General features: G+C 40.8%; 1 long non-coding RNA gene and 1 other non-coding gene across 2 annotated transcripts; both read left to right on the forward strand.

The window, feature by feature from the left end:
• Positions 1 to 11,379: 11,379 nt before the first annotated feature.
• Positions 11,380 to 12,659, forward strand: LOC145630611 (uncharacterized). The gene is made up of 2 exons (XR_014112125.1): positions 11,380 to 11,559; positions 12,391 to 12,659. It is a non-coding gene; the product is annotated as an uncharacterized LOC145630611 (long non-coding RNA).
• Positions 12,660 to 49,901: 37,242 nt separating this feature from the next.
• On the forward strand, positions 49,902 to 50,007 carry LOC145633399 (small nucleolar RNA R71). The gene has a single exon (XR_014112727.1). It is a non-coding gene; the product is annotated as a small nucleolar RNA R71 (small nucleolar RNA).
• The last annotated feature ends 22,082 nt before the right edge of the window (positions 50,008 to 72,089 follow it).

Raw genomic sequence — 72,089 nt, forward strand, 5'->3', positions numbered from 1 at the left:
TAATAATTATGTCACGCAAAATTGGGATCGAAATCCCGAAGCTATGGCACACAAAACGATGCAAGAACATCACGTGGCTAGCCGGGCTTCATAGCAGCCCGCATGTGGCTGCCAAGGATGTTGCCCGTGCTTGCGCGCAAGCCATGTGCATGGCTGCAGCTTGCTGCCAGCAGCATGGCGCGCCAGCAAGCACCTAGCAGCAGCACGGCCCAACATCAACATGATGTTGTGCGCGCTGCGTGTGCTGCCTTGCTTGGCTGGCCGCGGCTGGTGCAAGCACAAGCATATTGGTGCATGGCTTGGGACTTGGTGCGTGCGTCGTGTAATAGGGAATATGCGTAGACGTTGCTTGCGAAGCAATGTAGTGCAGTGAGTTCGTACAACATGGCCATCAAGGGTCACGTTATTGATGTGTGAAAGTTCGCTGATGTGGGTGGTGTAACGCTTAGCGACATCGGGCCAACTCCCACGTTCAATTAGCATCAAACGGTTGTGCGGAATGTGAGCACTCCATGTCTTAGTGCTAGGCACTTAGACATTTTGGACTACGTAATTTTTGCTTAAATTGTCATTTTAATTATTTTATTAATCTAATTTGTTTTAATTATTTTAATAAATTTTGGAGGCTAGGCCTCGGTTTTGAGCGGCATTGGCAAAATTTATTTTGACAAATTTTGTGTTTTACCGGCTTAATTAATTGGATTAATTGAGTTGGATGCAGAATTTAGTGGGAGCTTCAAATGTTAATTGCGCTTATTTACATAACCGGTTCAAACAACTTTGACTAGTTTTAATTAGGCGTGTTAATTAGATTAACCACCTAGATTAGTTACTAGTTCATGCGTATTCATGTATTGTTACTTGTTTATTGTTGTAAAATGCATGGGCCATTCATAGATAGTGAATGGATGAATAGAATGTATATTCTCTCACAGGTTTGATGAAATGGCAACTAGTGGGGCCCGATTAGGATAGGAAATACGGACTGCGATCCATGATGTATTTTTGTAAATCTAAATACGGTCTGCGTACCGTTGAGTATTTTTGTACCTTAATATTTAGATTAGTCCTAATCGTAGATACTAGTAGTTGCATTTAATTATGGTCAAGTCTTGAAGATGGAGGTTCTTGGAAGACGTAGCCATGAAGTTGCAAATGAAGACCTTTTGAAGATTTGAAGATCTCAAGGGGTCATGCTAGTTGCCAAATGCATCTATATTTATGTTTTTCGATATATATATGTATATATATATATATATATATATATATATATATATATATATATATATATATATATATATATATATATATATATATATATATATATATACATCTATATTTATGTATATGTATTCATATAGGTTTATGTATATGAATTATATGTTAGATGCATGTTTAGGATTTCGAATGTTGTGATGATTAATTAAGTTCACTTAAATCAACCAACATAGAAACCCTAGGTCCCTAAATGTTGAGTAAAACTTGCCATTCCAAAACAACACTTACCAACCGAACGAGAGTAATGGTGGGCTACGCCAAAGTGAGGCATCACTACCTCTCCTAGGAGCATAAGGCCTACCGGGTATGCAAGTTGGTTTTGGTTGTACTCAACGATATGAGTGATGGAGTCCTAACATGTCGTGGCAAAGTGAATAAATTGTTGAGAGAGCATTAGATGCGACAATTTATTCAACCAAGAGTGGCTTGGAGCCATTATCAAAGCATTGCTTACCTTAGGAGATTGAGTGTTAAGACAAGCCAAAGCATGCTTAACCACTCTTTGTTTCTTCGGATCTTGGAATCAACTTATTCTCACCAAATTGGGGACAACTTTAAATGTGTGAATAAGACGTTTTAAATAAGTTTGATGGAAAAATGCATGAATTCAATCTTATTTAAATATTATAAATTGTTTTTCATTTCAAATTCTTTCAATTGTAGAATCATGTCTTTAAATAACTCAAACAACCAATTCTCGTTACGCTCAATTCTCGACAAGGAGATGATGAGTGGGCAAAATTTTCTTGATTGGCAAAGGAATTTGCAAATTGTTTTCATGCAAGATGAGGAAATGCCCGAGGCTCCCAATGAGGAGGTGACTCAGGCTGCCCTAAATCGATGGCAAAGTGCCAATCAAGATGTCAAATGCATCATGTTGGCCACAATGTCTCCTGAGCTTTAAAAGACTTTCTTTGAGAAGGAGACAACTTTTGAGATCATTTCTGAACTGCAGAATATGTTTCAAGAGCAGGACCGAACTGAAAGGTTTAAAACCCATAGGCAGATCCTTGAGAGCAAGCTCAAGAAAGGAGAGCCAGTCAGCCCACATGTACTCAAAATGATAGGATTGTTTGAGAACATGGGAAGGCTTGATGCGGGGTATTCAACCGAGATGGCAATTGACATCATTCTCCACTCGCTGCACAAGGGCTATGATCAGTTCAAGATGAACTATAACACTCACAGCATGGAGAAAACACTCACCGAACATCATGGAATGTTGAAGCAAGCAGAGAAAATGCTCAAGGATGAGGGCAAGCATGATATGCTCATGATTAAAAAGGGCAAGATGTTCAAATTCTCAGGCAAGAAGAGGAAAGGCTTTAAGGGGAAAGGAAAAAAGAAAACCTTTCCGACTAAGTCTAAAGCTGCCAAGGATAACAAAGATAAGAAGGTAGCATCCTCTAAATCTGATCCCGAATGTTTCTACTATAAGAAGAAGAGACATTGGAAGAGAGATTGCCTCAATTTCAAGGAAGATAAGAAGAATTGAACCGTTACTTCTGAATCAGGTATATTCGTTATAGACTTTTCACTAGCTTAGCATCATGGGTATTAGATATCGGATATGGCTCACACCTTTGTTCTACTTCTCAGGGACTAAGGAACGCTAGAAGGCTAGAGAAGGGAGAGGTTGAACTCCGGGTCGGCAATGGAGCCAGAATTAGTGTCGTATCCGTAGGAACTCTCAGTTTGTCTTTTCCCACCGGGATAGATTTGGAACTAGATAATGTTTATTATGTTCCTAACATTACCAAAAACATCATTTCAATTTCGGCGTTGGACGCCAAGGGGTTTGAATTTCGAGTAAAAGACAATGAATGTTTGTTTTATCTCGATAATGTTTTATATGGTATTGCACATTCTGAAAATGGTCTTTATGTGCTTGATTTAGATAAACAAGTTTATAATGTAAATAATACTAACAAAAAGGCTAAGACCATGAAGTCAAACCAAACTTACTTGTGGCATTGTCGTTTTGTCCACATTAACATCAAACGCATCAAGAGAATTCTACAGGAAGGTGTTATTGACTCTTTTGATTTAGAATCATTTGAGAATTGCGAATGATGTTTATTAGGAAAGATGATTAAACAACCATTCTCCAAGTTGTGAGAAAGGGCAGGAGACTTATTAGGTCTAATACACACTGATGTATGTGGACCAATGAGCTCCACCACAAGATATGGACACCGATATTTTATCACCTTCATAGATGACTATAGTAGATATGGTTATGTCTACCTAATGTCGCATAAATCTGAATCGTTTGAAAAGTTCAAAATATTTCAGAGTGAAGTTGAAAATCAGCTTGGCAAGAAAATCAAAGCCCTTCGATCCGATCGAGGTGGTGAATACTTGAGCCAAGAATTCGATGACCATCTGAAAGAAAAGGGTATACTTTCATAATTGACACCTCCGAGAACTCCACAATGGAACGGAGTATCCAAAAGGAGAAATTGGACCTTGTTAGACATCGTACGATCAACAATGGGTCTTAGTGATCTTCCTATCTCTTTCTGGGGTCACGTACTTCTAACTGCGGCACTAACACTGAACCGTGCACCATCAAAAGCTGTAGAAAAGACTCCACATGAATTATGGACAAAGAAACCTCCTAGGTTGCCTTTTCTAAAGATATGGGGATATGAAGCATATGTCAGGAAATTGATTTATGACAAACTTTATCCCAAATCTGACAAGGTTTACTTTGTGGGATACCCAAAAGAAACCAAAGGGTATTACTTCTACTTCAAATCGGAGAACAAAGTGTTTGTTGCTCGCGATAGTGTCTTTTTGGAGAAGGAACACCTTTCCAAAATGACAAGTGGGAGGAAAATCAAACTCGACGAAGTTCGTGAGGATGAGCAACAAAATCAAAATGACGGTCAAAGTGCTCAAACGGCATCTGTTGACGCAGGTCAAAATGATCAAAATGTGCAAAGTTAAACAGACAATGCAAATGCTCAATCCATTACCCTACGTAGGTCTCAGAGGCCGAGATCTCAACCTGATAGATATCTTGGTTTAGTATTAACTAAGATCTCATAGGAAATCCTGATTATGGATGGAGATGAACCGGCATCCTACAAGCAAGCGATGATAAGCACCGACTCTGCTAAATGGCATGAGGCCATGAGATCTAAATTGGATTCCATGTTTGAAAATCAAGTCCGGGACTTGGTTGACTTACCCGAAGGTTATACACCTATCGGTTGTAAGTGGAATTTCAAGATGAAAACTGACAAAGATGGAAATGTATTCATTTACAGAGTTAGATTGGTGGCAAAAGGTTACAGACATGTTCATGGTATTGATTACGATGAAACCTTTTCACCCGTCGCAATGCTTAAATCCGTTCGGATCCTCCTAGCGATTGTTGCATATTACAATTATGAAATATGGCAGATGGACGTCAAAACCGCCTTCCTAAATGGTATTTTGGAAGAAACTATGTATATGACACAGCTTAAAGGTTTTGTCGAGCAAAACAATGCTGGGAAGGTTTGTAAGCTTAAGAAGTCCATTTATGAACTAAAGCAAGCTAGCAAAAGTTGGAATCTGCGATTCGATGAAGCCATCGGTAAGTTTGGTTTTATCAAGAATCTAGATGAATCTTGTGTTTACAAGAAGGTCAGTGGGAGTGACATCGCCTTCCTAGTCTTATATGTCGATGACATATTGCTCATTGGAAACAACATTCCGTTGTTAGAGTTTGTAAAGGCCTGGCTTGGAAAATGCTTCTCAATGAAAGACTTAGGAGAGGCCCAGTACATACCAGGCATTAAGATCTATAGGGATAGATTAAAAAGGATGATAGGATTGAGTCAAAGTACTTATATTGATAAGGTACTTGCTCGATTTGGCATGGAGGAGGCCAAGAGAGGTCACCTGCTAATGTCACATGGCATAACCCTAAGCAAGAAGCAGTGTCCACAGACACCTGATGAGCGGGAATGAATGAATCAGATTCCATATGCTTTGCTTATTAGATCGATCATGTATGCCATGATATATACTAGGCCAGATGTATCGTATGCCTTGAGTGCTACGAGCCGTTACCAATCAGATCCTAGAGAGGCCCATTGGAATGTGGCCAAGAATATCCTAAAGTACCTGAAAAGAAACAAGGATAAATTCTTGGTGTATGGTGGCTCAGAGGAATTAGTTGTTGAAGGTTATACCGACGCAAGCTTCCAGACAAACAAAGACGATTTCAAATCGCAATCTAGATATGTGTTATGTCTGAATGGAGGAGCGTTCAGTTGGAAGAGTGCCAGCAGAGCACGACTGCAGATTCTACAACTAAAGTCGAGTACCTAGCAACTGCTGAAGCGGCTAAGGAGGCTGTTTGGATTCGAAAGTTTGTTGGCGAACTTGATGTTGTACCCTCCATAAAGGGTCCAATAGACCTCTATTGTGACAACAATGGAGCTATTGCTCAGGCCAGAGAGCCAAGGGAATATTAGAAAGTCAAGCATGTCAAACGGCGGTTTCACATGATTCGAGAATGGAAATCAGAAGGTGAAATCAGAATTTGCAAAGTTGGAATGAATGACAATGTAGCCGATCCACTTACTAAACCTTTGCCTCAAGTGAAGCACAATAAGCACGTTGAGGAAATGGGAATCAAGCATGTAGGAGAATGGCTTTGATTTCCTTTTTTAGTGTTTTATTTAAAATTTTGAACATTTAATGTAGACACTAAGAAAAACCATTCAAGTTTTGGAGTAATATAAATTTCATGCAATATTTTATCACTCCCTTTGCTATTTAATTGTGGTTTATGATTAAAGAATGAGTCCATTCGATTCTTGGAATATTCAAAATAGGGTATCAAGACCAGTCTTGGTAAGGAAACACCTATTAAGTGAACGTTGAATATTATAATCGAAAATCATCCCTAATCGAGGTCATTTAAACGATGGACGATTAATGACCAATTGAGATTAGTGTGTAGTCTGATTTATAGCACCGTTTCTTGTGCTACGAGGACATGATTGTCATAATGCACAGTTATTGGTTTAGAACCATACTGGATCGACCTATGAGAATACTTTAAGAGATTAAAAATGTCATAAGTATACTTCTCATTATAGCTATCGGAACCTATTTCCTCGACCATGAGTATTGTGAGTTCTCTTGTTTAAGTACTTGTCCGCTTTGATGTTGTTAAACGTCTGCCGTAATAGGGGATTATAACGGCAACACACGGGCGGCTAGGTCCTCTCATTAAGAGGAACTACATTACAAGACTAGGAATGTCCCCCTACTAAAATAGGGAAAATGTCTTTGTTGTATACAAGGCCTCTCGTAGAGCGAGACTGTAAAAATGCATGGTCGTGCTCGGATGGATTTTAGAAATCATCTGTTTATTGACAGTCAGACTCGAAATCGAGAAACACTTCTGGACGTAATAAGGATGACATAATAATCTTACCTTATAGTTCATGAAGAGACATTAAGCGACATAGGAAAAAGGTTGTACACTAAATGCGCACTCGTTCGGAAGGACAAGTGGGAGATTGAAAAGAATGGTGTCCTTCGAACAAGTGTACTATTCCGTTAGTGGGTTTAGAATTATTAGAAAGATAATATATTCAGTAAGGTCAAGTGATCGGAATGTCTAGGTGGAGGTCGCTTCTGATCAGTAATAATAATGCATAATTAATATTACAGCTTAATCTTAACTGAACCCTTCAGGTCACACCCTTAGCAGTAAACGAACCAACTAGACGAATTAATTCAGAAGAAATTAATTCATCGCCCGAGTATTAAATATTTAGACATCGAAAATTCGAGCTTAGAGCATCAAAACCGAGCGTCGGAAGTCGAGTCAAAAATAGTAAATAATGAGACACGCAAATAATATTAAATCGACAATATTTCCCAAAATACCCCTAGCATCGGAATGCCTCGAGCTTCCGAGTGCTAGGGGCATTATATGCTAAGCATTGGTGGCTAGCATGCGCACCAAGCCAAGCCTAGGCTGGCTGGGGCATGCTAGCGCACCAACGCTAGGCAGCCACGGCCGCAAGTGCAAGCAGCAGCCCGCACAAGGTAAGCGTGGCTTGCTGGCCGCAAGCAGCAGCAACCCGCACGAGCGTGCGCGGCTTGCTAGCTGCGTGCAGAAGCAGCCTGCATCACCTTGGTGCGGGTGGTGGGCCGTGTGCAATAGAGGAAGAAAATAAAGGGAGGGGAAAAGGTGAGGGACATGTGTCACAAGGAGAGAATGGAGTGGGGAGCAAGTATGGTCCCCTACTCTCCAAGTGGTCCTCACTTCCCTTTACATATAATAGTGACACTTGTAGATTTATTATTAGTTTATTTATTTATTTTAATTTAGCTTTAAAATAAAATTGTGGAATTTCATGACTCCCACATTGATGGGATAGAATTTCCCACTCTCCCTCTTGCCTATAAATACCCATCTTGGGTTTTTGGGAAGAGTGCTTGAGTAGGAGTTCAATAGAGGATTGCATTAGCAAAAACACTTAAACTCATATAATACTCGGGTTTTGGTCAGACCTCGCTAACCTCTAGGTAACGGACCTAAAAGGCGCTAGTAGTTTTTGCGGGTGGACTTTTGTTGGAGGCTCGCGTATTTTCGGAGCTTAAAGCTTTCAAGTAAGAGCCTGTCTTTGAGGGCGAAGCACGCGTCAAAGGTAAATTCCAATTTTATCCTTTTATGTTTATTTGTTATGCTTTATGGTTTTATTGATTGCGAGTGGTTCTTTGGGTCGGGGTTGTTTCCGCGGTAAGTTAGACTTACCAAATCCCAACACCGGCAGCACCAGCCGACAGTGGCTGTTGGCTACTCGGCTTTCTCAAAAAAATAATTTAATTTAATCTTTTGTTTTTTAAAACCAATTTAATCCTATATCTAATTATTAATTATGAGTTTTGTGATTTGATTATGATGTTTGATTATGAGTATCATGTAATTTTATTTTCAAATTTTGTTTTTAATTGAAAAGCCCAAGTTTTGAAACCCTAGATTCTTAAAATATTAATTATTGAAGGATTATGATATGCAATGGTTTAAACCTTTGATTTAAGTGTTTTAAGGCCTAATTACATAAAGTTTTCGTTATAATATAATGCTGGAATTTTTAGTAGTGCATTAAAAATCAAGTTTCTTTAAGGAATTTCAATTATCCCTTAATTAGGATTAAAGGATGTTGTTTTAAAGATAATTTTAGCTTGTTGTAATTAAATTATGAGGGGTTTTTTTGAAATAAATAAAATTATGAGGGGTTTAATAATGTATATATTGCTGGAAATTTGTGTAGAGAGGATTTTAATAATGTTCTATGATTTTAAATTGTAGGAGACTTAGAAGTCAGTGATTTCTATTAGTCGTGGTAATTTTAAGATCGTATACGAGGTACGTTCGCGTACTTAGCATAATTTTATTGATGTAGTAGCATACTAAATGTGTTTGATTGATTACAAGTAGTATCATGCTAGATTTGGAATGGAAATTATGATTTAGTTGTTATTGGTGATGGAATTATGAAGCATGATTTATTTGTGGTGGATTATTGGTTGGAAAATTATAGTTTGTAATATTGTTTATGAACCACACTTTTATTTATGGCATGTTAGAGAGCATGTTAAATTAAACTAAATATTTAATCTTCTTTGGAATATTAAAAGAGAATTTTATTATGGTTCGTATAATTTTTATTGATTCTTTAAGCATGGGAAAAGAGATATGTAAGTGTCTATGTACACGAGGAATAAATTGTATGTTGGTGCCTTAGTGCACATAAGGTGTTTTTAACACCGAGGGATAGGATTTGTTACACTTTATCATGTCCTTGGCACCGAGGTTGATTTAAAAAGGGTTTAACATTAAATATTATGTGGTCACTAATTATTCAATAATTAAATTGGTATGTTTGATTGTTTGAATAATTATTGTTGGATGAGTAATTATGGTTTGAGAGTCATCACCAAGTGTAATAATATGTAATTAACGAAAAGTTAAAGAGATTACGCACCAAAACTCTTGGAACGTATATACCTTGAGTATGAACATATGGGGGGAGTTATGGGGTTTTATATTTAATCATAACTTCTACTGGAGTACAGGACGCTGTACATTCCATTTATTATTATTATTTGCAGGAATTCCACCACTTACAAGTGTTATTGATGCTGGCACGGTTAGCTCCCGTGTCAGTAACCTTATTTAATGGGGGAGGTTAGTTGGGAAACCCGTTCGATGCGTAATCAACGCTAAACAAATTCTGTAGTTGTCTAGTTGAAATGTTTTGTTGAATGTTGTATGCTTGAAAAATTGGTGCAACAAGGTACGCTGTGTGTCTTTGATAGTTGCCTTTGTTGTTTTCACAGTGGCAGTAATGTCTTAGTTTTTCCTGTTTCGAGTTTTAAAGAGCAAAATAGGTATTTTAATGGAAAGGAGTTTCTAGGGTGTTACATAAAATATCATACTACAAGGTTTTATTAGCTATTGAGCATTTTTCAATTCCCCTTATTCATTTGAATGAGGTTAGCCCTATTTGGTTTATCCCTCTAAGGGTTATCTTTGGACCTAGGCTTGGTAAATGCTCTTTCTTTAATGGCCAATTAGGCTTAGATGCTTCTTTTGCATTCGTGTGGTATTTGGTCTTGTCTTGAAGGTTTTGATTAACTTAGACTAGGCAAATGATGAGAAACTTTTATCACTTGCCAAGAGGCTTTGCCTCGTGTCCGTGCCGAATCAGATATAACACTTGCCGAGAAGCTTAGTCTCATCTCTATTCCATGTGGGATGAATTTTCCTTTGTCTTTTCTAGGCGTCCATCGATTTTTTAGTTGTTTAGACTAACCTTTGAGATGTCAATTGACATTATCTTTTTTGCCATCTCAATAACTTCAAGTTCTTATTAACGAGAAGTTTCATCCTATGCCCTTGTCACTTATGACTCAATCAGGCTCAGACTTAGTTGGGGCAAAAGATTACCATCTATTACTTCTTCCCCTGGCCTTTGAAATTCAATTTGGCGCATAGGCTTAGAATTCCTGCACATTGGCGTACTTTTGAGATTTCTATTTGACATTTCTACCACCTAGAATCCTTGTACTTTGGGAGTTTAAGCTATCTAATGTGTTTTGCTGAGTACATCTTTGGGATTATACTCGGTGTTTTACCATCGTATTGGAAATAATACTTGACAATGTTGTCATATGTATCTTCCATCTCGGCTTAATCTTTTCATAGGAGCTCGGCATATATGCCATTTTGCTCTTTTTTATGGTGAGTCTTACTAAACTTGGAAGGGTGATGTATGAATAGCTCAACCTCTTCTAGATTTTTTTGTACTTGTTCGGATGAATGGGCCATTTAATATACACTCGGACCATATAAAGATCTATACATTGCCTTATTGAGGGAGGCTTATCCGAAGGTATTAATATGTTTATTGGGCCGAAGCCTTATACTAGGGAACTTTTGTCCTTAATTTCATGAAGTGGCCACTCAATAAGGTATGTTTGGACCTTAGTATTTCCTTATTGCCCCAATCGGGTGGCTTATCTTTTAAAGACTTGAATAAAATGTGACGGCTAGCACTTAGTTTAGCAATTTGGATGTTAAAAATAGAATGAGGCTTCCCTATCTTATCTTTGATAGGCTATCTTCTATCTTTTATCATCAACTTGTTTATATTAAAATGACACTTAGTCGGCATCTCGAATTTGTAGTGGGCCTACTCGACCACATTGCATTAGGCTTTAGAAATATGATATCGCTTGCAGTCTAAAGTAACAAGTTGAGGCCTAATCACTACTACAAAATTGGCCAAAGAGATCGAATATAAAAGACTTGTTATTTGCATAAGCGGTCTCTTGGATCCAAGAGACCATTTATTATCAATAATGGGTCTCTAACTTTATTTGTTGGAGTGGTTAAAATATTCGAGAGACTTGTTATTTACGATGACGCCTATTAAGATGACAGATCTCTTGTTTTTGATAGATAGACCGGTTAACATTGAAAACAAGTCTCTTTTTTTTAGCTTCCACGTCTGCCACTCACTTTTTCTCTTTTTAACTTCTTTCTCGTCTTCACTCCCCAGTTAACCATGCTCATTTCCCTTCTCTTCTTCTTCTTCTTCTCTCTCTCTCTCCCCTTCTTTAAACCCTAACCATTTTCTTCAAGCTAAATAGCAACAATTCAATTTGAGCAGCCATAAACAAAGTTACGAAAAGAGGAATGGCAAATGAAAGAGAACAAAATTATGGAAATTAAGCTCTTCGATTCCTCGATCGGTGAGAATTCTTCAATCCCCTTTTTCAACTTCTTTTTTTTAGTTTGCATTTAGATGTGGCGCAAAATATAGGGGTTTTTTCCTTCATTTTCTTGTTATCTATAACTTTATTTGTGTTAGATTTTGGAGTTCTAACCCAAAAATCAGTAGGGATAGTTTTTTTTTTATGGAATATTTATTTTCTTTGTTTTTTGGATTTTGAATTCCTGAATTTAGTTTTTTTTTTTTTTTTTTTTTGGCGGTGGAGGCTGTTAACTACATATTTTGGGTTAGATCTTTGAGTTCTTAAGCTAATTCTTATGTGTTAATTATTTCTCAAGATCTATGGTACATGAATGATGAATTTTCACATGCAATTAACCATTCTAATAAAAAAAGAAACGTTTTTGTATGATGGAATGTTAGATTTTTGGGTTAGATCTTTGAGTTCTTGAGCTAATTTTTATATGTTAATTATTTCTCAAGATCTATGGTACATGATTGATGAATTTACACATGCATTTAACCATTCTAATAATTAAAGAAACGTTTTTTTTATGATGGAATTTCAGATTTTTATGCTCTGTATTATATATAATGCTTCTTGTTTTCAACGTTTGATTATGAGTATTGTGTTTTAATGTTCAAAGTTTTACACGAATCTTATACTTGTTTATAATTGTTGTTATCTCATCTTTTCTCCTACTTTTTTTTTATTTTTTTTATTATGTTTTGATTTAGTTTATTTAGATCCACTTATATCAACTATTGTTTTAATTATTTTGGCAAATTAATTTTGATGCTTATTAAACATACGACTCCTAATTTTTTATACTTGAATACTTCTACCCAGATTCGATGAGTTGATCTGATGATACTTGATTTACCCGAATTTGACATATTGAAGCAATCTTCTGCAATTTCTATGGATTCTGGGCTTTCTCCACAACGCTAAAAAATTGTGGGATTTAATAATATATATTATAAGATTTTTGTTATTCTGTATATGTTCAAGAATTCAAAATAGTAGTGAAATGGCTTTTTTTGTTTTTTTTTTTCATATTAATAGAAATTAAAGTATTCGTGTGGATTTTTTATATGAAATTTGTACCTATTATAGTATCTAATTATTTTAACATGTATAAATGTTATCAATTGTATGAATAAATTGAGTTTTTTTGTAAAAAAAATTACATGCTGCAAGAGACCGCTTATCTAATATAACCGGTCTATGTGAAACTAAAAAAGAGACCGTTTAACACGGGTCTCTTTCCCTTCTAATTTATTTTATCTACAACTACCTAAAGAGACCACATATCTTAGATGACAGGTCTCAATTTTTAAAAATATTAAGACCGCCTCCAATGAAGCAGTCTCTTTACTGAAGAGATCGGTTAGCTAGAGACTACCTCTAAGGCCGTCTCTTTGGCCTATTTGAACGGGACTCTTTGGCCAATTTTTTTAGTAGTGAATGGTCCTCGTCCACTTGGCTCTTCATAAGTGCCGCTTAATTTTCTAAAGGAAGGTTGTTGCTCATTATCTGGTCAGCACTTTGACTCTTCCAAGTTGTCTTCCAAAAAAAGATTATTGTTTTCTCAAGCTAGGCCTTTTGGATCATGCATTGGCCAACAAGCTCGATCAGTTGATTTGTTGTGCATTAAGATATGAAATCTTTTGTATGCTAGCCCATATATCCATTAGGACTTTACGTTTGGTTGGTTTCATGGCCGTTTGATTGTTTTCGGACAGGCCTGTTCTTGGTTCATAGTTTCACTTTGTTATTGGATGACTCTTAAGAGGCCCAATCTTTAGATATTGCATGCCGACATATGGCTAATTGCATGATTTGGCTAGGACCTTAAAGTCGTGCCATAGATGTTTCTAGATACTCGATATTGATGCTATTATCATAGATGATACTAAGTTTGAATCGAATCTTTTGCGAACCATTTATCAGCTTGGCCAGTATGCCTCATTTTTCAGCAATTGGTTGTCAATAACTTGAAACAAACATGGTTGTCTATCACTTAGCCCCTGGCCTTGCAAGAGGCTCTCTTGCCCATCATTTGTCGTTATTCTACCATCTTTGACAGTTCCACTTGGACAAAGGCTGTCTTGGATGATTTTATAGTCGATTATTAAATGTCGAAAAAATTATCATAGTCGACACTTTAACTTACGCAGCTATGAATGCCGCTAAGTCCTTTGAAGAAAGTCGTCTCTAAGGCTATTTGCGCCATATAAATTTTCAGAGTTGCCGAGTGGATTTTCTCATATAAGCAAACTCGATTAATTTCATTTGGCCAGTCATGCCGAATAAAAGCAAAGAGTTTATCCTTTGCTGGAGGGAAACTCGGCCTTTACAGACTTGCTTATCCACTTTACTCGCCCAAGTATGACGAATGATAGTTAAGAGGTGATCCACTCCTGAAGGGCAGCTCGGCCTCTACCAATAATCTATACATATAAGGGCGAGCTTTGCCATTACACTCAGCCAAATATGACGAATATTGGCCCTCAAGTGTTGTATAACAACATTAATGGTTGTGAGCCCTCAAAAGGCTTCACTCAAGGGAAGCTCGACCATCTTAATTAGTAGCTATGCTCTTGACTTAGAGTTGTCTTGTATGACTATCTTTAAGAGATGACACGCAACGTCTACTCGGACAACATGTTTTTCAACCTTAGCTCTTGGCCACTAGGAAATGGCTGTGCAATATTCTTGGCAATATCATTCATGCTACCTATTTTACCCAAAGCTAGCTTCATTTTATTTCCAGCTCGACTTCTTATCCATATTCGGCGAGGGAACCAATAGCTAGCCGTTCTACCTTGGTGTCGAATTGTTTATGCTGATTAACTTATATTTCAAAAATCATTTTGAAATGAGAATGAGTTTCATTTACTCAATAGCTGCTCGGCCACCTAGCTCGGCAACACAAAGGCTGTCTAGAATTGAGAAGATTGTCCTTTGTTAAATAGTAACTTGACAACTTAGCTTGGCAAGACAACGTCCACCTAGAAATGAGAATGTGGTCCATTTCTAAGTAGCAGCTCAGCCACCTAGCTTGGCAAGGCAAAGCCCGCCTAGAAAAAAGAAGGTGGTTCTCTACTTAGTATAAACTCGGCCACCTAGCTTTGCAAGACAAAGTCCGCCTATAACTGAGAAGGTGGTTCTTTGCTAAGTAGCAGCTCCACCACCTAGCTTGGCAAGACAAAGTCTTCCTTAAATTAAGAAAGTGGTCCTTTGCTCGGTAGCAGCTCGACTACCTAGCCATGGCCAACTTTGTACATGTCCGCCAGAAATTAGTTAGGAGGTCCCTTGCTCAATAGAAGCTCGGGCACCTAGCCATGACCAACTTAGTACCTCTATGTTCGCCTGAAATTGGTTAGGAGGTCCCTTGCTCAATAGCATGTCGGACACCTAGCCATGCCCGACTGTAGGCGTCGTTCGAAGTGCGCCTACGTTAAAGCATTTTGTGAATATGCTTGGCACTCATAGGAAGTGGGAATTGACATAATACGATTAGGGACAAATAAAGTAGGGAGCCGCCAACAAGTTTTTAAGGAACTTGTAAACCGTTCACGGATCATAAAAGGCAACCACGAATAAGGGACAACGAAGACAACAACGATTGACCCGTGAAGGTTACACCCCATTCATAATCCATGAGATTACTAACTCCATATGGTTCGGAACCACGAAAGGAGGATCGGGGATGATGGTACGAACTGAGTCATGGAGTCACATTTGCCTGTATTGTCCTCTACTCGATTCTTATGTTGAAAAGCATTCTTGTGATCTCAAAGGCATACAAACAAAAATTCAATTCGCTCCAAACTATTATTATGCTAAATTGGTTGAATATTAATGCACACATTATTCTAAAATATTGGTGATCACTTGAATTAATAACAAGATTAAAAAGGATTCTAAACCGGTTGTCCAAATTATCTTATTAGGCGTGATTTTCAATTACATATTCCCTTTAAACATGCAATATAGTGATCAATAAATATAATAAAATATACATTAATATTGGAAACAATTTAATCACAATTCCAACAACATCAAAGTCGTTAGAAAAATAATAGAAATAAAAGGAACATGATTCTTACTTTGTTTCTGTTTGTTTGCAACTACAAAATAATAAACGAGTTAGTAACTTCAAGGAAATAATAAAACGATAATTAAATTAAATTAAATAAAGTAAAGTTGATTTGGGGCCAAACCCTCAAACAGTTCTACCTTTCACGCCTTGGCTTAAGGATAGAACCACGAGTAAAGTATGGACTCCTTTGAGTACTTGAAGAAGGAATTTTGAAGTGAAAAGGGGTAGGCTAGTGTTTAGGCTAAAGCATAGAAGAGAGAAATATAAATCAGAGAATTACTCAGTGCCTCGTACAACAGAAGTTAGGGGGTATTTATAGGGAAAATGTGCTGAGGGAGCACACGGAACCCTAAAATGATAAAAACCCTAAACAAGTATCCCGTGACACGGCAAACTGTACCGTGACACGGGAAGTCCCACCGTCAGACGACACACTTTCCCGTGACACGGTACATTTTTTGTGTGACGTGGGAAATTTTCAGAAAACGGGAAAGAAAATGCGTTAAGGGTTTTCGCGGAAAAGACACGGAACGTCCTGTGTCACGGAAAACTTCCCGTGTCACGGGAAATCCCACCGTCAGACGGGAAGGATTCCCGTGACACGGTAGGTACCTGACGTGGCGCGGGAATTTCCAGCCTGTTTTTCCGTCTAAATACATTTTTAACCCTAATTTCATTCGGCATTTTAAGTGCCGATTGATAATTTCGGGCCTTTTCCGACTTAATATTATTTGGGCTAAAATAAGAAAATAAAAAGGTTTGGGACAAAATAAATAATAAAACAATAAAATAAAAAAGGTTTGGGCTAAAAATTAAATAATAAGTTAGGGCTGAAATTAAAACTATGCTTTTACTAAACATCAAGACTAATCCATGGACTGTTCAAAAATATGAATACGATTTTTTAAGCACTCTCGGAATTAAATACTGAACCCGACCAATAGTGGCGGTGAAAGGTTGTTCATCATCGGGTTTGGTTTTGGGGAGACATTTTTAGGTGTCTACAGAAGCCCCCACTTTGACTGAGTTTGTAGAAACGTCGGTTTCGAAAACGATAGTCAAAGTAGCCTATAGGGACGGAGAATGATTTAAGACGTTCTGCGATCCTAAATCACTCTGTATACGCCGATACCTGCAGAAAAAATGTTAATTCCACAGATAAAAGAGTAAAAGGATAGAATACGTATCTGGCACCAGTGTATTGGTGACAAACGAATTTAGCAGCTTCCTAAGCTTGAAGGAATCCACCGAGTGACATTTGTTGAAACGCTTTCCATGCTTGAGGAAAGCAGACTGAAGAGTTTGGTAGTTTTCTAAGCCTGAAGAAACCTACCGGATGACACTTTCCATGCTTGAGGAAAGTCAACGAACGAATTTGGTGTCATTCTATGCTTGAAGAAATCCACCGATAATGCCTTCCATGCTTGAGGAAAGCCGACAAAGGAATTTGGCGGTTTTCAATACTTGAAGAAAAATCCACCGATAACGCTTTCCATGCCTGAGGAAAGCCGACTTGGCGGTTTTCTATACTTGAAGAAAAATCCACCGATAACGCTTTCCATGCCTGAGGAAAGACGACTTGGCGGTTTTCTATACTTGAAGAAAAATCCACCGATAACGCTTTCCATGCTTGAGGAAAGCCGACTTGGCGATTTTCTATACTTGAAGAAAAATCCACCGATAACGCTTTCCATGCTTGAGGAAAGCCGACTTGGCGGTTTTCTATACTTGAAGAAAAATCCACCGATAACGTTTTCCATGCTTGAGGAAAGCCGACGATTGCTGAAATTTGTAATTGTATGATGGTTCGATTATCCCCGAACGTGGGCCGCAGATGATTCATACCTTTAAGTTGATTATCCGACCATATTAGGTGCTTAGAACGCCGAAAAATAGACTTTGATGCTTGCTAGGGGTAAAATGGTAATTTTACTCCCCTTTAAGTATTAATTACAATTTTCCGCGTAATTCCAGCGAAAAATAGCTGTCTAATTTATGCAAAAAATCGTGCAACCTTAGTCAAAATGTCAGAATATTCGCAAATAACTGTACAAAACCACCGTGTCACAAAAAAAACATTCCCGTGACACGGCAAGGGTCCCCCGTCACGCGGAGCTGCTTCCCGTGACACGGCAAGGGGGTCCCGTGTCGCGGGAATCTAGTGGCTGAAAAAATGTCAAATGGCATCTTTGACCGGTCAAAGCTTGTGCACCACACAAGATCTGACCGTTACGTGGGAACGGGGTCCGTTGCACAGGATTTTTATGTTTTAAATATCAAACATTTTTCAAATTTTGCTCATCCTCTTTTTCGTCCGATTTTCACCCAAAAACTTGAAAAAAAATTTTTGGTTTGCCGTGTCTCGGTTGCTTCTCACCGGCGATAGGTTTTCTTTCCCGCCGGTCGGCGTTCATCACCGTGTCACGGCGGTTTGCTTCCTCTCTCTCTCTCTTTTTTATTTTTTTTTATTTTTGTTTTTGGTGCGACTTGCTGCTGCTGTTGTTCGTTGTTGCCTACTGCTGTTGCTGTTGCTGTTTACTGCCTGAAGTTGCCGTCGGAGTCACCGGAGCTCCGTCTCCTCTCAAGCTCACCTTGATACGGGACTAACTTACCGTGTCACGGCGTTATTTGATCGCGTCGCGGCGGTCTACTAGGTTGCCGGAGTTTTCTCGAGCCTTTGTTGCTCGATTTTCCACCAAATTTACTCCAAATTTTTGCCATACTCCTCATATTCGAACCTCTACAAGGATCTATGTAAGTTCTTCTTAATTTGTGTCTCAAATTTGCTTCAAATAAGTAATTTCATGAAAAACCCTTAAAAATCAATTTGGGGATTTTTGATTTTGAGGTTTTATGTTGAAATTCTTGCCATGATTTTACTTGTATATGTATGTATGTGTGTTTGTGAGAAATTTGAGACAAAAATTGCATGATTTGATGGAGAATTGAGCAAATCACCATTTTTGGGTACTACTTTTGTGAAATGATGTTCGTGTTACTTCTTTGCACTTAAAATGGTGAAAAAATGGTGGTAAACCTTGTGAAATATTTCATGATGTGCTGATTCATTGTTTTTATGCAACTTTGAAACATATTTTGCGTATGTACTATATTGTCATGGAGAACATGGTATTATGCGGCTAGGAGAACTGTAGTATTAGTTTGTCATGGAGAAACTAAATACCATAATTTTGCCAATTTTTAGCCTGGAGGTAAAAATTTAGCGTATAATTCGATAAATAACTAAATAACTTAGCAAATGATGCTAAGTATTTAGATCTTTATTTTTATGAAAATGCAACTTGAATTAAATGTCTTAGGAAATGATGCTAAGGATTTAGATTTTTATAATAGCATGCCTAGGCGACGGGATCGCGATCTTTCTACCCAGGGCCGACGTCAGGCTTTTGGGGAGGACACTCCCACTATTCCTGAGGGTATGGACGACGATGCCTTAGAGTCCGAGCCTCGGGCTTCTACGAGTAGAGGTAGGTGGGTTCCACCTCCGTGGACTCCAGACCAGTTGGTTTTCTGCCGTGAAAACCATGTTTCTCATCGCCCACTCTTCGGCATAGTCGACGGCACGCTTCGCCACCACGGTTCTGGAGCCGGCGATTTAATTCCTCGACTTCACCGGATCATTACGAGGGATCCTTCTACGAACGCCCTACGGGAATCGGCTGGTTTAGTAGATTTCTATACGGCAGTTGTAGGGTTTCGCAGCCCGCGGGGTTGCGATGCGACGGTCGTTCGCGCATAGTTGGAGTATTTCTAGGATACTACCAAAACTTTTCATTTTGCTTGGGGGGAGATGACAGCGACCCCTCTGGACTTCATTATGATTAGCGGGCTGCGCTTCACCGACCGGGCTGTAGCTCAGATGTCTGATCTGTCTTGGGGATCGGCTGAGGCAGCTGATTTGCTAGGTCCGATCGTTCAGCATATCAGGACCCGACCACTGTCTCGAGGTGGTCCTAGGAGCGGGCGATTGGAGCTGGCTTCAATTTTAGCTCGCGTCTTCGACATGGAGGATACGTCGGCTGAGCAGCGAGTGCGGATCTTCATCCTGATCCTGATCTCCATGACCCTTTCTCCTCTTTTTGTTTCACTTTAACTTGTTCGACTCATGTGCTAAAGATTACTTTTCATTGCAGCTATGGTTCTATGAGTACTTCCCAGGCTTGGCTCCTCGCCGGCGTCGTGGAGCGGTCCATGATTTCCCTGTCGGGGCCAGCTGGCGTGATCGAGGAGAGTCGCGGGTGGAGTCTGTCCCTGCGCTGCGTGGGCTACTAAGCCGAGGCACCTCTTCTGTTGGCGTAAGGATTAGTTTTGTAGCCTGTTATTTTCCCTCTGACGTTGTTTCTGTTGTTTCACGCCAACCTTTATGGTATTCAGGTTGCCATTGATGTCCAGCATCGTCCTTGGGCCGGGATGACTGATCTACCTGAGGCCTTGCGTCTTTCAGAGCACCGCACCATTTTGATTGGTTCCGGACGCTTTGTCAGGTATTTGGGGGAGCGAGTCGTTCGTCAGCATAGCGGCGATCGCTTTGTGGTGCCCTCATCTCCACCAGAGTCGATGCTGGACTCACGCTTGATTAGAGAGTTGATAAACAGGGGAGAGCGCTATACTTTTCCATGGCAGGAGCTTGTACACATGGCAGGAGCTTCTGGCTCCTCCACCCCGTCTTCCTGAGGTATGATTTCTTTTGAGGATCTTCGTTACTAGTCTCTATTTTAAATAATCAAATAACTTGATTATTCGATCATATTTTCAGACGACTATTCGCCCTATGGGGAGGATCGAGATTCCGCCTCAGCCTGTTCTCTATCCAGGGCCGATTGGTATCACCGAGGACCGTTACGTGGGAACAGGGTCCTCTGCCCGAGATCTTTGAGCCGGTAAGTTTTTTTTATGCATTATTCATCCTTTTAATACCGCTTATTACTGACTTTTCTTTGTTTTATCCTCAGTCTAACCGCCCGGAGATGATGAGACTCATGAAGCTGGTTGACGCCCTGAAGTATTGTATCATCAAGCTTCGGCGTGGTGCGAGTTGTCGGAGCTCTAGCGACGTTCTTGAGGTATCATTCATTTTTTACTTCTACCATTTTATTTTTATTTTGCATTGTTGACACCTTTTGATTCTGTATCTTTCAGGAGCAACGGAGGTCCCGCTCGCGCTCGAGGCATAGAGGCTCGGACGAGGAGGAGCTTGGTCGTGGTAGACGATCTCCTGAGATTCACCGGCGTTCTCATTCTCAGCGAGAGCCTCAGGTTACTCAGCTGTTTCAGGAGGCTCAGTGGCAGCAGCCTCAGTCTTCCCAGTGCTTTCCGGGCCAGAGTCAGGGGCAGCGGCAGTCGTTTTCACAGCCTCCACAGCCAGAGCTTGGGTCGTTTTCATCTCCATTGTCCGGGATTCCTCCACCGGTGTCGGGCTTGTTCTCAGTTCAGATGTATGGGACGATGCCTTCACCGACGATTCTCGTGTCTTTGAGCCAGTCTACACCGTTTTCCGGCTGGACGGGTCCTGCCTTGAGTTTGACTACTGCTGGGGTCACAGGGACTAGTAGGGACACTACTCCCCGTACTCGGATGATGGAGGGACTCTTTAGCTCACCGTTCCCATATTCGCAGGGTGGAGATGATACTGATTCTGGCTCTAGAGACTTTTGACCGAGGGTTTTTATTTGTACATACTATGATGACACTTGACATGTTTATTTATTATGACTCTTTTGTACATTATTCATAGTTCATGTATTTATTATTGTGTGTTAGTGTGTGCTTGAGACTCATTGTGTGTGATCGTGTATTAATGGCGCGACAAAAAACATAAGTGGAGTAATGGAGGGTACCGACCTTCCCCGAAAGAAAAAGAAATAAAAAGACAAGCAAAAATAAATAAAATGATAGAGAAATAAAATGTTAAAGTGATGAATAAATAAATAAAATTACCTTCCCCAAAATAAAAAGAAATAAAAAGACAAGCAAAAATAAATAAAAAGAAATAAAATATTAAAGTGATGAATAAATAAATAAATAAAATAAAGATAATAATAATAATAAAAAAATAAAATAATAATAATAATAATAATAAAGATAAAAAAGTTGAGAATTTTATTAGAAATAAAACTCTCAGAAAACTGAAAAATAAACGGTGAAGATAAAATACTATAAAAAATCCGGATAGATACGGGAAAAGATGAAAAAAGAAAACGCATGAGGTGCCGTGACACGACACTATGCACCGTTTCACGGCAGAACTTGCCGTGTCGCGGCAAAAGTTCCCGTGACACGGTAGGACTTGCCGTGTCACGGTACACGTATTACTCAGCGGTGTGTTTTACGCGTATGAAAAGATAATTTCTGGGCAGTTTCGAGCGCTTTTGCTATAAAATAAGACCAATTTATTCATGATATGCATAATTACGAAACACAAAATAATTTAGAATTTCATATTTCAATAATCATGTCTCAGAATTTTGATAATACATTGCGCGACTGGTCTTATTCTTTGACCAATGCTGAAAAAAGAGAGTTAGAATTATTTCATGTCAGGGGTTTGCTAGCCCTGCGACATATAGCTATTGAACATGATTTTCTTAGGGCAGCATTAGATTATTGGAGTCCAGAAACACACTGTTTTAAATTTGATTATGATGAGATATGTCCCCTCCGGGAGGAATTCGGTGCAATCTTTGGATTTCCTGCTAGAAATCTTATTGCCATGCCTACCCTACGTGAATATTATTACCAAGATTTTGAACGCCATCTGAATCTAACAGATCCAGATTTAAATAGAATTGTGTGTGGTAATGAGGTAGACTTAGAAAAACTTGCAAATTTATATTTTAATCGCCCTATGTCTGAGTCTTATCATGTATATCGTAGAAGGGCATATATTCTTTGCATGTTTAGCAAGCTTTTATTTGCAAACGGTAGGGTAGGACATGCTTGTCTAGCGTTTGTGCTTGAACATGTCGAATCTGGAAGATCTCCTATGCCGACGTGCCTTGGAGAAACATTCTGTGGCCTTGACGAAGAAAAAGCTGACCGGAAAGCCATCAGGAAGGGCTCTCTGGTACTGCTGCAGGTAAAAATACGCTCCGAGTAGCCCCCGTGACACAAAACAGGCACCGTGTCACGGTGGATGTCTGTCGTGACACGGTGCAACCTGCCGTGTCACGGGAATCTGCAATTTTTTTTTTTTTTTGACTGTTTTTTTTTTCTTTTTTTTTTTTTTTTTTTTTTTTTTGCAGATTTGGTTGATGGAGCGTTTAGAATTATTTGAAGCCCCCGACGATGTTGAAAAATATGGCCCTAACGACCTAGTCCGCAGGAAAAAGAATTACTCTGTGAACATGTCGTATGAAGATTGGAAAAATTTCTTTGCAAAGAAGGAATTTTCCATTCGTTGGGTGGTGCCTTGGTGGAGGCTTACTAGGATGGTTGGCACGAATGATACTCCATATTGCCGTGTTCCTAGTATCTCAAAAATGACCTTTTATTGTCCTTCTTGACTGATGCGGCAGTATGGACTTTAACAAGTAGTTCCACGCTATAACGATAGTCCTCGTGAAGTATCGTTGCATGAAAGTAACGTTCACAAGTACGAGACTTATTGGATTGGAAGACCTTTGTGGACCGTTTCTGCAAGTGACCAAGCTCCTCCTCCTTTATCTAGTGTATACAAGGCATGGTTGAACCCTAGAAGTAGGAAGGAACGATTCGGATCACGCAAGTCTGATGTGAAGAGTCGTCTTGGAAATAAGAAAGCCCCTTCTAAAGATCGTCTAGGTCCGAGAACACAACGGATTGAGTTTAAGACTCCTATAATGCCAAGAAAGAAGAATTATGTGAAAGGAAAGGGTAAAGAAAAGATGGTCTATAGGGAGAAACAACCGAAAAAATTCAAGAAAGGTGAAAGAGGTGAAAGTTCGACTAGGGGTGTGACGGTTCGGGCTACGAAAGACACATTAATGGTGAAGGCCGACCTAATTGACCAAGAGAAGGATGTTCCTAAAGTGAAGAGAGATTAGATCAATAGTGCTTTGCTTTTTATGATTTATAATTTTTATTTAAAATAAGGCATATGATGCCAATACTTGTAGTCACATTTATTTCAATAATAATAGCATATTTATTTCAGCCTTAAAAATAAAAAATTACAATGACTTTTATTTATTATTTATTTATCCGAGTCAATGAGTCGGACGCAATGGAAGAACGAAAATAAAAAAAAAAACTCGAACAAACAATGAAGTCGCAACGAATGCGTCACTAAAAAAACGGAAAACCTGAAATTCCACAGTGTCACGGTGAAAAATCCCGTGACACGTTACAAATTCCCGCGTCACGGCAATTTCCCCTTTTTTTTTTTTTTTTTTTTTTTGCGCTCAGGGCCACCGTGCCACGGTGAACAGTATCGTGACACGGTGGAATGTCCCGTGTCGCGGCAATTTCCCCTTTTTTTTTTCCGTGACGCAATGCTGAATTGACGCGCATATTTGATCAACAGAGGGAGGATTTTTATTTTTTAAAGTGGTCGGGCCCCCTTGAGGGGTTGCCTACGTATCCTAAAAAGGAATCAGGCCAAACGTAGCTCTATTGGGTCATGAACCCATGCGGCTTGGCATAGAATTTCTTGAGTTGATCCAAGTTGGTTAAATTGTGGAAGCCGTTACCGTCCATGTCTACTAATTGTGCCGCTCCGCCAGAAAGGATGGCTTTAACAATGTACGGGCCTGACCAATTCGGTCTGAATTTTCCTCTTAGATCTAACACATTTTTACGAAGTGCCTTAAGCACTAGGTCACCCTCTTTGATATTCCTGGTTTTGAACTTTTTATTAAAATGCCGCGCCATACGCTGTTGGTAGGTTTGGACATGATGTAAAGCTGCCAAGCGTTTTTCACCAAGTAAGACCAGTTCGTCGTATCTTGCTTTAATCCAGTCGACTTCATCTAGTTGGCTTTCCAATGCGATTCGAAGAGAAGGGATTTCGAGCTCGATTGGTTGTACAGCTTCAACTCCATAGACCAACAAAAAAGGGGTAGCCCCCGTTGATGTACGAATAGAGGTTCGATAACCCCGAAGGGCAAAATGTAGCTTACTTAGCCAATCCTTGTAATTTTCTGTCATCTTTTCGATGATAGTTTTCACATTTTTGTTAGCCGATTCGACTGAACCATTTGTTTGTGGTCTGTAAGGTGATGATCTGTGATGCTTGATATGATATTTCTGTAATAATTCCGCGCATTCGGCTTGGAAATGTGTTCCATTATCACTGATCATCTCATGTGGTACCCCATAGCGGCATATGATATTTTTCTCAATGAATTGAGCTACATGTTTCGCCGTCAGCTTAGCATATGAGGCAGCTTCGACCCATTTGGTGAAATAGTCGATTGCTACGAGAATGAATTCATGCCCCCCTTGTCCTGGTGGTGTTATTTTTCCAATGATGTCGATGCCCCAAGTGGAGAAAGGCCATGGAGAAGTATATGTGTAGAGAAGCGAAGGTGGAACATGCTGTAAATTTGCGTAGACTTGACACTTCATACATTTCTTGACGTATTCGTGACAATCTCTCTCCATAGTAGTCCAATAGTAACCTTGTCGTTGAATCTTTTGGACTAACATCTTTGCATTCATGTGTGTTCCACATATACCGGCATGCAGGTTTTCCATGGTTTTATGTGCTTCTTTCTTTGCTATGCATAAGAGATTTCTTCCCATTGCAGTTCTCTTGTGGAGTTCTCCCCTGATGAGCACATACTGTGAGGCCAGGAGCCTCAAAGCACGGCGTGCCCTTTTATCAGTATTAGGAGGGTATTCTCCTCTTGTCACATAATTAAGGATATCTGTATACCATGGCTCTTCATCTTCTTCTTGTGGTTCTTGTTCATCGTCGAGTGCGTGAACATAAGCCGGCTCATATCTTCTTTCTATGGTCAATGGCATTCTGATTGTATCAGTTGGAATTCGCACTATTGATGCTAATTTAGCTAGCGCGTCGGCGAATTGGTTTTCTTCTCTTGGAAAATGCGTATATTCCACTTCATCTAGTTGCTCCGTGAGAGTTTCTAAATGAGCTTGATACGTAGCGAGACTTTCACTTCTCACTTTCCATCTCTTGGAGATTTGGTTAATGATTAGTGAAGAATCACCATATATTATGAGTTTCTTAATTCCCAAGGCGACAGCTGTTTCTAACCCCAAAATGCATGCTTCATATTCTGCGGCATTGTTGGTGACATCAAAGTCGAGCTTCATGGAAATTGGGATGTGCTCTTCATTGGGCGATACGAGCAGGACTCCTACACCACATCCTTTTTGGTTTGAAGCTCCATCGAAATAGAGTGTCCAGCTATCATCTTCGGTCATGAGTAAATCTTCGTCAGGGAAATCGTACTCATCTTCTTCTTTTTCAACTTCTTCTAGCGGAAAGTCTGCTAAGAAGTCAGAAACCGCAGAACCTTTGATGGCTTTTTATGGCACAAATCTCAAGTCAAACTGAGCAAGATTGACTATCCACCTTGATAATCTGCCATTGAGTGTTGCTTTTTCGAACAAGTATTTGAGAGGATCCATCTTGGACACGACATGCATTGTATGAGTGAGCATGTAATGTCTTAGTTTCTATGCGGCCCATATAAGTGCGAGACACAACTTCTCAAGTGGTGTGTATATCCTTGAAGTTTCTTGCTCAAGTAATAGATTGCATTCTCCTTGCTTTCGATCTCTTGTGCTAGCATTGCCCCCATCGTTTCTCTTGTGAACGTAAGTTAGAGTCGAAGAGGAAAGTTAGGTATTGCTGGCGCTAGCACGGGTGGGTTTGCCAAATACTCTTTGATTTTGTCGAAAGCCTTTTGGCAATCGTCATCCCATGTGACTGGGACATTTTTCTAGAGCTTTTTGAATATAGGTTCACATATCGCTGTGAGCTTTGATATGAACCTACTTATGTACTGCAACCTTCCAATGAAACCTCGAATCTCCTTCTCATTTTTGGGTGGTGGCATGGCCATGATTGCCTTTAATTTTGTAGGATCTATTTCAATCCGTCGAGAACTGATCACGTATCCAAGTAATTTGCCTGACGTGACTCCGAATGCACATTTTGCTGGATTTAATCTCATGTTGTACTTGCGGAATCTTTCAAAGAACTTGCGAGGTGTAATAATATGGCCTGGGCGATCTTTAGACTTAACAATCATATCATCGACATAGACCTCCACCTCTTTGTGCATCATGTCATGTAACAATGCTGTAGCTGCTCTTTGGTAGGTGGCACCCGCGTTTTTCCAACCCGAATGGCATTACCGTGTAGCAATATGTACCCCATTGCGTGAAGAATGTGGTTTTCTCCATATCTTCTTCGGCCATCAATACCTGATTATATCCGGCGTAACCATCCACAAATGATAGGAGTGCATGGTTTGCTGTGTTATCGACCCGAATGTCAATGTGAGGTAGAGGGAATCCATCTTTTGGGCTTGCTTTATTGAGATCCCTGTAATCAACACACATTCTGACCCTTCCATCCTTCTTTGGAACTGGAACCACATTTGCTATCCATTATGGATATTTGGATACTCTGATGAAACCTGCGGCCAACTGCTTCCTGATTTCTTCCTTGATTTTGAGAGCCACATCGGGTTTCATACGGCGCAGCTTTTGTTTTACGGGCTTCATACCTGGAATGAGTGGTATCGTATGCTGAGCTATATCCCTGTCAATTCCTAGCATATCTTGGTATGACCAAGCAAATACATCAACAAATTTACTAAGCAAGTTAATTAGCTCTTTGCGTTCATCTTGACTTAGTGTTAATCCAATTTTTACTTCTTTAACAGTCGTATCATTGGAAATGTTAACTGTTTCTGTATCTTCGATAACTGCTGTTTTATTTTCGTGTTCTTCCATTGCTTTTATTATTTCTTTGTCATTTTTATCATTAGCAAAGCAATATTGATCAAGGCTAGGGGAATGACACGCATCGTAAGCAAAGGTACTCATTTTATTGAATTCATTGGCTAATACATCAAGAGGGGCAAGGTCGGTTGCGACCTCACCGGAATTGTTAGGACTAGAAAGAGAGGACTCAACAAGAGACTCAGGGTTGAACTCTATAGCAGAAAGAGGGTCGTCCTCAGACTCTAAGGACTCGTCTACAGACTTAGACTCAGACTCGGACTCGGACCCAGACGACTAAGACTCATCAAACATAGGACCCTCGCCAGCGGTTATTTCCAACTTCTCTCCACTCGGCGTAGTGATCCTCAATATCTTGCGCCATCCCCTTGAAATGTTGTCATCTTGGACGATTAACTCGGAGGGGTCAAAATCCTTGTTTCCTAAGACAGCTTGAACGAGCTCGGAGTTATCATTGCGGACCGGCTTAAACTCATTCTTCTCCATTCCAAAAAGGAGGTTGATTCCTAGATCATCAGAGTTCGGGCTAGCTGGCTTCTCGGTTGTGAAGAGCTCTTCATCTTCATTAACAAAGTCACAATCGAGGAACATCTCGAATCCCGGTTCACGGATCCCATCATGGACGAATGGCTCAGGGAATTCATAGCATGGGAAGTCTTCCCCTTCTTTGATGTACTGGCCATTGAGGGTGAACGGATATGGATCCATGGCCATTTCCGTCTTCGTGATTCGAGCATTATTGCGAGCCTTCATCTTCAATAAAGCTTGTTTCACATCTTCTCTTTGTTGGCTTGAATCCCAGGCCAAAAGTATCCTTCTTGAGTGCACCAGGATGGCCCCAATATTCAGCCATTTTCTTCTTGAGTCCGAGGGTCATTCTAGGGAAATGACCTTGCTTCTTCAGAATGGCATTGATATTGGTATTTGAATAGGGATCGAAGTCGAGATGACACTTTTCCTCCTCTTCAATCACGAGAACATCATCAAGTGAAAACCCCCAAAGATCTTCATCTTCTTCGTCATGTTCAACATGGACGATAGGAGTATCAATAACTTGAATGCGCATAGGAGAAGCATTTATAGTAGTCGGAACCCCTCCAACTATGGCTTTCACCTTCTGGTGCAGCGATGATGGAATCGCCTTTAGCTCATGAAGCCAAGGGCGTCCTAACAACAGATTAAAAGAGGCCTTAATGTCCACCACCTGAAATTTGGTGCGACGTTCAATGGCCCCAGTAGTTATATTCAGTATGATAGTACCCACGGCTTGACGGCGAGTATTATCATAAGCGCGAATCCCTTGAGTGGAGGGAGTCAGTTCTTCATTCTTTATGCCCAACTTCTTTGCAGTACGGAGTGGGCACATATTGATTGCAGAGCCATTATCAACCAGACTCATAGGAACATTCATCTGCCTACACACCACAGTGAGGTGTAAGGCCTTATTATGTTGGTCCCCTTCCGGGGGCAGATCCTTATCAGAAAACGAAATCAGATTGCTAGTACTTGGAAATTCAGTAGTGAGAAAGTTGACCAGTCCTTGAGGAGTCATGTCATCATCAACTCCTATCTTCACCAGAGCATTCATCACAACCTTTCGATGCTCGTGGGAAGTGGCCAAAATCTTCCATACATTCATCTCCACCTTGGTCTTTTGCAGTTGTTTGACCACATCGCTGTTCACAGGGTCGATGGGATCAACTATCGGATGTGATTGTGGTGGAGGTGGAGGTGGATTAGGTTGTTGCAACCGTCCACTTCTAGTGAGAACCTTGACCTCAAAGTCCCCCCAAACATCTTCACTTGTGCCAAGAGATGAACAGGCTATATCCTTGAGATAGACGTCTTCATCATCACTATCCCAAATTCCATTGACTTCTTCAGTACTTGAGATAAATACAATTTCCGGCAGAGGTTCATTCACAGGTTGAATGAGTATCGACGGATCAAAGGAGACTTCATCTCCCATGATAGCCAAAGAATCAGAAAGAGGACCTGTTTGAATGTTAGGCTTCTTGCCCCCTGGAGGGACAGGAAGTTGATTAGCATCGATCAGGTCTTGGATTGCATCCTTCAGCCTCCAACACTTCTCAGTGTTATGACCCTTTCCTTGATGAAACTTGCAATAAGCATTGGAGTCATAGCTAGTGGTCCTATTCTCTGGCCGAGGTTCTAGAAATGGTCCGATTGGCATAATCAGTCCTTGACCATGCAAACGGTCATAAGCAGCATCATAAGTCATTCCCAAAGGCGTGTAAACCCTCCTTTGCCTTTGGAATCTTTGAGGAGGGGCATTAAGGGCGAGCACATCATTGATATTGATATTGTTGGTAGCATTATTGGGCTTAGAAGATAAAGAAGAAGGAGTGTCGTTCTTCTTGTTTTTCCAAGTGTTGTTATTATTGTTGCTACCAACAGATTTCATTAGTTCATCCTCGATATTGATTCCAATATTGTATACAGCTTCAAAGGTACTCAGAGGCAGAAACTTCAAGTGTTGCTTGTACTTATGAGTCAGATTGGCAATGAACAAGCGAACCATTTCTTTCTCCTTGGGGGGATCCACCAGGAGCGCAGCTGTTTCCCTCCAACTGCTTAAGTAAGTGGTGAAGCCTTCATTCTCTTTCTGTTTGAGAATGGAGAGTTCACGTTCAGAAGTCTTGGCCTGGATGTTACACTTGTAGCGATTCATAAAGCTTTCAGCAACATCCTCTCAGGTCGCGACATGTTTGGATTCCAATGAATAAAACCACTGTTGACTGGCATGCTCTAAGGAAAGAGGGAACACCGTAGGGAAGAGTGTCACATCTACTCCCTTAAGAGCCATAGTTGCAGAAAAAGCCTTCAAATGGAAAAGCGGATTATCAGTAGGCTTGAATTTGGGAATGTCAGCAGTGGAAAACTTCTCAGGAAGCTTGTCTCTTATGGACGAAGAGGTGACAGGTTGTTCCACATAAGTGAACTCTTCAGAAATCTTGCTCATCTGTTCCTTAATCTTGTCCATTGCAGCAGTAGTGACATTGTTTTGATTGTCTTGTTCTACCGTGCTGACTCTAGTGGTGAGTGTCTGCATCATGTCAGACAATCTTTCAATTGTCCTGTTGAGGTTCTCGATGTCTTCCTTAGTGGCCATTGGTTGAAAGTAGACTGGAGATGGATCTTGTGGAGATGATTGAGGTGGTTTCCTTGTACGCCTCTTTGGTATAAGAGGTTGTTGAGGTATGGACTCGAACCGTAACAATCTACCCCTACTTCTTGACCAAGTGTTGCGACACCGAAACAAACACACCTTTAATGACCAAACTTAACCTTAACCCATCCGGAATTTTTTTTTTTTTAAAATCTATAATTTTGAAATTCTACTTGTTTATTTGTTTTTTTTTTAAAAAAAAACATATGGGAGGATACCATCCGACTTACTCCGAAAAAAACGACACAAAAACAAGACTTCCCTAAAATACGGTCAAAAAGTGGTGCACGACTTAAAGAAAAGAGTGTGTGAACACGATATGTGAGTGATTAAGTGAGGTTATAGACGCGTGTTTTGACCGTATAGCTAGACATGACACAAAACTGGACACAGCATTCGCACAAAAATTGAAAAAAGACTGACATGACACTTTCCTGGGCACCGTGTCACGGTGCAGACTGTCGTGACACGGTGCAGTCTACCATTAGACGGTAGACAGCCCCGTGTCACGGCACTGTTCACCGTGGCGCGGCAGAACATGCCGTGACACGGTGCGCAGTTCCTGGTCAGTTTTGTGATTTTTCCAGATTTTAACCGATTTTAGGTCCGTACTAATTACTATGTGAGAATAAAAACCCTCGGTCATGGGTTAAACAAAAGAGCAAACACATGAAGGTTAGCACCAAACAACCACATAGCATTTAGGCACGATGATGTAAAAAAGTTCGCAACCTAGAGTCAAGATCTATGTTCAACTATTGGTCAAGCTTTGGGTGTCAAAAGGGTACCATGGTTAAGAGTTTGGACGCGTTAGCAAGGCAGCCTCCCTTGAGGGTGTATGCCAACGGGCGGCTCCGCGAGTTCGTGATGAAATCGAACTCGACTCCATGGTTTGGGTGGATTTAATAACTCGGATGAACCCTTATTGCCATGAGCGTTTTGGGTCGATAGAGCTTAAATCCCCCGGGGCTAAGACGCATGTAGAACACATACGTTTTTTCAGATAAATCGAAGGAAGTCGACTGTGAGGAAAGAAAATAAGCCACCGGACTGATTTTAGGACTGCCGTGACACGGCAAAAATTCCCATGTCACGGTACTGTGCACCATCAGATGGTGCACTGTACCGTGACACGGCAGATTTTACCGTGGCACTGCAGTCAGAAGATCTGACTGGTGCCCTGTTTTCCTTCGAGCGCAACCAAGTTATCCAATTTTTCCTACGGGACAGACCTGAATGCGACGTTAAAACGTCTATGCAGATGCAAAAATGCCGAATTAATCACAGGAATATTTTTTCAAGAATCTTTCAAGTCTCATCCACTCATCTTAATTAAATACCGATCACTCAAATCGATAAATAATTAAGAATCCTCCCCAGTGGAATCGCCAAATTGTAGGCGTCGTTCAAAGTGCGCCTACGTTAAAGCATGTTGTGAATATGCTTGGCGCTCATAGGAAATGGGAATTGACATAATACGATTAGGGACAAATAAAGTAGGGAGCCGCCAACAAGTTTTTAAGGAACTTGTAAACCGTTCACGGATCATAAAAGTCAACCACGAATAAGGGACAACGAAGACAACAGCGATTGACCCGTGAAGGTTACACCCCATTCATAATCCATGAGATTACTAACTCCATATGGTTCGGAACCACGAAAGGAGGATCGAGGATGATGGTACGAAGTGAGTCATGGAGTCACATTCGCCCGTATTGGCCTCTACTCGATTCTTATATTGAAAAGCATTCTTGTGATCTCAAAGGCATACAAAGAAAAATTCAATTCCCTCCAAACTATTATTATGCAAAATTTGTTGAATATTAATGCACACATTATTCTAAAATATTAGTGATCACTTGAATTAATAACAAGATTAAAAAGGATTCTAAACCGGTTGTCCAAATTATCTTATTAGCCGTGATTTTCAATTACATATTCCCTTTAAACATGCAATATAGTGATCAATAAATATAATAAAATATACATTAATATTGAAAACAATTTAATCACAATTCCAACAACATAAAAGTCGTTAGAAAAATAATAGAAATAAAAGGAACATGATTCTTACTTTGATTCTGTTTGTTTGCAACTACAAAATAATAAACGAATTAGTAACTTCAAGGAAATAATAAAACGATAATTAAATAAAATTAAATAAAGTAAAGTTGATTTGGGGCCAAACCCTCAAACAGTTCTACCTTTCACGCCTTGGCTTAAGGATAGAACCACGAGTAAAGTATGGACTCCTTTGAGTACTTGAAGAAGGAATTTTGAAGTGAAAAGGGGTAGGCTAGTGTTTAGGCTAAAGCATAGAAGAGAGAAATATAAATCAGAGAATTACTCGGTGCCCCGTACATCAGAAATGAGGGGGTATTTATAGGGAAAATGTGCTGAGGGAGCACACGGAACCCTAAAATGATAAAAACCCTAAAAAGGTATCCTGTGACACGGCAAACTGTACCCTGACACGGGAAGTCCCACCGTCAGACGGCACACTTTCCCATGACACGGTACATTTTTGGTGTAACACGGGAAATTTTCAGAAAACGGGAAAGAAAACGCGTTAAGGGTTTACGCGGAAAAGACACGGAATGTCCCGTGTCACGGCAAACTTCCCGTGTCACGGGAAATCCCACCGTCAGACGGGAAGGATTCCCGTGACACGGTAGGTACTTGCCATGGCGCGGGAAGTTCCAGCCTGTTTTTCCGTCTAAATACATTTTTAACCCTAATTTCATTCGTCATTTTGAGTGCCGATTGATAATTTCGGGCCTTTTCTGAATTATTATTATTTGGGCTAAAATAAGAAAATAAAAAGGTTTGGGCCAAAATAAATAATAAAACAATAAAATAAAAAAGGTTTGGGCTAAAAATAAATAATAAGTTTGGGCTGAAATTAAAACTATGCTTTTACCAAACATCAAGACTAATCCATGGACTGTTCAAAAATATGAATACGATTTTTTAAGCACTCTCGGGATTAAATACTGAACCCGACCAATAGTGGCGGTGAAAGGTTGTTCATCATCGGATTTGGTTTTGGGGAGACATTTTTAGGTGTCTACACCGACCAACTATTCACTCGGTCAGGCAGCTCGGACAAGATTTTTTTTATAGCAATTTTCATGCCTTATTCATGCTTGTTTGTACGAATACTGGAGGTATGCCCTTTATTCGGCGTTTGCCTAGTCCATATTCCAAAAGGTTTGATGACTGGCTAGTTAGTTAATCAAGTCATAATAATGATTGCCCTTGGACTAGGTGAATGTCGAATTAAAATTAGTTATAAGACCGTTTACTTGGCTTTGATTGAGTTGTCCATTGAAGATATTGCTCGGACGTACTTAAAAAATTTCAAGTATTCTCTCAAGTTGGAAATTCCTAAGTGTAGACTTAGGTGACTTTCGGAATTCATGTATACATATTCTAGGGGATGCTTCTCATGTCTATTTGAAACCCCATGTTTTTTATTATTAATCTGTGGAATATTGCATACGTTTATCACGAACTGTTTTAATCAAGTAACATAATTAATTATCTTGGCCAAATAATAGGAAGTGGTATTCTTCGCTTTGTCATTTAAAGTTATTATGATGATTCATAATAATCTTTGCATACCATTGATTTTGTAGCATTAATAGCGTGTTTAAATCTGTAGATAGAGATAAGTGGGGTGGTCTTCGCTTTTGTAGCCCCTAGTTTGAGGTAAAGAGCGAAAAAATTATACTATTTTTCAAGTATTTTAGTTTCCAAATGGGAGGGATCATCCCAACTTACCCCCTAAAAAAGAAATGAACAAAAAAGACGAATTTGCATAAAAAGGAAAGGGATCCAACTTTCCCATAGAAGGGAAAAAAATAGGCATGTTTCAAAAAGTAAGGCTTATTGACTTAGTATTTGAATCATCGTAATGATTTGGCAGTGAGGTATACGTGTGATAGTGATAACGATCATTTTTCATGTTGCGATCATGTTCAATCAATGTTTTTCGCTTGGAGATGATGAAGATATCCCACGCATGCGGACATATTAGTTGCTCATGAAAAGTGAGAAGAACAATGCTCAAGAGTTGTAAGAGACACGTAAAGTTGACGTCGAGACTGTCAATATATTAAATCAATTTATTGTATTAACTTGTTTTCTTTCTAGGCAATGTATATAAAACTTGAATCACCTTGGTAATAAATAGCCCTATTATTAAAAGAAAATAATATGATTGTTTTGTAAAGTGATAATCATCTCATTTTTCTTGTCAAAAGATATGGAAAACATCAAATTTAGTTTAATTTGATTGCTTTACTTAAAATGATGTAATCAAACCAATGGATATCTATAGGGAATATTTCAAGCATCCCACACTTGAGCCCCACTGTGATCATACACTTAAGCATGGTGACGTCCAAAGGGATGGAAGCTAGAATAAAACAGTCGCCAACAAGTTTTAGGAACTTGGAAACCGTTCACAGGGTGAAGGTTACACCCCTTCACGATACATGAGATCGCTAACTCCATAGTTGCCCAGAACCATAACTGGATATATTCGGGGATGAAGGTACAAATCCAACCTAAAAGAGATCGAACCTTCCCTAAAATTAGGCCTCGCTCTACTTTATTCTTCTCATATTGATGTGCGCTTTCTGACTAACATACAATCAATACATTAATCATACACCTGTTTAATCTATGTTAGTTGAATATTAATGCACAAACAAATCTATTTTTGGTGATCACTTGAATTATAATCATTAGCCTAAACAATATTATTAATCCACTTATTAAGCATGATTACAAGTACAAATTCTCTTTAAACATGCATAAAATGCGTGATCAAGCAATAACAACAAATAATATATCAAGCAACATAATAATAAATCATCATCATAATAATATTCAATAAAGCATACTAATATTATCAAGATCCTAGGCATGATACTAACATGATTAATTACAAATCCTAGCATGTCACTTAACATAAAGATCAAGGATTTAGCCCTAACATGATAGAAGAAATAGGAAGCAACCGAAACATGATACTAGAAAGCAATAAAAGCATCCTATCATGATAATAGATATTAATATAATGTAAGCATGATTTCTATATCAAAAGATTAACAAAGTAATTAAATTACTTACTTCGATGCCTCGTATCTCTTTCTAATAACAAAATACACACGTGAGTAACTTAAAGGAAAATATTAAATCAAACAATAAAATTAAATAATTTAAATAAATATTTGGGACCAAACCCTCAGAAATTATAAACCTTTCACGTTGACAAGTGGAAAACTAGATCGTAATCTAATCCTCCCTTGGTCAAACTAAATTTATAAACACTTAACAAACCTTATATAGGTATGCGGTAAGTCAAGGATCGAACCCAAAGGAATGAGTAGGAACTATGATATAGTTTATTGTCAAGCTAAATCGAAGAACATCATTGGTTGAGGTTGGTAACAAGAATATAAAGAAGATAGACAAATCAAAAAATTCAAGCAATATGCTAAACAGTAGGGATATAGGTTCCACATGCAAGATCAATTATTATGCTAATTGATAGATCACTCAATTGATTCAAACATTATAATGGACAAACGATAGTTGCAATCAAAGGAATCCAAAGGCTAGGGTTCACTATGAATGGCTAACAAGGAGAATCACAATCAAATTCAATCAATTAAAGCAATTCTCAAATCAAGGGTTCATGTCATTGAAATTTGCAATGCAATCAAGATTAATCTTATAGGTTGATCACTCCTAGTTTAATTAATCACATGCACAACTATGTTAACCAATTTAATTGCAACAGTTCAATCAATCAATGATCAATAACTAGGAAAAATCATCAATCAAGTATGCTTCCCCTTCTCCCTAGTAACTAATCTACTCACTAATCATGGTGAAATTGAAAGACAAAACAAATTCAATCACAAACATATTCATTTCAAGCTAAATCAAAAGGAAAATCAATCAATCAACAAATTATCAAACCTAAATCAAAATCCAAATCAAACATTCAAACATTAAAGAAAATTGCAATTGAAGTAAATTCAAAGGAAAGAAATCTCACAAACTTTCATTGACATGAAGAAGAAATCCAAACTTGATTGAAGCAATGTTGTAATACAAATCAAAATCTAAGAATTTCAATCTCTACTTTCACTCTAACTTCTCTCTAGTTTCTCTCTCTAAAATCTAAGAAAATGAAATATTATTTAAAAGTTAGCCTTCAAAAGCAATTACAAGAGTATTTATAGACAAAGAAGAAAAACTGATCGACCGCGCCCTCTCCAAGAACATCACACGGGCACGAAAAAATGGGTACGAAACCCATAAATAACTCCGCAGGCAATCTGGGCAAGACCCACGCCTGTGGCGAAGACCCCCGCGCCCGCGGCTAAAGGCGTGGTAGATGCCTTGTTCCCAAGTGTAAGCAGGGGCCGCAGTCTCTCCAAAATTTCCGCGCCCGCGGCTAGACCACAGCCAGGGCGCGGAGAGTTCCTGCCTAAAATCCCTAATTTGCTGCACTCTATCCGCGTCCGCGACCCTCATGACCCGTGCCTGCGGCAATTTGGCAAATGATGAACGCCCTCTCGGTGCCCTCTCCAAGGAGCTTGCTTCTTCTTTGCTTAGCCCTTTTTGCTCTTCTTGACCCCTTTGTGAAGCCAACTCCTTAAGCACCTACAAAAGTAACCAAAGAGAGAAAATAGAAGAGAAAAAGAGCAATTTAAAAGGGAGACACAAAGAAAACCACATAAAGGAAAGTAAAACACGAAGAAAGAAGAAATAGAGAAACTAAAGGAGAAAAGACCAAAATGATAAAAGAAAACCATGAAAAATAGGGTGAAAACATCCTAAAAGACTACCCTATGAATGCCATAAATGACACTCATCAAATTCCCCCAAGCTAGACTTATTCTCCTCCCGAGCAAAACAAAAGCTAAAAAGGAATAAGGAGGCTGAGCTTATTTAGAAAAGAAAGAGAGGGAAAAAGAATATACACTAACTAACGTAGGAATCACGACTGTTTTTAGCTACAACAAGCCCTTTAAACCCTTAAATTGCCTCTGAGGACGAGTGAGGTCTCGTAATGGTTTCCTAAGAACTTAACCTATAACTCTCCCTAATAGTGAATAAAAGAACGGGCCCTTTCTTAGAATCACAATCAAGTAGTCACCAAACAAAAACAAACTGACACCCCCAAGATTATTCAAAGCTATAACCACAAGCATATATACAAAAAGCGTAAACGCTTCCCCCGCAAGCTAAAAGGAAGCATTGTACTCAATTCTTGAATAGGGAAAAGAATCACATCAAAATATTTTTGAATTTTCTCATTTTCATTTTTTTTTCTTATATTTTCAAAGCAATTGTCCTTGCCTTTTGAACTTCGGACGACTTTTTCAATTTTGCAATTATTAAGTCCTTGCCTCTTTTGACTTTGGACGGCTCTTTCCATCATTCATTTGCCATTATTCAACAATATATACAAAAGACAAACTTGCTTACAAATAGAACCAATATCCAACTTTATAAACCACAAATTCAAAAAACATGACCATTTGCTTCAAAAAACCAAAGAATGGGACAAAAAGAAACAAAAGGCTCAAAGTTCTAAACATGTGGCTTGAAAAGAAGGGGAAAGGCTCAAATGGTTAGCAAGATGGCAAATGTACCCAATGAACTAAGAAGAAAGAAATATCCTAGAAATGAAAAATTACCACCTGAAAAGTTGCCTTTGTCCTTCTTAGTTGGTTCGGTCTCGTGTTTGAGAATTATGAGTCAAGATTCAAGATTAGGTATGCAAAGGTCAAGGATCCAAGCCATACAATCAAAATATGATGAAGGCTTGAAAAAGGAAAATCCTCACACGGTTGTAGCAAAAACTTACTAAAGCTGTCAAATCCACCAAAGGAAGCAACTCCATCTTACCACAAACCAAAAGAATTCGGCTTCAAGGCCCCGAAAGGTCTAAACTGCTAACTTAGCATACCCCACTCTAGAGTCAACCACAAATACTCTCAAAGTATGCATACCAATAAAACATAGGAAAGCATACATTCAAAGGTAAAATTCCGAATTGTAGAATTTCCAAAGATAAGAGCTAAACAAGAAAAAAGAAAAGGTATAGCCTCAAAAAAATTTATTTATTTGAAATAAAGAAAAGAACTAAAAATTAAAATAAAGAGAGAAAAGCACAAGAATGCAAGCAATCACAAGTAATACCCAATCGTCAAACAAGCGGTCATTCGGCAACAACGCCAATGACCCCAAACACGATAGGTGTTACAAGGCAAACATCCTCAAACCATTAAACTCATCGTATATCTAATCCTAATCTAAGCAATCAAGAAAAGAAAGAGAAGAGAAATAGAAAGATCTCACCAGGTGCCAAAGCTTTGCTACATAAAACAAGGCGAAAGAACAACTTACGAATCGTCGAAATCCAAAGCATAAGCAATAGAGCAAGGTGAGAAATAAAGAACTATATACAAAGAAAATAGTTAGTAACTTCCAAAAAAAATAAAAGAAGAAAAGAAAGAAAATAAAATGCATGAAAATAAAGAAAAAGCAAGTAGTAATAACAACAGGAATAGAATCCAATGAGTATAGGAAGCAGAATCATCAAACTGAAATAGTAACAGGAAACAAGATATCAGATAATCATCATCAGGAATCATCATAACAGAGATACATAGAAATACAGCATACAACGATCAGCGAAACAAACAACAAAGCCAATAGCTGGGCAGAGAAATCAACAGAAACACAGCATCATCATCATCATAAAATCAATGGACAAAGAGGTCAATACCAGAAGCATACGAGACCAAGAATGAACTACAAAATCAAGGGGAGAAACGGCGAAGCACAGCGCAACAAATGACATACAACACCCCCAAGCTTAAAATGGGCTACCCCCCTAACTCTAAACCTAAAGACATATAAGCAATAGAAAAACATCATATAAAGCACATAAGAAGGGGTGGGGGGGTAGCCATGGTAGTATCACTCCGCACTATGGTAAGAGGTAGAATGAGAACTCCCCTCACCGGTCTCCATCATATGACTAGAGCTAGCCATCTCGCTCACCTCCACGGGAGCCTTACCCCTTAACCTACTTTCCCTCCTAATTCTATCAACCTCAAAATAATGAGACCAATCATCTAAGACCGGCTCACCCGACCTACCCCACCTACCAAAAGTCTCGGGGTCCGAAAAAGGCGAAGGATTAGCTGGATCATATGCATAATCACAACCACCGGGCCACCTATAGTTGTAAGTGCCCGGGGTAGTGTTTATGATAGAACTAGGGTGAACATGAGGGCCCTCCCAATAAGCGTAACAAGGTCTAGGACCCACAGTACGATCATAAGTCTCCCATTAAGGGACAGGTCCTTGTTGGACCAAGAGATACGGGTAATTCACATAGGGCTCAATCTCCCCCCACCGAACATGCAAATCGTACAATTGATACATATGATAGTCATAACCAAGATAAGGGTGTTACATAGAAGGCATGGAGTATAAAAACATTAGCAATAGAATCAAGCTTGGCATAAAATGGTTGACAAATCAAAAGTAGAAGGAGTGGGAGAGGGGGAAAGAATAGGTGTACCTCCCGGTTCAACCGGGGAAAGAGTATGAGCATTCGATGAGAAGGCAATGGTTGAGCGGCCTCTTGTAAGATTCGTCCTTCGTCGAATAGAAGGGTTAATATCTCGCACCGGGGGCCTCCAAGACAAGAAATCTCTCTCCTCAGGTCGGGTTCTTGCCTCCTTGCATGGGATGAGGAACCATTCCTTAAACCGAGAAACTTTCCAAATGAAAACATCATTCTTCCTAGTTCGATCGAGAAACTTTTGATTCACAAAGGCGGAGATGTTGAGGAAATCAAGAGAAGGAGAATTTTTTTCGAGGATCGATAATTGGGGGAAGCTCATCTAACAAAGTCTTGTAGTCATCATTAATGCAAAGAGCTAGAATAGAAATCATCCCTCCCAATTGGATGCAACCCGATAGGCAAACCCTATCACGGATATCTAAGAATGGATTAATCAAATGCTCCGTGCAATCCACCACCTCAATCTCAAAATCGTTTTGGTCGGCTATCCACAACCAACAAAGCTCCTCTCGGGAGATATCTCCCAAGGAGTCCTTGGAGAAAAGAGCGTAAGTGAGGATACAGTTGAAATACCGCATAGTCGGATGAATCATGGAGGCGGACTTGGAAGTTTGAGGGTCATATTTTCCTTCCTCGGAGATACTTCTCCACCAAGGTTGCTCATCATATCCATGAACACTTGCCATTTTACTATGTGTCAGATAGATACAATGATCCACATCCTCGGCTTAAGGAAACTTGAAATATGAACATAGTTGAGCATCCGTCAATGAGTGATCATTGTTGAAGAGTTCGAAAGTCAAAATCCTTGGGGAATATGCAACCGGCTCTTGGACAACTTCAAGAGAAGAAATAAATTCATAGGTCACCCTAGCATAAGTAGGGGCACTAAAATCCTAAAACTCTAAAAGATCAAGGTTCTCTACAAGAAGATGAACGTCCTCATCTATTCCGAGAAACTTGGTTGTTGATTGATCGTAGAATCGTATTGGCCTTAGCTTCCTCTTGGATAGACGCTTGAAACAATCCCAATGTGATTCTTTAGGAAATTCAATACCATATGTTTCTTCAACCCCAAGAGGAGGTGGGACAACATGCCTAGGCTTGCTTGAACTTAATCTTGCTCGCTTCTTTTGATGGAGTGGGGCCATATACAAGAAGGAAGACAACTCATGAGCAAAACTTAACATTTGTCATATTTCAAGAATAAACATAAGTAATTTGCTCAAGAATCAAGCACAAATGAAATTATCTCAAAATAGAAAACAGAGATGACTACTTATGAACAATGCCATTAAAAGCAAGTAAGCATGAATTAAAAGCAAAATTGAGCATAAGAAACCAAATCATGTATCAAATTGAGCAAAATAATTCTAAGCATTGAATTTTCAAAGAGATAGAACCATCATAAAGAATACCCATGAGAGAGAAAATAGCTAACAATGGTTATTCAAGAATTCAATAAAATTATACACATTTATCACGAAGAAGCTTCAATTCAACACTCAATGACGTCATTCAACACAAATTTCAAGTTAAAAGAACTAACCATAGATTTTTACCATGAAAGCAAAACAAGGGTTTCAAGCTTGAACAATGGGGAAGAAGATGACAAGAAAATAAGAAATCATACCTCAATGAAGGCTTGAAATACTTGTAAATGCCCAAAATGAAGATTTAAGAACAAATAGAAATCCCAAAGACAAGCTCCAAACTCAACACAAAACTTCAAAAATTCGAAAAAGCCCCAATTTTTTTTTTTTTTTTTTTTTTTTTTTTGGATTTGGGTTAGAAAATCTAAAATTTTTAGGGTTTAAATTTGAAAACTTGATGTGGTAATTGTAATTGATGTTGAAATGATAACAAAAGAGGTGAAATAGGTTTGATTTTGCAAGAGAAGATATAGGGTTTTAGGATTGAATAAAAGTGGGAAAGATGAGAGAAATAAGGGAGGAGGGTGCATTTTGGGGTTATAAGGGGCAGGCGGCTAGTGCGTGCGCGCAGGCCCATGGAGTGTATGCGCTAGAAAGCCGCACCCGCTCTCGAATTTTCCGCTCCCGCCGAAGACAACCCGTGCCCGCGGGTAGCCCGCGGCCAGTCCGCGGAGAGTTCCTGCTCGGTTTCAGAGGTTTTGAGATGCAGACACCCGAGCCCGCGGCCATACAACCCGCGCCCGTGGGTAGTCACTATGGTGCGTGCGCGCAGCCTTGTGCGTGGGCGCCACATGCAACTTGGGAGGGCTCTAAGATTCATTACCAAATGCTAAAAATTACGCCAAAATCTCCGACCCCTATGGTGCGTGTGCGCGGGTGAGGTATGCGTGCGCACCATAGGGTGATCAAATTTGTTTAAAATCCGGCAAGAATTTGGCAAAAGGTTGAAGAACACACCCTTAATTATGCTTTCGTGTTTGCATTCTCCCCGTCCTTATCGAGTGTCATGATCAAGTACTTAAAAATTTCATAAGAAACAATCCAAAATATACTTGAACATGAATAAAAATCGATGGAAATGCAAACACGATAACATATATCATCAACTAACTTCTTCCTCTAAGCTTAACCAAACCTCATGAAATCTTGAAGTAAAACCAAAATTGTTGGAAATTTTCTCCGATAAGATCTCATGGTACCTAGAATCAAGAGAACAAACAAAAATAAAGATAAATAAGAAAAGTCCTCAAAGGAAGAATTATAGAAAATTGTAAAATAAAAGAAAAAGATTAGAAAATCGAGTTGCCTCCCGAGTAGCGCTTATTTAACGTCATAGCTCAACGTCCTCCACCAATTAAGGTGGTTGTCGGAGAAACAATGAGTGAACAAATTCAACAAAAGCACCGTTGAAATAATTTTTGAGACGATGGTCATTGACCTTGAACAAAGAAGAAGAATATTTCATTAAGACTTCTACAGAACCTTTCGGAAAAACACTATTGGCCAAATTGGGACCGCTCCATCTTAATTCTTTGATGCTAAGATGTGATGGAAGATATTTAAGCTCAACCTTTGGTACACCTTTACCATCCTTTGATGTGGCATCTTGCAAAGCTTCTTGGCTTGAAATATTCATGCACATATGCTCATCCACTTCCTCGATGCTTCCATTTAGCAAATTCTCATACATTGCCATTTCCTTGATAGGAGCACCTATCTTATCCTTATTCAACAAGACATTCTCAATAGGGTCATTAGAAGTGAGCAAGTGCTCATTCATGGAAGACACAACAAGATCAAGAGAAACAATCAACATGCATTTTTCTAAACAAGAACATGGATACTTCATGCTTTCATTCAAGTCAAATTCAATGATCTCTTCTCCTACCTTTAGTGAAATTTTTGCACTCTTTACATCAATCATGGCACCCGAGGTAGCAAGAAAAGGTCTACCAAGAATAATAGGAATGGTAGCATCTTCATCCATTTCAAGAACCACAAAATCCATCAGAAAAAAAAAACTTCCCTACTCTCAAAGGAACATCCTCCACCTTACCCTTAGGAATCTTAATTGACCTATCAGCCTATTGCAAGGTAATTCTGGAAGGCACAAGTTCCCCTAATTCAAGTCTTTGATAAACCGAATATGGCATCAGGCTAACACTAGCTCCTAAGTCACATAAGGCATTATCAATTTGCATCTTGTTAATGACACAAGGGATAGAGAAGTTTCCGGGATCTTTCAACTTGGGTGGCATATTGTTCATTATAATTGCACTACAATTCTTGGTCAAGTTGACCGTCTCGAACACATCACAAGTCCACCTACCACTAAAAATGTCTTTTAGGAATTTTTCATAGTTGGGCATTTGGGTGACAACTTCGGTAAATGGTAGAAAAAGATGAAGTTGCTAAAGCATGTCAATAAATCTTCTAAATTTTTCATCAAACTTATGTTTCATGAATTTTTGTGGATATGGAAGCTTGGGTTTCACAATTTTTTTCTCTACTCTCACCTCTCTAGGTGTCTCAATCACAACTTCACTAAAAAGATGCACCATCTCTCTCATCCTCTACCAAGACCTCCTTGGGGACCTCCTTAGTTTCACTCTTCCTAGGCAAACTCTCCTCAAGAACCTTACCACTCCTTGAAACAATAGCATTCACGGGTATCTTTGGATCTAAGCCTTGGGAAGGTAAAGAAGAAGGACTGACAAGGGGAAAACTAGGTCGTTATCTAATCTTCCCTCGGTCAAACTAAATTTATAAACACTTAACAAACCTAAATACGAGTATAGAGGCAAGTCAAGGGTCGAACCCAAAGGAACGGTAATGTTCAAACACTTTTAATTATGCGCCTAAGCTAGGTCGAAAGCGAAGGTAAGTGATGAGTGACATTTATGTCACTCTTAGGAAGTATTTTTAGAGTAATTTTCGTGTTTATTTTATCTTTTTTCTCTTTCTTTCTCTTATTTTTTCTTTAATAACATTTCTTGTTTATTTGGTAATTTTGTCGTGTTTTAGTTCTTTTCGTAGTTTTTATTAGAATTAGTTTATTTTGGTATTTTATTTGCTTTTGATCTGTTATATTTCGTTCTTTATTTTTTCTTGAAAGTATTCTAATTTACTTTTATTTATTTTAATTAGTTTTGAGTCTATTTTATTTTACTTTATTTGCTTGTATAGTTTTTATTTAATTTTTGTTAGTTTTAGTTTTATTTCTCTTTTTTTCTATTTAACTTTATTTATTTCTATTTTATTTTATTTTATTTTATTCTTTGTCCCAATTCTATTCTCGGTTTTGTGTGTAGGGGTTCGGGTTTCATGTCAAGTGAGTTCGGAGCTCGGGGACGAGTTCAAGTGTGCACATTACTTTGCTTGCTGCTACCCACCTCCTATTATCCACCACCACACTATGCCTTAACCATCACCATAACACCCTAATTATCCCCTGATCCAATTCACCGAGCTTCTGCGCCCAATTCTCCAATTTGTCTACGCACCACCCTCACCTCGCAACAGCCCCTGTACCTCCCTCACGCAACACAACAGCTACCAAACGTCCACGCACCTGACCACCAACAACCACCGCAGCCACTCAATTTCAGCCACCCAACTTACACCTCCTCCTTACAGCCATCCGGCAACATCCCTCACACCAGCCACAAACCAGCAGCACCACCTACAACCAATTCACAAAACACCAAAACTCACACCAATTAACCTCCTCCGTCCACCCTTCGCGCAGCAACACCACCAAAACTAGAGCAACCCGCATTTCCAATTCTCCAACCACCACCAATATCCACACCTACTACAATTTGGCCCCTCAATTAAGCAAATATCAGAGTAAATTTTAATTTCAATCAAGTTCGGGCAAACTGCATAGGAGTTCGATCGAAATGCAAGAAAATGTCAAAAGAGTCAGAAACTTTGGATGTTTTCTTATTCGAAGAGGAGCGGTCGAACACACCCATGATTCGACCGAACCAACCCCGTAGTTCGGTCGAACCAACCATCGGTTCGATCGAACCATTTTACGAGCTTCACACATGGTTTTTAATGAAGATCGAATGGCCTTGATTTGATGATCGATTATAGCCGTTGAGGATGAACGGTGGTGATTCTTTGATGAAGCTTGATGATGGATTTTGATGGGTGTGAAGTAGGGAATTGAATCCCATTTTTAGAGCAGCCAAAGTATCGAAGGGAGAAAAGGGGTCTGAGGTTTTGGTGGGATTTTGGGTTTTATTTTTCCTATTTCTTTTTCTCTTTAATTTTATTTCTTTAGTTTTATTTTATTTTTATTTTATTTTCCTTTTCTTAATTCTTTTTAATTCCTTTTCTTTATTAATTTCCTTCCTTTATTTTTCTATTTTCTTAGCTTAGTATAAAAACCCATTTTAGGGATAATTAAAAAAAACAATTAACAATTATTTAATTCTCTAATTTGTTTTTAGGAGAGCTTCTCTCTCTAGGTTTAGGTTAGGATTAGGATAGTTTAGAGAGAGAAAGTAAGCGTTTCACCATTGTTGGGTTTGGATTTTGAAGAAGAAATTGATCATCTTTTCTATAGACAAAATCTTCAAACAATGAGAATCTCTAACTCTCTCTCCTCTATTTTTATTGCTTTCTTTTGATTATTATTTTAGTTGTTGGTATTGCTTGTTAATCATGTTTATTCTTGATTATTTGTTAATTAATCTTGTTATTAGCATGATTAGTGAGTAATTTCCCCATTAAGGGGATGGTTGTGGTGTAGTTGGACCTTAAGCATGTTCTAGGGTTTAGAATTGATTTATTTGTGATTAAAGTCTTTATATGCTTGATATTCTTTAATCTTCTTGCAAGTGCACATTGTTGGTTGATTAAAGGTGAATTTTTCCTAACAAGGAATGGAAGTTGACTTAGCTAGGGTTCATTATTATCGATTGTTATTTAATAGTACCTCTTAGTATATGGTTCTAATGTGGAAGCATAGAGGCTATGTTAGGAGAAGCCAATTGACCCCGGAAGGCGGCAAGATTGGATCCCTTCCTTCGATATTCATGCATGTTTAGTTCATTATTAATTCAATTTCTATGCCTTTGTTTATATTCTAGTGATTGCTATACCTAAACCATTTCTCTTAGTGTTTTATTTCTTGTTTTAGCATCTTTGGACTTTAGTCTATTTATCTCCAATTCCGGAGTAGCTTTATTGTCGATAACATTTGGTGGTGTTTATTCGTTCCCTGTGGTTCGACCCCTATGTTTTCCTTATACTCGTATTAGGTTTGTTTAGCTTGTATAAATTGTATTTGATCTAGGGATAGACAATTGACATCGTGTTTATTCCCTTGTCAGTAAGAGAGAATACTAAGAACTAACAAAGCAAGTAACCAAACAAATATAACACTAGGAACGGGGATCAACAAGTAATCATGTCAATTGCAACAACTTGGGAAGAGCATGCCATTCAAAGGTTGTGAAGACTAATGATAAGAGCAATCAATTGGAATCAAAGAGCTATCTCCTAATTGTTAAGCTAGGGTTCACTATGAATAACAAACCAAGAGAATCACAATCAAAACCAATCGATAATTGCAATTCCTAAATCAATTGTTCGTGTCATTAGCAATTACAATGCAATCTAACATAATTCTCAAGGCCTAATCGAATTACACACATGCAAACCTTCATTAATCATTTTAATCTTAACAATCAATCAACACAATTCCCAAATTGAGCACAATTAATCAATCATACAAGTTTCACCCAGTTCCTAGCCAACAACTACTCAAACATCATCTTCTATCAACAGTCAACTAGAGGAATTAAGAATCAACAATATATCAAGAACAATTACACTAATCAAGCATCAAACATCAAAATTAAACCAAACGAACATGAATTTAAACAAGGCAATAAGGTGAGATAGAGTTTGGAATACTCATTGATAATAGAAAGGATCTTCAACACAATTGTCACCCTTGTATCTTCAATCTCTCAATCACCATTGAAATCCTTCACTTTCTCTCTCTAAAACTACTCCTAAACTAACCTAATTCTAGAGAGAGACTATTCTAATATAAAATTATTTCATGTATATAGAATAAAGAAGGCCGTAAAATATATATACAAAAGGAGAAAATAAATGAAATCGCAAGCAAAACCCAGAAACCCGCGCCCGCGGAGGAGAAAACCCCCAAACCCGCGCCCGCGGCTAGGGCCCGCGCCCGCAGGGCTAGGCCCGCACCCTCGGGATTCCTGCAGCCTGCCCTCTCCAAGTTCCTGGTCGAAAATGGTTGCTAAGAGGCTACAGCAGACCGCGCGCCTGCGGCAGATTTGCAGGACCAACTTCGAAAGGTTGTAGCTCACAATCTAGGAATTTAATGAAGACGTGCAACCTATCATTGGAAAGATCTTTAAGTATAGTTTCTAACCCAACTTGAAACACCTCAATCCAATCTGTAGAACGCGAGATATGGCTGAAACAATGCACAAAGGTCGTTTTTGATACTTTGCGAGCCTTCGTTTTCCATTGTTACTAACTCAAATTCAATTCCGAAAAGTGCATATCGATCGTAGTGGATGCTATTTTCAATTCCCAATCATATAGCCCGCGTCTGTGCTGCCGCGCTTCTAGGAGCTCGGGCTCGCTTCCTTGACGCTCGAGATCGCCACCTCAGAACTCGAGTTTGCAGAGCTTGCTTGGATTTGCTTGACTTGCGTGCTTGGCTTCCCTAACTTGGCTCCGTTAAATTCCTTTAATGCACTTGAGCTCTCACATTGATTATTAAATCTGCGGGAACTCGACGTACCTACAAAACAAGACAAAGAAACGGAGAAGCGAGAGAAATAGCCGAGAAATGAATAAAATTACAAGAAAACCATTAAAAGCACGCATTTCTCTAAACTAACACAAAAACACGCAAATCGAGCATTATTCTCTAAAAACACGACTTAAACGACTAAAAACGAGCATAGAAATATAAAGAAAACATAGCCTAAAGGTGCCATAAATGGCACGGATCAAGGATTAGCATGGTCTTTCAAAGCATTGGCAAGTTAAGAAATTTGATTTTCAAGCATCTTATTATTAGTCATCATCTCATTGAATTTCTTGTCACTTTTTTCTGAAAATGTAAGTGTTCAAAAACTTTGTTTGATTTTCAATGATTCCTTCAAATTAGTCCTAGAGGAAGAGGATTGTTAATAGGAATTATCACCTTGAGTCTTTGGAGCAAATCTGGGTGGAGGGCCTCTTTGGGCATTATTTTGAAAATTGCCTCTCCCTTGATTATTCCAATTACTCCTATTTTGATTTTGTCCATAACCTTGATTATGGTTACCATTACCTTGATTATGATTTCCATAACCTTGGTTTTGATTACCATAATTTTGGTTTTTATTTTTGCTACTATAACCTTGATTGTTATAGTTACGTCGAGAACCTTGGTTCCTATAACCACCACCTTGATTATAGTTGTCAAAATTACCATGGTTTTGGTAATTCCTATTCCATTGATCCCTTTGGTTATCAAACCTTTGCACATTATTATTGTTTGACACATAGTTCACATGTTCACTCTCATTGTTATCAAAATCATCATTACCATCCGAAAAAGCATGAGGGCAATTAAAAGCATCATGATCATATGAAACACACACATCACAAAACAAACAACCACTAGGCATGTTACTAGAAGAAGGATGGGGATGAGAGTTAGAAGGAGTACCTTTCCCCTTAAATTGGGAGGGAAAACTTGGAGCTTGGGAAGAAGAACTCTCCAATTTTTCTTTGATTGCTATCACTCCCTTCCCCAAGTTCGTCATTTGTGAGAAGAGATTGTTGATTGCATTTAGATGAACAACCGAGTACACCGAAGAGCTACTCTTGCTAGTTGAATCTCTCTCACCATCTTGCCAATCTCTATAGTACCTCACAACATCCTCAATGATGTCTACCACTTCTTCTTCCGTCCTATTCATGATGGGACCTCCGGCTCCCCCATTAAGGCATCACTTGCCTTGGGGACTTAGGCCTCCATAGAAAATTTGAATAATTTGATAGGTTGGAATTCTGTGGTGAGGACACTCCCTTTGATACTCCTTATATCTCTCCCACGCTTCATAGAGGTTCTCACTTGGCTTTTGTTTGAAACCTTGAATCAAAGCTCTTGCCTCCGCCGTTTTCTTTTGTGGATAGAAGCGGGATAGAAATTCTTTTGTAACCTCATCCCATGTTGTTAGAGAATTTGGCTTAACCTCCTTGTCTAGCCTTTCCAAAGCACGCCTGATGAGAGAAAAGGGAAAGAGCTTAAGGCGGATGAATTCTTAGGAAACTCCGTTCACCTTGATAGTATTGTAATTTTTCAAACTCCTTGAGATGGTTTAGCGGGCTCTCATGCTTGGCCCCACTAAATTGTCGCCTCTCTACCAAAGTGATCATAGTCGGCCTAATTTCTAAATCATTTGCCGGTGTTGTAGGTGGAGCAATTCCACTCTCAAATCTATATGCACCGGGAATCCCTAATTCTTTCAATGCCACTCTCGGATTCTCTCCCATTCTTGCTTGTTATTCTAGTTGTGGTTCTTCCTCACTTGAAATTCTAGAACTCAAATACCGCCTAGCAACCCTTAATCTTATAATATTCCTCTTAAATTCCGGATCAAACGGCACTAGTGAAGGACCACGTGCTCTATGCATACAACTCAAAAGAAATGATTAGTAGCACGGCTACAAGTGTAGCCTAAAAGAGGAAAATCATTTTGTTTTTGTTTTTTTTAGAATGAAATAGACTCAACAACTATAACAAAGCACCAATGTCATTCCCCGGCAACGGCGCCATTTTGACAAGTGGAAAACTAGGTCGTTATCTAATCCTTCCTTGGTTAAACTAAATTATAAACACTTAACAAACCTTATACAAGTATGCTGTAAGTCAAGGGTCGAACCCAAAGGAATGAGTAGGAACTATGCTATAGTCAATTGTCAAGCTAAATCGAAGAACATCAATGGTTGAGGTTGATAACTAGAATATCAAGAAGATAGACAAATCAAAGAATTCAATCAATATGCTAAACACTAGGGATATAGGTTCTACATGCAAGCTCAATGATTATGCTAATTGATAGATCACTCAATTGATTCAAACATTACAAGGGACAAACGATAGTTGCAATCAAAGGAATCCAAAGGCTATCTCCTATATGCCAAGCTAGGTTTCACTATGAATGGCTAACAAGGAGAATCACTATCAAATTCAATAATTAAAAGCAATTTCCAAATCAAGGGTTCATGTCATTGAAATTTGCAATGCAATCTAGACTAATCTAATAGGTTGATCACTCCTAGTTTAATTAATCACATGCACAACTATGTCAACCAATTTAATTGCAACAATTCAATCAATCAATGATCATCAACTATCAAAAATCATCAATCAAGCATGCTTCCCCTTCTCTCTAGCAACTAATCTACTCACTAATCATGGTGAAGTTGAAAGACAAAACAAATTAAATCATAAACATATTCATTTCAAGCTAAATCAAAAGGAAAATCAATCAATCAATCAACGAATTGTCAAACCTAAAACAAAATCCAAATCAAACATTCAAGCATTAAAGAAAATTGTAATTGAAGTAAATTCAAAAAAAAGAAATCTCATAAACTTTCATTTATATGAAGAAGAAATCCAAACTTGATTTAAGCAATGTTGTAATACAAATCAAAATCCAAGAATTTCAATCTCTACTTTCACTCTAAATTCTCTCTAGTTTCTCTCTCTAAAAACAAAGAAATTAAAGTTTATCTAAAAGTTAGCCTTCAAAAGGAATTACAAGAGTATTTATAGACAAAAAAAAAAACTGATCGGTCGCACCCTCTCGTAGAACATCCTGCGGGTGCGGAGAAATGGGTACAGAACCCATAACTAACTCCGCGGGCAATTTGGGAAAGACCCGCACCCGCGGGTAATGTAGTCTGCGCGCGCGGCGAAGACCCCCGCGCCCGCGGTTAAGGGCGCGGCAGATGCCCTGTTCCTAAGTGTAAACTGGGGGCCGCGGTCTCTCCAAAGAGAGCGGTCTCTCCAGAATCTTCGCGCTCGCGGCTAGACCACGGCCAGGTTGCGGAGAGTTCCTGCCAAAAATCCACAATTTGCTACACTTTATCCGCGCCCGCAACCCTCTGGACCCGTGCCCGCGGCAATTTGGCAAATGATGAGCGCCCTCTCCGTGCCCTCTCCAAGGAGCTTGCTTCTTCTTTTCTTAGCCCTTTTTGCTCTTCTTGATCCCTTTGCGAAGCCAACTCCTTAAGCATTTACAAAAGTAACCAAAGAGAGAAAATAGAAGAGAAAAAGAGCAATATAAAAGGAAAACACGAATAAAACCACATAAAGGAGAGTAAAACACGAAGAAAGAAGAAATAGTGAAACTAAAGGAGAAAATACCAAAATGATAAAAGAAAACCATGAAAAAAAGGGTGAAAACGTCCTAAAAGACTACCATATGAGTGCCATAAATGACACTCATCACACGTCTAGGGCTAAGGCGACCTCGAACATGGACAGGTGTGTCTAAAACTTGTGAATGCGGAATTTTGTAAAAGGAAAAGTTTAGAAAAAGAGACAAGAATAAGCTATTGCTTGAGAGAATTAAGGATGATTGTGAATCTTGATGATTCTGAATAAATGAAAACAGGGAAATACGACCCTATTTATAAAGAAAATAGCTCGGAACGTTAGAAAGGAATCAGAATTTGAATCGAAATAAAACCAACTCCTACTGCCAGCGACAGAGCCCAACATGAAACGATAAGCATTACGCATTTCAAGAGGCTATGTCGTTTGACGACAGCCTTTTTGTTTGGCGCTAATTAAAAGATAAAATGTGCTTTTGTACGGAATCCTCTTCTTAATATAATTAAGCAATTAAACTCCGTGTTTATCAATTTCAAATCAGATTTTTTCAAAATAAAACACTTGTTTTATTTCAAATCTAAATCTCTATTTTTCTAAAAAAAGATACTTATCAATCCTAACTCTATTAGAACTCAAGATAACCTTCTAGACTATTTTAGAAAATTAGGATCAATCCTAATAATTTTAGGAATGATCGAAACCATTTTAGACCCAAATAAGTATTTTGGTCATAACTTCCTCATTATTCATCGGAATTAGGCCTATATTATATCATTGAAAATCTATATGCAAGACCGACCCAACTACACTATTATTGGAACCTTATCATGAATTAAGATAAATTGGAGTATCTTTTTTCCCAAATAGAGTAGATGTTCGAAAACAGAAAGAAAGATTTTTATTAAAACAACCACATCACAAGACTGTTCATACTTTTTCTTCGTTCGATAATCAAGCAACGTGAAAAGTATTAATCATTGGGTTTGCTTTTTGGGGAGACACATTTGGGTGTCTACAAAATCCCCCACTTTCACTAAGTATGGAGACACGCATGTTTCAAAAACAAAAGTCAAAGTAGCGATAGGGACGGAGAATGATTCAAAACGTTCTGCAATCCTAAATCATTCTTGTAATGCCGATACCTGCAAACTAGCGTTAGTTAAACACATAAAAGAGTTAAGAAATGCGTATCTTGCACCGTCAAGAAAACGTCTCTAGAGTAACCAATTTTGTTGATGCATATGTGACAACCTCCATAGTGCCTCGTGAACGTCATCGTCGAAGACCGCTGCTTGTAGCTATCCTCAATTGTTTGTGACAACTCTCCACATCCTTGGTTTGTCGTCAATGGTGACTGCTTGTAGCCATCTTCTGCTTTTTTCCGTGACAATCTTCCACATCCTAGGGAACATCATCGATGGTTACTGCTTGTAGCTATCTCCAGTTTTGACAATTTTCTCATCCTAGAGATTATCGTGGAAGACCACTGCTTTAATTTGTCTTCAGTCTTGCTAGGAAAACCTTCCTCATCCTAGGGAACATCGTCAAAGACTGCTGCTTGTAGCTGACTTCAAAATCTCGTTTGTGCCTTGACTCGATTATTTAACTAACAACTTTCTCATCCTACTAAAAGTCGTCGAAGATCTCGTTGCCTTGTGATCCTCTATCTGCTGATGCTTTGCTGTAGTTGCTTGTTGTGATTACTTGTTGTGCCAGTACCTTAGCGCATCTTGTAAATAGGTTGGTGCTTTGGCGCTTGTGAACCATTATCTTGGTGCTCGTGATGAACCAATACTAAGGCGCTTAAGCTAAGTGAGACGATCTTTGCCAGGTAGCACTTAATCCAATTGTAATCGAGCCGACTACTAATCATGTCAACTTGTTTATAAAGGCTAACTGGCGTACAAAGGAACCTAAACTACTGAACTAAGTCCGCATAAACCACTATGGGGGCCACAGGTTGTGTCGCTGAATCAGCGCACACTGCAACATGTTGTCGCCGCGCATCAAGACTGTCGCGATGCAACAAGAATCACGTTGCACGTGATTTCTGTCGTTTCGTGCTGAAGTCGGGTTTTTCGAATAAAACCCCTTCTCCTTCCTCATTTCACCGTTGTTGTTTCTCTATTCGAAATTTCGCAAAAAACTTCGAATCACTCGTTCTTGCTCGTTTGTCAACCAAATTCTCTCAAACTTTTTGCAAATTAAATTTCTTCATCTCTAATTTCCCGATCTATGTAAGTTTTACTCAAACTCTTCTCGGTTTTTTCTTAATTTTGTGTTTTTTGTTCGCGGGTTTTCAAAATTTTCAAACCCAATTATGCTTAATTTGCTTTGTTTTTTGAATTTTAAGCCACAAATCTACTTGTTTATGCTTGTATATTGTCTTTGGAGTGTTTTAAGACTTGTTTGACTCAATTTGATGAAGTAACAAACATTTTGCCATTGTTGAGCCCTTTGAGTTCGTGAGAAAAATGTGGCTTGTTCTTGATGCTCTTGCTAGCTATTCATGCTTAATTTGTCACAAAATTTGTCATAGTATTGTAAGAAATTGTTATATTGCTTGAAAATGCTATTTATACTTGGATCAAAATCATGCTTTATTTCAAACAAAGTATCATGCGGCTAGACGAACCTTAGATACTATAAAACCTTTGATTTACTTTTTTTTTTTTTTGCATAATTTAGCATGTCTCGACCTTGTGCCTCTGTCACTCATTCTCGTGAGGCTCATCGAGAGGAAGAACCCATTGACGCAGACGAAGGAGCTTCAACTAGTTTAGGGGAGTTCCCTAAGTGGGATGAGCGCACTCTTTACTTCGCGCCCGATTTTCACATCTCAAAGCGGGTCCAATTGGGGATGACCGGTGATCGTGTTTGTTTCCACAGCTCAGGAAACAAAGCCATTGGTTCACGGTGCGATCTTCACTTTCGCGATAACAACGAGTTGCTTGAGCTGTGGGAGTCTTGTGGTATAACTCCTCTACTTCAAGCTACTTGAGCCATGTACTCTTTTGTGTTGAGCCGTTCTCTGGTTTGAGATTTGGTGGAGTTCTTTTGGGACAACACAAATACCCTTCACTTTCCTTGGGGTGAGATGACTATCACTCCCCTCGACTTCTCTCTCATTAACGAACTGGAGTTCCGGCCCTCTATGGTTCCATTCGGCAGCAAGATTACTGTTTTATCACCAGAGGTAGAGGAAATGATCAGCACTATAGCTCTTCGAGCTCGTGGAAAGGCTTGGCCAACGCAGATTAGCGCTCGGTGTATTCGTTTGACCATACTGTTGGAGGCCTTTCAGGATAATGCAACTACCCTGGAGCAGCAGGTGCGCATCTTCGCTCTGATTCTTTTTTCAGGGACTTTCTCCCCTAACAAGGGTAGCCGTATGCTACTCTACTTTCTTCCTGCTCTTCGCGACCTTAGTATGGTTGGATCATATGAATCGGCCAGCTTGGCCTATGCTGACTTCCTGTTTGGATTGCGACTCGCTTGTCGCCACCGCAGATTAGATGGGGAAGTCACACTTTCTAGTTTCTGGTGACTCGTAGAGGTATATTTTATTTCCTTTAACCGAAGTTTTCTTAGGTTTTATTCTAGAACTTGTTGATGCTTCCCTGTTTCATAGGTCTGGTTCTACGAATAATTCCCTTCTTTTTCACCAGCGAGGCCTTCACCTCGAGGACTCCCCATTGCTGTCAGTTGGGGAGGTCGCTATTGTTTCGGGGTTTTTGTCCCTCGGGAGAGTTACAATACTAAAACTGGATTCAACTGAGGACGCCTGTACCTGCAAAGCAAACGGACCTCCGGATGGTTGGGGGTCCGCCTCTGAAGATTAAGTCAGCAAACGTTCGGAAATAAAACGTGCGGAAGTAAAGTTATCTGCTTGGATTCCAAGCTCAAGTAAAGTGAGATAAGTGACGTATTGTCTCGTATTGCGTGTCAAAATTCTCTCTCTGTCATAAATGACATAATGTCCCTAATTATAGGGTCCTTTTGAAGAGTGTGCCTTCCTAGGATCTGGTGACCCAGGAATTAGGTCACGTCGTTTTGCGGCGCCTCGGGATTTGGGCCTTAGAAGGCCGCCATCCCAGGGCCAATGCCTGAGTGACACGTGTCACTGTGCCTAAAAGGATTCTGGAGCACTTTTTGAGTGACACGTGTCGCCACCTGAATGGTCCCTGCTGGACCTTCAGTCCACGTAGGACGGAGAAGAGCCCACCCTCCACGTGTCATTATTCCATATGTCCAAATGGCACCTATACGGAGGACACGTGGCGCTTTCTGATTGGGCCACCTAGCCGGGTATGAAATACCCAAATCATTTGCCCCTCACAGGGGTCATGTGCATTGCACGTGACTCCTGTGACAGGTGTCAGTATCTGAGTGGTCAGATTCAAAAATTACTGGAGGGAAAAAATTAGGGTTTTACCCCCCTATAAATAGTAAGGTTTGACCCCCCCTCCCCCTTAGATTCACACCTTGGCGAATCTCTTGAGAATCTTGGACTTTTTGACTTAAAGAATCTCAAAATTCCCTAAGCGTTTTTCAAGCATCCGACACTCGGCCAAAGACCCTGCTTTGCGAACTTCTCCGAATCCGACCGTTTCCGTGTCTGTGCAGGACACTATGGCCCGGACCAAAAGAACAGTAAGGCAGTGTAGCTCCGATGGAGTTTTCTACCATTCGGACGGGTCGACTGTTTATTCAGACGGCTCAATAAGAGTGCCTCGAAGTGAGCTGTCGGAACACCCTGACAGACCTTCTTATCTTCCTCCAACCCCCACCTATTACCATTCGCCCACATCTAGTGGAACTCCCAGTGATGGAATCTTGGGGGAGGCGGATGAAGAATATCAACCCGGGCCTTCTGGACAGGCGCCGGAAGAGAGTCTAGGGGAGGACCCCGCTGGCACCAGTCGGCGGTCCCCTAGCTCAGATGAGAGCTCTGATGACGAGTCGGCCTCGTCATCTTTTTCTGAGAATGCCTCCGTAACTTCAGAGGAGGCTAGATCAAAAATAGATTCTGCCAGAGAGTCCCTGGCAGTGGATAGGGGGGAAAGCTGGGCCGAGCCAAGCGCTTCCAGGCGTTTGGAGAGAGCCCCCTACTATCAGCATGTTCCGCCAGGCAGGCGGAGCGCCATGGCATCCGGCCTTGCCAATTTTAGGCGCAAGGTCGTCCTAGGCTATGGCTACACTTTGTCGGTCCCTAACGAGGGCGACGCCATAACCTGGTCGAGCCTGGCCAGCTATCAAGACAAAGCATTCGGCTACTATGAAGCGGCCTTCCAGGCTGGCCTCCGCTTCCCTCTCCATCCGGCCGTGGAGAGGATCTTGGACGGATACCAACTGGGTATCTGGCAACTTGTACCTAACTCCTGGATCAATATTCTGGGGTACGTTGCCGCCTGTGAGATGCTGCAGGTGGAGGCGAGCTTTGAAGCGTTCGCCCACATGCATTATCTGAGCAGGGCGCCTGCTAGGGGCGGCGAGGGATGGTACACCTTGACCACTTGCAAGGGGTACATGATGGTTGTTGGCAATGAGAACAAGTGGAAAGACTGGAGGACTAAGTTTTACATAGTCAAGTCTGCCGACAGCCGCCTGAACCAAAAGTATAACAGGTGGAATAAGGATCCACATCTCCTAGCAGGCAGGAGCGCATTGCCGCCTATTCCCAGGCGGGCAAAGGAGGAGATCATGGACGCGGGGTTGTTTACCGTGTCCGTGTGGACGAATGATGAGGGGGACAAGGAGGTCACCCCTCAATGCTATCTCCCTTTGTACAAGTGGTTTGAAGAAGGGACAATTTTAGCCGCTTGTGGGCTAAGTTCTGAAATGCCTAGAGGTAGTCGGCCGTCTGTTTTATATGCAATTTACTTTTTCTTTTCAGTACATGTTTAATGGTGCTAACACTTGTTTATTTTTGCAGACAAAGCAATGGAGAAACTCTCGGCTACAAGGAAACCGGCTGTATCTGCTGCTCGATACAGGTCGAATGTCCTAAACAGGGCAGAAGCAACCACTCACACCAAAGTGGATGAGCAGAGAACTGGCGGCACCTCCAAGGTAGGAAATTGTTATACTTTCATTCTTGGCCAATATTTAACTTGCCCGAATGATATCTAACTTGCGTTTGTCTTGTATTGTTGTAGGGTGCGCCTTCCAAATCTCCTTCAAAACCATCCGACCCTAAAATCCAAAAGACTAGGGCGGGTGACGTGAGCGCATCCGGCAAGGGCGGCCGGAAGCACGTTGCTCATAAGCCCTAGAAGGGCCCAGACGCCTCTTCTCTCGAAGCTGAAAAGGAGATCAGCAAACCGGATGCCCAGAGGGCATCGAAGGGTGGCTTCAAGCAACCCACCACTGCTGTCGGCTCAGTAGGAGAGAAGAGGAGCCTGGGGAGAGAGGAGGAACAGAAGGGCGACGGTAAAACCCATTCGCCTCTTTTAATCTTCCATTTAGATGTACTTTAAGTTATTTTTCTAACTTTCTTTCCTTCTCAGTTCCTGTGCAGAGGCCGACTGTAGTCCAGATGGCCAAGTCCATGCTGAGGGCGGTTGATCTTGACGACAAGGCGTCTGTCAGAGGAGTCGGCACCCTTGACTTGGATGGCATCTTGGGGAACCTCTGCGAGGTATGAGTCTTAGCTCAAGCAAAATTTTTTTTTTTTTTCGCCTGGTTTTAACCATTCGGCTCTTTTGCAGGCCATGCTGCGCGTCCAAGGGCTCAGGCAACCCCTCAAGGAAAAATCCAAAGAGGTAACAGCCGCTAAAGCTCGGGCCGAGTCCGCCTTGGATCGAGCTCAATTTGATATTGCTCAGAATGAGTATCTGACGCTTGATATGATGTATTCGCAGGCGGAAGCCAATATGCAGGTGAAGAAGGACCTGGACTCGGCCCGCCTGCGCATCACTTCCCTTAAGAAAGAGATTGCAACTCTTAGGGAGAAGCTCGAGCCTCTTCAACATGCCAAAGAAGAGGCCGAGAGAGCCAAGCAGAAGGTGGGCCGCCTGGAGCAGCGCCTCAGCAACCAGGAGCATCAGCTAAAGTCCAAGTTTGAGTCCGTGGCTGATCAAGAGAGAGAGGCTCTTGTTAAGCAAATGATGAGCGATTATGAAGCCATCATGCGGGAAACTTGGGCGGCTGTACAGCCGGACTCGGACTATCAGATTTGGAAATCCAAATTTGACGAAGCCAGCAAAGCATTCAACGCTCGCCTTATTGAAGAGGTTGAGAATGCTGAGGCCGAGGAAAGTTCTAGGTCCGACTCTTCTGGGGAGTCGTCCTCTGGTGGCGAGGAGGAGGATAAGGCGGAGGAGCAAGAGAAAAAGGATGAAGAGCAGCCGAAGGACGACAGGCCGGCTGCCATTGAAGAGGCTCTCCCCTGATCACTTAAGCTTTTATGCTTTTCTGCGGCCGAATGGGCATGTACTTTTCTTTTCCGGCCTGCGTGCCGAGTATTTGTATCTTTACCGACCAAGGGGTCGGGTAATTTGACAATCTTTCTGGCTTTGCCAGATAACAATCTTAACCAATCGTCTGGTGACGATTGGTCTTTTTAATTTGAATCATTCGGCCATTTGGCTGAAGTTATCCATATTGTTGTCCTTTTCATTTTGAATTTTTCATTTCACGTTTTTGGCTAAGTATTATAACCTGTATACCATGCGAATGTTCTTGCCCCTGGACGGATGTCGAGTGGTTTCGGTTTATTGGATTGATTGACTTAGAAATTTTTGATACTTAGAAGAGTATGCATGGTTTCTAAGTCAATCAATCACTATGGTGATTGCCCCAAACCACGCGGCAGACGTCCATCCAGAATTGGCAAACATAAGTGCTCATTCGGCCAATGGCTCGAACTAACTCAAATTTCCAACTTAGCTAATTTGCTAAGGGTAAACCTCCGCCTGTTCTGCCCAATAAGCAAAAACAAGCGCCTCCGGCCATAGGCCTCTTTGAGATAAAATGCTAAGTTTGTAACTTAACCAATTTTCTTTAAAAATAATTGTCCGCCTGTCTTGCCCCATAGGCAAGGGTCAGGCGTCATCCGGCCAATAGCCTCAATAAGTGCTAAGTAGTTAACTTGTATATTAATCAAATTATTCCGCCTGTTTTGCCCCTGAGCAATAACAGGCGCATCCGGCTTTATGCCTCATTTAGCCTCTACTTATGAAACAGTGACCATTTCTGAACTGCGCTAAATAGAAAATTCAGGTCTTTTAGATTTCACTTTCGATTAAAACAAACGACTGCGAATGCTGCCTTAGCATTCGGTAGGGCCGCTTGATATATTCGTCGAGCAATGTGCCACCCAAATGGGAGATGCTTCTCCTCGACGAATTCGCCCGAATGGACGTCGCTGGTTATCTGACTCATGTTGGAGCAGACGGTCATACTCATTTTGGAGCAGACTGTGACCATTTGGTCTCTTTTTGTTTATTAACATCCGGCCATGGGCCTCATCATGATTTTATCTGGCCTTAGGCCTCTTAAATGATTAACTAAATATTCGTCAAGTGTTGGTGTAAACTTGATGAATTTAGTAGGAACGACTGTTCTAAAACAATCGGCTCCTTCAGAGGGATTGGGGCGTCTGCTGTTGGGACAGACACTTTCCAAACATATTGGTCGTCTGTATTTGGTACAGGCGACACTTAAAAAACTTAAATAAAAAGATAAGTTGGGAAATGAAGGCATATTCTCATTAACAAAACTTGAGATTACCAAATTGAGGTCTTTACATTCGTACTTAGAAGTAGTACTTTTTCAAGTTGTCTACATTCCAAGTTTTGGGCAGCTGCCTGCCGTCTGGTTCTTCCAGGCGGTAGGTGCCGTCTCTTACCTCCTCATAAATTCGGTAGGGGCCTTCCCAATTTGGGGTTAGCTTTCCCTGTTCATTCGCCCTACCGACTGCCTCCATTTTCCGTAGCACAAAGTCCCCCACTTTGAGAGGACGCTTGTGTACTCTTTTGTTGTAAGCCCGAGTCATTCTCAGACGGTATATCTCATTACGCAAGGCAGCATTGCCCCTGCGCTCTGGAAGTGAGTCCAGTGCTAGGCGCATGGCCTCCCAATTCGCCTCTTCATCATACAACATGATTCGAAGGGTCGGCTCATAGTGCTCAATGGGCAGAACAGCTTCTGCACCATACACCATTAGGAATGGGGTTTCTCCCGTTGCCCCTTTAGCAGTTGTTCTGATGGACCAAAGGACGTGTGGTAATTCATCCGCCCAAAGGCCACCAGCCCGCTCAATTTTCTTTTTAATCCCATTTGAGATTAACTTGTTGAAGGCTTCGACCTGGCCATTTGCTTGCGGTCGGCCGACTGATGCGAAGAAGCTTGAGACCCCCTGGTCTCTCAGCCAAGTCTTGAGTTGAGGCGTCTCAAATTGAGGACCATTGTCAAAAACCATAGACATGGGCACCCCGAAACGAGTGATTATGTTCCTCCAGATAAAGGAAATGACGTCTTTAGTCTTGATGTTTTTGACTGCCTCAGCCTCTACCCACTTGGTAAAGTAATCCACAGCCACCAATATATAGCGCTTGCCGCCTGGTGCAGTTGTATATGGCCCCAGAATGTCTATGCCCCATTTGGCAAAGGGTATTGGGCTGTGGATGGCCGTCAGGTCTGTAGCCGGATGATGGATGAGCTTGCCAAACTTTTGGCACTTGTCACATTTTTTTACCATTTCCATGGCATCCGACTCCAGAGTTGGCTAAAAGTAAAGTCGCCTGGCTGCGAGGGATCTGCCGCCTATATGGGAGGCGCAGAATCCCGAATGCAGCTCTTCGAGGACTTCCTTCCCCTTTTCAGGGGTAACACACTTCAACAGGGGTTTCAAAAAGCCAGCCCTGAAGAGTTCTCCTTGTCGCAACTCGAAGTGAGCTGCTCGTTTTTTTAGAACAGCCGCCTCCCGTGGTGAGTCAGGGAAAGTGCCGTCTGCAAGATAGGCCCGGATGCTGTCCATCCAGGTTGAGCTTCGGTCAAGAATTCCAATGGGGTCTTCCTCAGATATACTTCTTTTTTCCATGACCTCCCAGAAAACTGACCGAGGCGTTTCACAGGAGGCGGATGATGCCAACTTGGACAGAGCATCCGCCTGATTGTTTGAAGACCTGGGCACTTGAGTTAGATGAAATTCTTTAAGTGACCCAACTTCACTCTTGACCGCCTGCAAATATTTTATCATGGTCGGATGAGTGGCCTCGTACGTTCCATTAACTTGGAGTACGGCCAGTTGAGAATCAGAGCAGGCGGATATCTTTTTCGCCCCTGCCGCCTTGCAATACCGGATGCCGGCCAGCAGGGCCTCATACTCGGCCTCATTATTAGAGACCTAAAACTTGAACCGTAGTGCGTATTCGTACTTATCTCCTTCAGGAGATTTACAGATAATCCTCGCACCACAGCCGTTCACAGTGGAGCTCCCATCCACATACGCATTCCAAACCTGGTCTATATTGTCCGGAACAACCAGCCTTGTCATTTCGACAATAAAGTCAGCGAATGCTTGTCCCTTTATTGCTTTCCTTGGTTCGTAAGTGATTTCTAATCCTTGCATTTCAATCGCCCATTTGAGCATTTGTCCAGAAGACTCCAAGGTTTTGAGTGGCCGTTTGATCGGTTGGTCAGTATAGACCTCTACCGCATGCGCCAAGAAGTAAGGTTTAAGCTTCTTGATGGCCATGTAAAGGTCAAGGCCGAATTTCTCAACCATGGGGTACCGAAGCTCCGCGTTTCTCAAAACATGGCTTATGAAATACATCGGGAGCTGGATGTCGTCTCTTTCAGCTAAGAGGACGGCACTGAGGGCATGATCAGAGACGGCTAAGTACATGAAGAGCTTCTCTTTAGGCAAAGGGCTGACAAGCCTCGGCAAAGAGTGCAAATGAGTTTTTAGCCTTTGAAAGGCCGCCTCTGCATCATCCCCCCATTCAAAGTTTGTCTTCTTTTTGATTGCCTGGAAAAAGTAGACACACTTGTCGCCTGAGCGGCTGAGGAATCTCCCCAGGGCCGCCAGACAACCTGTTAGTTTTTGCACTTCCTTCACAGTACGGGGCGACTGCATGTCGATCATCGCCTGTATTTTCTCAGGGTTGGCCTCTATTCCCTTTTGGTCAATCAAAAATCCAAGAAACTTCCCAGACTCAACACCAAAGACACACTTTTTTGGGTTAAGCATGACCTTGTGCCGCCTGAGTGTGGCGAATGTTTCTCGGAGATCAGCAAGGTGATCCGCCTGCTGTTTGGATTTGACTATCATATCATCAATGTACGCCTCTACATTCCTTCCGATTTGATTAATGAAGACCGTATTAATCATTCGTTGGAAGGTAGCAGGCGCATTCTTCAAACCAAACGGCATCACCGTATAAAAGAACAACCCCTGATCAGTGACGAATGCCGTCTTTTCTTAATCTTTTTTCCACAGGGGGATCTCATGGAAACCTGAATAGGCATCCATGAAACTCATCAGGGCATGCCCGGCTGTTGAGTCGACCAGACTGTCGATCTTAGGCAGTGGATAGCTATCCTTTGGACATGCCTTGTTGAGGTCTGTGTAATCAACACACATCCGCCAAGTTCCATTCGGCTTTTTTACTAACACAACGTTAGCTACCCACTCAGGGAAGTTGCACGGCCGAATGAACTTGGCATCTAACAGCTTTTTTACTTCGGCAGCTGCCGCCTGACTTCTTTCTTCGCCGTGGTTTCTTTTATTTTGCCGGATGGGCTTCTTTTTAGGATCCACGGCGAGTTTGTGGACAGCGAGATCCGGGCTGATGCCTGGCATCTCCTCCACTTCAAAGGCAAAGATGTCTTTGAATTCCTTGAGCAGCTGGTGAAGGTTTTCACCCAGCTTTGCAAAGGTAATCGTCCCCACCTTAACAGTCCGCTCTGGACGGCTGTCATCCAGAGGGATATCAATGTGTTCACCAGAAGGCTGGGGACGAAGATCATCCGACCGTTCCCCGGTCAGTGATTGCTATTGCTTTTCTTTTTTGACCACCACCAGCTGATCAGTCTTTCTTTTCTTTCCGGCTGGTGGGGCTGACTGCTCTTCCTCGACATCGTCGAGGTTAATCATTTGCTTGCCCCGGCCGGATGCTGCGGCCGCGGGCTTGACGTCCGAGAGGTAACACTCTCGAGCCGTCTTTTGGTCCCCATTAAGGGAACCAACTGTTCCATCATCCTTCTCATACTTGAGTAGCATGAGAGCAGTGATGATGACGGCCTTACACTCATTAAGAGTGGGTCGGCCAAAGATGAGGTTGTAAGCCGTGAGCTCTTCAACCACTAGGAAACGGATGGTCATGTGCCGACCGTCTCCCCTGCTTCCCAGACGGACAGGTAGGTCAATTCGTCCGACTGGGTGCACAAGTCCTCCCCCAAACCCAACTAAGGTGTGGGTGACCTCCATCATGCTATCCGGTTTGTACTTGAGATTGGATAAGAATTTGAGGCTGATAAGGTCAGAGGAACTTCCTGTGTCAATCAGAATTCGGCCAACCAGCTGGTTGGCGACTTTGCACTCAATGACAACAGGGTCATCATGCGGCCGACGGACTTTGCCTCTGTCCTGCTCGGTGATGACAACTTTAGGGAAGGTGGATGTGCTAGCTGCATCCCCCTCCTTAACAGAATTGACCATCTTTCTCAGATGGTCCTTGGTACCCCGAATGGTCGGGCCACCACCGGCAAATCCGCCTGCTACGGTGTGCACCGGTTCTTCATCAGTTTCGGCACTCACAGCAGGTTGGGGAGTCTTTTTCCTGAACTGCCCCGGATTTGCTTTTGAAGTCACTTTGGACTTCACATAGGACTTCAACTGTCCTTTGTCGGCCAGACGGTCGAGCTCCCGCTTGAGACTAAAGCAGTCGTTCGTGTCATGGCCAACATCCTCATGGAAATAGCAATGCTTGTTCTTATTCTGATTTTCAGCGGAACCTTTCATAGCAGTCGGCTTTTCAAGAGTTAGCCGATCCTTAATTTCCAAAAGGATGGAGCAGCAGTCCTTGTGGAATTCGTACCTTGGGACGTACGGTTTCCACTCTTTTTTCTTCTTCTAGGCCGGTTGATCAGAGTTATCAATGGCCCAGACTTGCTTTTTCTTTTTCCTCTCTTTTGGCTTAGGAGCCGGCTGAGCAGGCCGACTCTCTTTCTGCCGGTCAGACTTCTTATGGTCCGACTGCTTATTGGAGGAGCAGAGTTCGGTCGCCTGTATGTAGCCTTCCGCCTCTCGCAAGGCTCCTTGTAGGGTAAAGATTTGTTTGCGGACGAGTTCGTACTTAAAAGTAGACCCGTCCTTCAGACCCTTAAAGAAGTTTGTGAAGGCGACCTCATCAGACAGCCCATGAATCTGGATTCGGACCAGATTGAACCGCCTGACGTAGGATCGCAAACCTTCTCTAACTCCCTGCTGTACATTGCCCAAGTCAAGACTTGTCTTTTTGGCAGGGAGGTTCATAGAGAAGTTTGATGCAAATAAGAGCGCAAGCGTCTTGAAGCTATTTATGGAGCCAGCCGGCAGGTTGCCAAACCACTGCTGGGCTATGCCCTTCACGGTGGCTGGAAAGCAACGACACCATGCGGCATCATCCAACCCCTGTAAATACATGAGGTGGGTGTATGCCAACAGGTGGTCCTCTGGGTTGGAGGTCCCGTCATAGGCTCCAACCAGAACGTTTTTAACTTTAGCCGGCTGCTGCAGTCTCCAAGGTGATGCAGTCTAAGCTGCCAGTCCATCGGCTGATAGCCGTATGCCGCCTGTCCCCCGTAGAGGGTAGGCTGCATGCAAGGTACTATTGGCGCCTGGTACAGTGGCGGTGCCATGTACTGGGCGGATTGAATCGCATGAGGCCCAGACTGAACCCTTTGGCTGCTTGCTGGGGTCTCATGTACAGACTGGGAACACCTCACAGAGGTATTCCGAAAGCTATCATGATAAGTCGACGTTGAAGCCAACTCTGATAGCTGAGTTCTCTTCTCCTCGATGTATTGCCGAGCGTCGGAGAACGTCTTCTTGCTGCCATCTGGCTGTACATGCCGGATGGGCTTTCTTGTGCTCGTTTCTGGGAAACGGAGCCGAGTGAGATCAAATTGGGGCCAGGCCTTCTCCTTACGGGCAAGATGAGGAGTTGGCTAACGGTCCCTGACCGACTTCTGTTTGCCAACTTGGGCTGGCTTCTTGGCCGACTGCTCCTTTCTAGGGGCAGGCGACTTCTTAGAGGCGAGCTGCTTGATTTCACCCCTGAGGCTGCTCAGGAGTGACATTAGCTCATCCCGAGTGACGGGAGTTGATCCTGCCGCCTGGGAAGGATCAACCGGCCGCCCCGAGGGCTTCTTTGGTTGACCAGCAGTTTTGCTTGGCCCTGCCTGGTCATGGTGGCGCTCCCGCCTTTCCTTACTGCGGATGCGTTTAGAGATGAGGGATCCATTTGGATCCACATAGGTTTCGACATCAGCGTCGTCACCTGAGTCATGGTCCGTTTGGACCAGTACATCATTTGGAGGCCGAATGGCCTCCGGATTTGGTACAAGCTCTTGTGAAGCCATTTCAGAGGTACTCTCCCCACAGACGGCGCCAAATGTTTCGGGGTTTTTGTCCCTCGGGAGAGTTACAACACTGAAACTGGATTCAACTGAGGACGCCTGTACCTGCAAAGCAAACGGACCTCCGGATGGTTGGGGGTTCGCCTCCGAAGATTAAGTCAGCAAACGTTCGGAAATAAAACGTGCGGAAGTAAAGTTATCTGCTTGGATTCCAAGCTCAGGTAAAGTGAGATAAGTGACGTATTGTCTCGTATTGCGTGTCAAAATTCTCTCTCTGTCATAAATGACATAATGTCCCTATTTATAGGGTCCTTTTGAAGAGTGTGCCTTCCTAGGATCTGGTGACCCAGGAATTAGGTCACGCCGTTTTGCGGCGCCTCGGGATTTGGGCCTTAGAAGGCCGCCATCCCAGGGCCAATGCCTGAGTGACACGTGTCACTGTGCCCAAAAGGATTCTGGAGCACTTTTTGAGTGACACGTGTCGCCACCTGAATGGTCCCTACTGGACCTTCAGTCCACGTAGGACGGAGAAGAGCCCACCCTCCACGTGTCATTATTCCATAGGTCCAAATGGCACTTATACGGAGGACATGTGGCGCTTTCTGATTGGGCCACCTAGCCGGGTATGAAATACCCAAATCAGTTATAATGACCAGACTGCTATTGCTCGTGTTCGAGAGTTGATTCTCTCGGTATGTTTTCTTAAAACTTCTTGTTGGTATCATCCTTAATAGGACTTGAGCTTATGGATGTTCGTTTTGTAGGAGCCTACAGTTTAGTTCGGCCGTGGGATGATTTTATCTTTCCTGTATTTGCCGTTTAAGTTACTACCCAGAGTCCGTATTTTCAGGGTACATACAACGCTGTGGTATACTTGGGTGAGAGAGTTGCGATTCATCACTTTTCAGAGTTCCTTATTGTTCTTTCTTGCCCTCCACGACATATGTTCGACCAGATGAGACTGAGGGCTTGGGCGGCTAGGACACCAACGGGTACAGATTGGCGAAGTCATATCCATCCGAACAGTAGTTATGGGGATAGGATATTGCCGCTTTTGGCCCACCACCGTGCTTGCCAGAGCTGACAGAGGTATCTTTTGTATTTTCATTTATTCATTTGATAGCCCCCGAGCCTATCCTAATTATTCAAGTTTAACTTAACAGGCTTTGACTAGAGAGTTCGTTCCTCTGCCGATTTCCATTGTCTACCAGGGTAGTTTTGGTCCTGTTGAGGAGATGATTCCCTAACTCCTGTGCCATGTCGCTTCATAGAGGAGACGATACCTCGACACCAGACTTCGGTAAGTCGCATTATTTTTTATCTCATTGCATATATGCTTTGATTATTTCTGACTTTATGATTGTGACAGTTTTCTCGTGACGTGATGACGAGGATGGCGAGAGGCATGGATGCTTTCCATTATTAGCCCGTGAGGTTGAGCCACCGAGCTATGTGTCGTCGCGGTGATGACTGGATGGAGGTATTCTCTTGACCTCCTCTTATGTTTATAATTGTCTTTCTATACTTGACTTAGTTTGCCTTTTCTATTTCAGCCTTTTCCTCTGACGCGCACTCGTATGAGGCCCGAGGCTAGGAGGGAGAGGTCGGGGTCTGACACGAGGCGTCGTCGTACCTCGGTTGGAAGTCAGGGCGGTCGAGTAGAGTCAGACCATACTACCAGACTAGAGGGTTCTGGCTCTTCGATTGAGTTTGCATCAGGGAGGCCAACCGGCAAAGGAGGCACAACATCAGCTCCTTTGGTGGGTGGTGCGACGTACAAGATTGGCTCGTTGTCACAGCAGCAACAGCAGCCTCAACAGCTTTAGAATTTGGGAGCACAGCAGCAGGGTGAGCCTGGATAGGCTGGCCATACTCTCTCGATCCCAGCTCTTACTGATTAGGCTATAGGCAAGGGCTTGACTCCTCAGACTGTACAATTTTTGACATGTTTAGTTTTAGCTTTGAATTTTTCATTTTTCTTTTTATTATGCATGTGAGTGTGAAAATTATGACTAATTTTTGCGCAAAAAATTTTCATCATTTTTATTATCAATGGAGGGTGTCCAACTTTCTCCCCTAAAAAGAACAAATGAAAAAATAAAAAATCGAGTTTGTCTTTAATAAACTTAAATTTAATTAAACTCGAGACAATCAAATGTGGCACAAGTATTTGTAATAAGGCCGGATTTGAGTAGATGAGGCTTTATAAAAGGGTAAAAACCGTAAAATCCTAGTACAAAACTGAGTCAAAGTAGCAAAAAGATCGATTAGTGTAGCGCGCGAGGCTGGCGTGACACACACCTAGCTATCGCGATGCGACAAGCATCACGCGATGCGTAATTTATGTCGCATGGCGCTAGAATTATTTATCCGAATCCTAACAGGATTTGGTATGCTCCAATTTTGTGCATAAATAGCCCCCAAATCTGTCGATTTTGTATAGTCAATAGATTATAAATAGTTCTAGCCTTTATTTCTTAATCATGTTTAAGAGTTTTAGCGATTTCACTCGGGAGTGGTGCTGGTCTCTGACTGCTAAGGAAAGAAAAGAGCTTGACTTTTTTCACTTGGGGGTATATATGGTATAAAGGGGGTAGATCTTGACATATACTTTATTAATACCCCATTGGAGTATTTGGATTCAAATACTCATTGCTTTAGGCTGGTTTTGATGAAATTTGTCCTTTATCGGAAGAATTTGGTGCCATTCTGGCTTCCCTTCCCTAAATCTTGCAGTAATTCCTAAAGTAAGCAAGTATTATTACAAATATTTTGAGCGTTTCATTAACCTTAAGGATAAGGACTTGAAAGATGTAGTGCATGGTAACGTAGTTAATTTGAAGGAATTTGCACGTTTTTATTTTGACAGACCACGCTCCGAATCTTTTCATGTTTATAGGAGAAGAGCCTTCATTTTTTTCATGCTAAACCAATATCTGCTCACTAGTGGTAATATTCATGAGGGCCAAGCTATTTTAGCATCTGTCATGGAGAAAATTGAATTAGGCAGAAATCCAATGCCTTTAATTGTTGGAGAAACCATGCTTGGTTTAGATGAATTAAAAAAAATCCAAAACCACCTCATTAAGGTTCTCCAATATTATTACAGGTAGAAAATTCATACTTTTATTTAAAGAAATAAAAAATATTTAACTTTGTATAGTAATAATAATTATTTGCATCAAATTTTTTTGCAGATATGGCTAATGGAGAGGCTTGAATTAATTAGCCCTCCTAACAATATTGATAGATATACACCAAATTTCTTCGTAAGACGGAAGAAACGCTTTTCCATAAAGATGGGCCGCCGAGAGTGGAGTACGATCTTTGAAACATGCGACTTTACCATCAAGTGGGTGATCCTTGGTGGAAAATTGAAAAGATGGTTGGTGTTAATAACTAACCTTTTTGTTGTCTTCCTAGCTTGTCAAAGTTGACTTTTTATTACCCTTCCAGGGTGAGAAGACAATATTTTCTCAAACTGTTCCATCTGGTGATCTTCGTCGTCACTATAAATTTCCTATTTCACAGGATGTAGAGAGATTTGATGATTATTGGTGTGCTAGACCTTTATGGGAAGTTGTTACCCAAAAGGTCCCACCTTCCTTTTCTAGGGATACGAAGCAATAGCTACTTGGTAGGTCTCAAAAGGAAAAGAACAAAGCTCGGAAGCTGAGTAAGACCAATGTGAAAGGCCGCCTGGGGATAAGAAAATTCCTCATAGGGTGAAAGAGTTGAATTCAAGACTCTTGTTATGCCTAAGAAGAAAGGTTTTACTAAAGGTAAAGAGAAAAGAAAAGCTGACACTACAGAAAAGAAAGTGTGGGTTGAAAAGAAGCACAGTATAATGGCTATTGGAGAAACCATCAACACAAATATTGAGTGTAGATCTTCCAAAGGATTCTTACAATTAAAAGTGATGGATGATGAAGAAGAAGCGGACAAGAATTGGAAAAGAGCTAAAAATAGAAGATAGATTAGAGCATTGCTTTATTTTCAATTTATTAGACAGATTTAATTTTAGGTTTTTTTAGAAAATTAACACCACAAAGTTTTCGAAAAATGGATTATAACACCACAAAATCTCAAATTTTTATTATAACACCACATAAAAATACAAAAATTTAATTTCACCACCACTTAACGGATTCTTGGATGGAATCCGTTAGTGGGGCTCACTTTGAACACGTGTCAATGCTTTATTAGTTCAAAAAAAAAATTTATTTTTTTTTAAAAAAAAACTAAAACCTAACCCAGCCATACTCCTCCACCGCCGGCAGCCCTATCTTCCACCGCCGGCAGCCGAACTCTCTCCACCGCTGCCGAAACCCGTTGCTTTCACGGGTATAACCACTCAGCCTCGCCCTTCCCTTTCTCCAAATAAACAAACCCTTTCCTAACTCTTTTCCCCCTTCCCGAAAACCACCACAACAGCCACCTCCACCCCTTAAACAATCGAAATCGACATACCCTAAAACCATAATTGCTTATAATTGAATCCAAATTGCTCTCTTAAGTGCGCGAGGTTGCTGTGGAGATGTAGTGCGCCAGGTGGTTATGTAGGATGGTGCACTGGGCAAGGTAGTAGCGTGGGTCGATGCGGTGCGCGAAGTGCTGCTTTGCTTTGGTGGGTTGATGTGGTGCGTTAGGTGGTTATGGGGGCTGGTTTGGTTTTCGGGGATGGAGAAGGGGTTGAGTCGCTGGTTTTGGTGGGGGCAAGGGGTGTGTTGCGGCTGGGTCTGGGTTGTCGGTGGCGAGGGCAGGTGGTGCCGGTGGTGGGGCTTGGTTGGGTTAAGGTTTAAGGCTGTTTTTTTAAAAAAAAAAATTCTTTTTATTTTTATTAGTTTTTTTTATTTATTTTAAACCATTAGATTATTGACACGTGTAATTTGAAGGCCCTACTAACGGTTTTCATCCAAAGAACCGTTAAGTGGTGGTGAAATCCATCTTTTGTGTTTTTTTGTGGTGTTATAATCAAAGTTCTTTTTTTTGGTGTTATAATCCATTTTTTGTAAAATTTATGGTGATATTTTCTATAAAAACCTTAATTTTAAGTCAATTTTATTTTAGCTTTACTTAAAATTCATCAATAATGTAATTTTTACTTTATTTTATTTATGCAATTTCCTGCTTTTTTAAAAATTAAACTAACTTTTTATATTAAAACATTTGTTAAAGCAATGAAAATGTCTTGAATTTTTTCAAGAACTATTCGATTACAGAAGTCAAAAATTTCCGAAAAAACACCGAAATGCACCCAGATCGACGCAGAACGTCTA

The sequence above is a fragment of the Chenopodium album genome, chromosome 5 (assembly GCF_948465745.1).
Source record: "Chenopodium album chromosome 5, dcCheAlbu1.1, whole genome shotgun sequence".
In the NCBI taxonomy this organism is placed as follows: domain Eukaryota; kingdom Viridiplantae; phylum Streptophyta; class Magnoliopsida; order Caryophyllales; family Amaranthaceae; genus Chenopodium; species Chenopodium album.